The 51797-nt window shown below is 42.3% G+C and overlaps 1 protein-coding gene and 1 non-coding gene across 3 annotated transcripts; both read left to right on the forward strand.

The window, feature by feature from the left end:
• Positions 1-11032: 11032 nt before the first annotated feature.
• TRNAE-CUC (transfer RNA glutamic acid (anticodon CUC)) lies at positions 11033-11104 on the forward strand. Its single transcript has one exon. It is a non-coding gene; the product is annotated as a tRNA-Glu (tRNA).
• A 625-nt stretch (positions 11105-11729) lies between these two features.
• Positions 11730-50734, forward strand: DNAJC5 (DnaJ heat shock protein family (Hsp40) member C5). Of its 2 annotated transcripts, XM_054045376.1 has the most exons (6): positions 11730-11947; positions 22633-22679; positions 43640-43757; positions 46336-46549; positions 49203-49374; positions 50407-50734. In XM_054045376.1, exons 3-6 carry the CDS (start codon positions 43651-43653, stop codon positions 50508-50510), a joined length of 597 nt encoding a protein of 198 aa, XP_053901351.1. In that variant the 5' UTR covers positions 11730-11947; positions 22633-22679; positions 43640-43650; the 3' UTR covers positions 50511-50734. The 2 variants fall into 2 exon arrangements, with proteins under 2 accessions (XP_053901351.1, XP_053901352.1); XM_054045377.1 differs by lacking the exon at positions 22633-22679.
• The last annotated feature ends 1063 nt before the right edge of the window (positions 50735-51797 follow it).

Below are 51797 nucleotides of genomic sequence, written 5' to 3' on the forward strand. Positions count from 1 at the left end.
ATGTACGCTAAAGATTAATTGAACTTGACTTTAAGCTTCCTTCCAGTAATTCTTCCTCAACCTTATTTTCGGCTTCTGTCCCATATTTGAGCTTTGGCAACAGTAGCAACAATTCTGGAAGTTCTTCAAGCGAGAGAAACTTGGAATATGGAAAAGCAGCAGCTGAAACACCGGCTTAATTTTTTAGCATGATAATCCTGGAAAATAGCTTTTTGGAAACTGTTGACAGTCATGTGTGATTTAAGCAGTGCAAGGAAAGGGGAAATTCTGACTGAGAGTCTGGAATTGCTCCAAAGGCTGCACGACCTTTGGAGAAGGATGAATATGGAGTAGACAAGTTTCAGGGAAAGACAGCGGAGCTCTGTGACCTCATAGGGAAATATTTTCTCCTTTCAGAGTGCAGCCAGGTGGCTGAACTGGAGACTTTCATTTGCTGACCACAAAAGCTGTTTGTTTTTATTCATTTTTGCTGCCTGACTTCCAAACATGAGCACTTCACTCTGCAGATGCCGGATTCTTTGGTGGTGTAGAAAAGGTGAGTGGAGGGGAGACCCAGAGCACCAACTCATTTTTCAATTTAATTAAACGGTGGCTTGACCAGCTACACAAAAGGTGAAAGAGTAAGAATGTCAGCTCCCTGTGTTGTCAGATGTGGTTATGACCTGCCCAGGATGGAGTTAACACACAGGATTTGGGGTTTAATCCCATCTGTCTGTTTGGCACTACTGCTTGTATTTGATCTGGTGGTCAGTTGGTACAAAATGCAGTGCCATCTCCTTTCGTCCAGGGTCAAGCAAAGCTTTTCCCACTGCTCTTCAACATCTCTTTGAATTGGTGGTAATTTGAGGAAATATGTACTTCCTTGTATTTTGGACACTGTAGTAGAAAGAGCCTCTCTGTTGCAGTGGGTGCATGGTCTTACTCATCTCTTTTCACCTTGTCCCATGAGAGGAAGGCAACTGCTTTCCTCAGTGAACAGGATTTGGCCTATTGTCTCCAGTTCTCCCTGTCCCCACCTCACCATGAACTATCAATATATCTTTCCCATCCAAGGTCAGGCAGAGAACTTGTCAGTCCCTGGCACATCTTGCAGGCTGAGCAATAACGGAAGGATGTTTGCTTTTCCACAGCTGTTAACTCAAGGATTATAGTTGAAGACATTTTATGGCAAGGCTGGGCTGTCAGAGTGAGGGCAGGGGGCAGATTCCAAGCAGAGAGTACAGCTCCCCAGGGACAGCTGCTGTAGGGGCTAGCACTGATGGGAGAAGAGATTTGTGTTTGTACAATACCTCCATCAAAGGATCTTAAAGTGCTTTACAAACGCTAATAAACTGTCTGATTACACCTGTGTCATTAGGGAATTGTCCTTCTTTTGCAGAAGAGGAAATGGGACTGAGAGCCACAACTTTAAAGGTATTTAGGTACCTTCCTCCCATTGATTTTAATGTGAGTTATGCACTTAATTACCTTTTAAAACTCTGGCCCTGAGCAGTTACATATACTACCCAAGGCCACCCTACATAGAACATAAGAATGGCCCTACTGGGTCAAACCAAAGGTCCATCTAACCCAGTATCCTGTCTTCTGACAGTGGCCAATGCCAGGTGCCCCAGAGGGAATGAACAGAACAGGTAATTATTAGGTGATCCATCCCCTGTCGCCCATTCCCAGCTTCTGGCAAACAGAGGCTAGGGACACCATCCCTGCCCATCTTGGCTAATAGCCATTGATGGACCTATCCTTCATGAATTTATCTAGTTCCTTTTAGAACGTGTTATGGTCTTCACCTTCACAACATCCTCTGGTAAGGAGTTCCACAGGTTGACTGTGCGTTGTGTGAAAAAATACTTCCTTTTATTTGTTTTAAACCTGCTGCCTATTAATTTCATTTGATGACCTCTAGTTCTTGTGTTATGAGAAGTAGTAAACAACAGTTCCTTATCTACTTTCTCTATACCAGTCATGATTTTATTAGACCTCAATCATATCTCCCCTTAGCCGTCTCTTTTCTAAGCTGAAAAGTTCGTCTTATTAATCTCTCCTCATATGGAAGCCATTCCATACCCCTAATAATTTTTGTTGCCCTTTTCTGAACCTTTTCCAGGTCCAATGCATCTTTTTTGACATGGGGTGACCACATCTACACGCAGTATTCAAGATGTGGGTGTACCATGGATTTATATAGAGGCAACATGATATTTTCTGTCCTATTATCTATCCCTTTCTTAATTATTCCCAGCATTCTGTTCACTTTACTGTTACCACTACAGTGCTAGCTGCATCTTTGCCCCCTTTCTGGTCTGTATGCACCCCCCCCCCCCAGTCAGTTGGCAGGCCTCAAGTCTAAATGCCCTGGGGTAGAAATCTGCATTTCTCCTACGTTTAGACCAAGCCCTCGGCTACCACACCCTGTGTACTAACTTTGCTTTTCTAGTAGGTCTGACTGGGTGTGGTACCTGAAGTTCTTTCTTGTGCCAGTCTGTGACCAGTGATAGTCAGTGACAAAACAGTCTTCTTAAAGCCAAAATACTGTTTTAACAGTAGGAACAAAGCATTTAGACAGAGAATTTTAGAACACAAACTACACATGTCTATCTTACCTTGTGGCATGTCCCCCACTATTGACAGCCAAGATGCCCTGCCCCCGCTAGGACCTGTCTGTCAGTCTGGTCCGACTGAACAACTCTCTACTCTCCCCTTTTAATCCAGCTCCTTTGTTCTTGTGACTTCCTAGGCGTTGGCCCTAGTCACCCAAACTGGTTCTGTAAATTGGCTGGAACTAGGCAGTAGAAACTTCAAAGCTAATATAGTTCAGGAATTAAGAACAGGAGTACTTGTGGTACCTTAGAGACTAACAAATTGATTTGAGCATAAGCTTTCGTGGGCTACAGCCCACTTCATGAGATGCAGAGAACATGAAAAGGTGGAAGTTTCCATACCAACTCTAAGAGGCTAATTAATTAAGATGAGCTATTATCAGTAGGAGAAAAAACTTTTGTAGTGATAATCAAGATGGCCCATTTTAGACAGTTGACAAGAAGGTGTGAGGATACTTAACATGGCGAAATAGATTCAATTTGTGTAATGACCCAGCCACTCTCACTCTCTATTCAAGCCCAAGTTAATGGTATCTAGTTTGCAAATTAATTCTAGTTCAGCAGTTGCTCCTTGAAGTCTGTTTTTGAAGCTTTTCTGTTGCAAAATTGCCACCTTTAAGTCTGTTACTGAGTGACCAGAGACGTTGAAGTGTTCTACTGGTTTCTGAATGTTATGATTCCTGATGTCAGATTTGTGTCCATTCATTCTTTTGCGTAGAGACTGTCCGGTTTGGCCAATGTACATGGCAGAGGAGCATTGCTGGTGTTTTCTGAGGAGTGGCTTACTGAGCCATTGTTCCCTTTCTCCCCCTTTCCCCCCAACAACTCCTTTATTAATCTAAATCAATATATTCACACAGTAAACATCCCAATAACCAGGTCACCATACAGTATTCATAAATTATTACAGAGCAGCATCACTTCTCTTCCTCACTCACAGGGCTGGGGGGAGAATCTCCCCATTCCCATTCCTCTGGTTTTTTTAAACATGATTATTGTTTCTTGTTTCTCTGAATTTATAAGTGTTTCCAGTTAATGGTCTGCATTTTAGCTGGGGTGGATATGTAATCCCAGCAAAGCTTGTCCGAGTCTGGGGCTAATGTTACCAGGTTTGATGCCTTTTAGTTTCAGCTGATATTTCCTGCCACACTGGTGCTGTTGACTGTACTGCAGTGAGCCTGCATTTTTGACTCCCTTCCACTGCGGAGAAGGCACCTCTTTCACAGCGGTTGCTATATTTTTTTTCATTGCATCACTTCACTGTTGTAAGGAAAATGTTCATGGCGCAAAAGTCTGGGACCCAATCGACTGTGTAGTATTTCTGAAGCACCTACCATTGGGGCATTAATGTAGTGGTATCTATTTAGCGGGCTTCCATCCGTGCAGCTAGAAAAGCAGACAAGATTACAGTAGTTGGATGGAAAATATTTTAGCTCCATGCCCATGCGAAGATCAACAACTCACGTAACAAAGATGTATCAAAAATTCATCACAGCCAGGAGAAGTAGGTACTTCATCAAACAAACAAACAAGAAACAGTTGCAGCGAAATAACTCAGGAGAGCCTCTTCCCTGTGCCAGCATGAAATGAAAATTCACAGAGTCCTAGAACCAGGAATTACGACACGCATCCACCAAGGGCTGCAGAGATGGGAAACGGGAAAGCAGGGTATGGCTGAATTTCAAATGGGCTGGTTTGTAACTTCAGTTTTCAATAAATCATCCTACTCTGAAAATATTTTTAATAATCGAAATGCAAGGACATTAGTAATTTGTAAACAAACTCCACCACATATTGCAACAGTCCCAATAAAGCAAAACCCTGACCAAGAAATCTGATTTTTCTTTTCTTTTAACTTCCAAGTGTGAAGTCTTCTGCAGTCATTGGAGATGATAAAAATGTACCTAGGCCCTTGCCCTCAACAGGGTGTTCAGTTTTGAAGGACCAGAGAGAGGCACAAAAAATGATTCAGTGACATCAATGAGAAATGTCAATTAAAGGGTGGAAAATAAATAAATATTCCTTATTAGCCTGGCTAGAAGAGTAAAGGGGGATACAACTGTTGTATATAGTGAAGGTTACAAAGGCAGCCCATTTGCTCCTCCTGTTTGTCTGATCCCAGGTGCTGAAATTAAAAGGCAACAAATTCCAAGCAGCTAAAAGGAACTACTTTTTACATACACAACATGCAATTAAGGTGTGAAATTTACTACTCCATGCTAAAGTTAAAGCAAATATTGTTTGAAAAAAGAATGTGATATAAATAATAATAGCAACTCTGTTTTAGATTAGGGAGAACAAAATTACAAAGGCCATCTGTCTTCATGCTTCAAATGGATCAACAATGGGAGCGAGGATGAAATTAAAACTTCTGGAGTGCAAGCAATTTGGAGCAGGTTCACATATTTGTTTGTAGAGGGTTTGTTTCCCCAATGCACTGGGGACCTGATTCTGTTGGAGTCTCTGGATGCTATAGGAACAGAAATATTACTGAATAATAATGAAGTATCTTCCATTCTGGAGCAGGCCACAGTTGGAGACAGGATGGACCGTGTATCTGTCCCAGCATGTGATCAATTCAAGGCATACTAATGAGTGTGTGTATACGTGTCTCTTCACTTGTTTAGAGCACGATAAGGTGACAGAGTAGCTCAATTCTGCTTGGTGGTTCTTCAGTGCATACCAGGATGATACACCTCTACCCCGATATAACGCGACCCGATATAACACGAATTCGGATATAATGCGGTAAAGCAGCGCTCCGGGGGGCGGGGCTGTGCACTCTGGCGGATCAAAGCAAGTTCAATATAACGCGGTTTCACCTATAACGTGGTAAGATTTTTTGGCTCCCGAGGACAGCGGTATATCGGGGTAGAGGTGTAATATGCCCATTGATGTATTGAATGAACGGCACTACTGCAGTTTAACAGGATTCAGCCTGATTAGTCTGTTAGTAAATGCATTATAATTTATTTCTTAAAAATGTGGGTCAGCGTAGACAAATGGGAAAAAGCCGGTTAGAACTGTGAAAGGCCAGAAGCTGTGCTAGTGCATATACTCTGGAGATGTCACAAGGCCCAGATATCAGAGAACCAAAGATATATGAATTTGAAGGGACCTCAAGAGGTCATCTTGTCCAGACCCATGCGCTGAGGCAGGACCAAGTAAACCTAGACATAGGCACCGACCTCCCCTCTTTCCCGTGGATGCTCGACCCCCTTCTGTCCTCGGCCCCACCCCCACTCCACCCCTTCCATGAGGCCCTGCCCCTTCCCAACCCTTCCCCAAAGACCCCACCCCAACTCCACCCCCCTCCCTGCCCCTATTCCAACTCCTTCCACAAATCCCAGCCCCGGCCCCGCCTCCTCCTCTGAGTGCGCCACGTTCCCGCTCCTCACCCTCCTTCCCGGAGCGTGCTAACGCTGCCAAACAGCTGTTTGGCGGCGGCCTTGTGGGAAGTGCTGGGAGGTAGGCGGAGGAGCGGGGACACGGCGCACTCGGGCGAGAGGAGCTTGGCTGTTGGTGGGTGCAGAACACCCACTAATTTTTCCCCGTAGGTGCTCCAGCCCTGGAGCACCCACAAAGTCGGCGCCTATGAACCTAGACCCTTCCTGACAGTTTGTCCAACCTGTTCTTAAAAATCACTGGTGACGGGGATGCCACGAGCTCCCTGGAAACCTATTCCAGAGCATAACTATCCTTATAGTTAGAAAGCTTTCCTCTATATCTAACTAAATCTCCCTTGCTGCAGATGAAGCCCATTACTTCTTGTCCTACCTTCAGCAGACATGGAGAACAATTGATCCCTGTTCTCTTTCTAGCAGACTTTAATGTATTTAAAGACTGTTATCGGTTCCCCCCTCAGTCTTCTTTTCTCAAGACTAAACATGCCCAGTTATTTAAACTCTCCTCATAGGTTTTCTAAACCTTTTATAATTTTTGTTGTTCTCCTCTGGACTCTATCCAGTTGTCCACATCTTTCCTAAAGTATGGCACCCAGAACTGGACACAGGACTCCAGCAGAGGCTTAACAGTGCCTAGTAGAATGGGATAGGTACCTCTCATGTCTTACACACAGTCCTCCTTTAACACACGCCAGAATATTAGCCTTTTTAGCAACTACATCATAGTGTTGGGCTCATATTCAATTTGTGCTCCACTACAACCCCCATCTCCTTTTCAGCAGTACGACTGCCTAGCCAATTATTCCCCAATTGGTGTTTGTGCATTTGATTTTTCCTTCCTAACTGTAGAAGGGGGAGGGGTCCCATACTTCCCCCTCGCCCCAGCCCTGAACCCGCCCAACCCCATCGACCACCGCCGATAACGAGTGTGTGCCAAGGGGACCCTGCCCACCGGCAAGAGGGAAGTGGCCTATCTACCCCCCACCCCCCAATGGGCCTCATCTCTTGAGCCCTGAACCCACCCAACCTCACCGGCCACCGTCAATGCCAAGGAGTGAGCCGGGGAGACCTCACCCGCCCGCAAGGGGGATGGGACCTATCAACCTCCCCCACCCCGCAGGGCTTCTTTCCCCTGGATCCCACCCCGTGAGGGTCGCCCCATCTCCACCATCCAACCCACCTACTTGTGCCCATGACTATTTGTGCCCCATGTGTGAATGATTGACCCTCACCGATTATTAACTGTCTTTATTTCGCCCACCGCCCTCCCCCCCAATTGGGGACTCTACAGTTCGTATTTACTATGTGTGCTGTCAACCCCAATATACCAAACATCCCCCCATACTCTGTATGATCCCCCCAATAACTGACAACTGACTCCTTGAATCGTTTGTACCGTGTTTATTTTTAAATATTCTCTAATAAAATTTAAATCTGTTTTGCACCTTTGCACTTGTCTTAATTGACCTCTTAAGGAGTAATAAAGGGCAAACTGGAACTGAATGGGAAGGGTGTCAATGCAAGTGAAACCCTTGGATCGTTAGGTTTTGAAAGATTACTCAACTCTGCAGGGCTTCTGTTTGAGACCCAGTGCTGTAACCCAGCTATGCAGTGCTTAATGAAACACTGGAAAGGTTACCCAGGGCTCCCTGCTTAAACAATGGTGGATTCATATTACCAAATACATAAACTGGAAGGGAGTTCACAATTTCAACATACTACATGGACAATGATATCACCACCAGGAGAATAAACAGAAGAATCAGACTTTGAGCCTCAATTGTTATATGTGTGTGTATATCTAAAAAATGAAAGTGATGCACTACTGTGCTATAGCTACCATCTTTTCTGGGGAAAACATCCCAGTCATTTAAAATAAAATACATGCCACCAATTGACAGTCATGATTAAAGGTGGGTTACAGTAAAAAAGGAGGCTTTTAAAGGTACCTTAAAATATGGCTTCAAATTAGCTGCATTTAATTTTATGCACTAAATGCCCAAATGCCAAAAAGTAACAAAGATGCTTGACAAATAACGAACTTTAAATGTCTCTGGGTGACTTAAAATACAAAACAAACGTGTCAGTCAGCTCTACTCGAGTGCTTTGATGTGAGCTATAATGGAGCCGTAGTGGAGCTTGGAAGTGGCCTCGGAGTGGTCAGATACACACTTCTTCTAGCATCCAAAGTGATTTTGCAAGAAATGTAGATCCGCGGTGATATAAAATAGTAAATAAAGCATATTCCAGGGGGAAAATCTTCACTTGACCTGCTCCTGTACTGATTTCTCCATCTGAATTCCATAGGACGTTGGTATTTGGTGAATGCTAAGCCATTAAAGCAGACTTAAATGGAACCTGTTGGTGTGATTTTGAGAGGGTTGAGAGTGATATGTATATATGTCACTGGCGCCACATCCTCCATCAGGCAGTGGCCCACTTGGAGGAGAAGCGTCTTGGCCTTAAAGCTAAAAAGAGAGAAAGAAGGAAGGAAAAAGAAAGAATTTCTCCCAGCAGGCAGCTGACCCATCAGGAAATATCTGTACCTATGATGGGAAGATCTGTGGTTCCAGGACCAGACTCCTGAGTCATCTCAGGACCCATATTTAAATCTGTGGTCGAGATCATCCTCGAATTGAGGGATCGCTGATGAAGATACATCTCACTGATCTCATTTCTCAAAACTGAATCACTTTTGCTCAAACTTAAAAAAATGAAATCCCTGCTGAGACAGAGAGAAAGCATGAAATATTAGTTCCAAACAGTTAAAGTTTGTCAAAGTTGAGACCAAGAACTTAGCAAGACTCAGAATGGGACTGGACATTATATGGATAACAAGAATATCTAGAGCTCCTATCCATTATGCTAACAAAAATTCTGGAAGGGATATTAATCTTTGTGGTTCGGGGCTTAAAGCAATCTCTATTAGAGATTAAGATGAGATCAATGTGGGGGTCTGATTATCCCACATCTGCTGCTGCAGAGTTCTTACACCTTCCTCTGAAGCATCAGGTGTTGGCTGGTGTCAGAGACAGGATTCTGGATGAGATGGCCCAGGGGTCTGGTCTGATCTGGCAATTCTTATGTTCCCGGGCTATAAGTAAGGCTGCGTGTCTGTCACAGAGGTCACAGGAGCAGCAGCAGTTTGGGTGTGTGGGAGGGGGCGCTTACTTGGGATGGGGGGCTCCCCAGCACCCACCGGCATGTCCCTGAAGCACCTAGACCAGGGGTGGGCAAACTACAGCCCGCGGGCCACATCCGGCCCCTCAGACCATTTATTCTGGTCCTCAGCTCCAGCTGGGGAGCGGGGTCAGGAGCTTGCCCCGCTCCGCGTGTCTCCCAGGAAGCAGCCGGCATGACCTCCCTCCGGCTCCTATGTAGTACGCGGAGGCGTGGCCAGGTGGCTCTGTGCGCTGCCCTGTCCCCAGACACTGCCCCTGTGGCTCCCATTGGCCGCAATTATTGGCCAATGGGAGCTGCAGGGGTGGCGCCTGTGTACCGGGCAGTGCGCAGAGCCGCCTGGCCTTGCCTCGGAGCCGTAGGGGGGACATGCTTCCAGGAGCTGCTTGTGGTAAGCGCTGCCTGGAGCCTGCACTCCTGAGCCCCCCCCTGCATCCCAATCCCCTGCCACAGCCCTGATCCCCCTCCTGCCCTCCAAACCCCTCAATCCCAGCCCAGAGCCCCCTCTTGTATCCCAGAGCACCTCATCCCCAGCCCCGCCCCCTGCACTGCAACCCTGGAGCCCCCTCCTGCACCCTGAACTCCTCATTTCTGGCCCCACCCCAGAGCCTGCACCCCCAGCCAGAGCTCTCAACCCGCCCCCGCACCCCTACCCCCAATTTCATGAGCATTCACACAATTTCCAGACCCAGATGTGGCCCTCAGGCCAAAAAGTTTGTCCACCCCTGTCCTAGGCGGAGGGACCAGGGGGCTCTACGCGCTGCCTGGGCCTGCAGGCCCTGCCCCTGCAGTGGGATGAGGGCAGAATGAGGGGGAGGGGATGTGATTCAGGGACAGAAAAGGCTGGGGTGGGTGACATGGGACAAAATGTGGGGGGCAGAGGCTGAAAAAGGACAGGGCAGAATGGGGAACAAGGGAGACAGCCCCAAACTCCTGCAGCCCCACCAAACTCCCCCTGGCCTGCCCACTCAGGGTGATGCCCCAGGCTCTGCCTCCCAGCAGATCCTACCCTCTTTCTGCCAGGCACTGACCTACCCTTCTGTGCCCGGCTCTCCCAGCCCCACTTGCTTCTGGGGCGGTGTCAGAGGAAAGGCTCCTGCCATCCCCCTCACCTTCTGTTTGGCTGGGGATGATGGCACTGGTGACTTTTTCCTTGCTGAGAAATGTCAGGCATGGAACTCCGGAGAAATAGAACAAATGACTACTACCAGTAACACGCTGGGTATTTTTAATATGCAAGTCTGAGGCTGGAGGATCTGAAAAGGGTTGAAAGAAAGGTGCTGCCCTTTGGAGCATTCAGTGTATCATTATACATTTCAGGTATCAGGAGGTAGCCGTGTTAGTCTGTATCCACAAAAACAACAAGGAGTTCGGTGGCACCTTAAAGACTAACAGATTTATTTGGGCATCAGAAGTGAGGTTTTTTACCCACGAAAGCTGATGCCCAAATAAATCTGTTAGTCTTTAAGGTGCCACGGGAATCCTTGTTAGTTTTTATTATACATTTCACTTATTTAATAATAATGTATTGATATAGCACATTAAATGTAGGCTGAGCATTCAGTTTGCTATGTTGCACTGCAGTTAGACCCAGGCTATTAGAGAGAGGAGGTAGGTGAGGTCATTTATTTTATTTGACCAACTTCTGTTGGTGAAAGAGAGAGGCTTTGGGGCTTACACAGAGCCTTTCTTCAGGGCCTGCTCCAAAGCTTGTCTCTCTCACCAACAGAAGCTGCACCAATAAAAGAGATGACCTCACCCACTTTCTCTCTCTCATAATGCATTCACTATGAAAATGAAAGTGAAACAATGATAGGAAGTTAAGGCGGTCTGAGCCGTATCACTCAGAGCTCCCTGGTGGTCTAGTGGTTAGGATTCGGCGCTCTCACCGCCGCGGCCCGGGTTCGATTCCCGGTCAGGGAACGTGATTTTTTTTCCCTCCCAGCCTTCCTAATATTAAAGCCCTACAGATAGCCCGTCTAAAGGGCCTGATTTGCCTCCTTTCCGCATGCTGCTTCATCCTGGCCTTTAGCTTCTGGCGCAGCGCTTCAGAGGCGCTGCTCCAGCCTTTACTACCCAGGCTTGCTCCCAATTTGCAGAGACGGGAGGGGCCAGAGGCGAAATGATGTTTTTCTGACGGGCTTTGCCTCAGTGACATCCATCCTTGAGTCAGAGGCTTAGACGGCTGCAAGCGGCGAGCTCCCGCAGCGGCCATGCAACCTTGGGCCAATCCCCCCCCCCGTGCAAACCTGCCCCGCAGCACGAGCAGCCGCTGCAGCCTGCCTGGGTCCCCCCCAGGCTCCTGCCCCCTTAGTCTGGCCAGGCGCCGCCTGACGCAGCCCCCAGCTGGTCCCTGGCCAGGCGTGTTTCCCTGCAGGCATGACAGCGCGCGTGCACGGGGCGGGCGGCGCGGGGACTCCCTCCTGCGCGCGCCCCCGCCAACCAAACCCCGCCTGGCCCCGCCCCGCGGGAACCGGGCGCGCTCGCGGCCGGCGTGCTCGCCCCCGCGGAACGGCGAGGGCGCCTGGGGGAGCGCGCACGCAGCCTCCCTCTGCCCGGCTCCTCCCCTCCCCCTTCGCTCCTTGTCCCGCTCGCTTGTGGCGCTTGGCGGCTGCTGAGGAGACGCCGCCGCCGGAGCCCGGGCCGGCCTGTGAGGAGGAGCCGCCGCCCCGCACCCCCCCCCGGGAGAGCCGCCTCCGCCCCCCTCGCCCGGCGACACCCCCTCCCCGGTGCTGCCCGCCCACCGGCCCGCCGCGGCGCGCGCAGGTAAGTGAGGGGAGGGGCAGGGTCGGGGAAGGGGGGGTCGGTCCGTTCGCCCCGCCGCCCCCCCAGGTCGGTGGCGCCTCAGAGCCTCGTACGCAGCCAGGGCCGGCTGGAGGCCAAGATGGAGCTGATGCTGCTGAGGGGGAGGGTCTGACGCTGCAGCACAGCGCGGGGGGGGGGGCGTGAGGAGAGCGAGGGGGGGATGGCATGGGGGGGGTTTGGCCGGGGGGGATGGGGGGCGAGGGGACATGGAATGGGGGGGGGAGGAGATGGCGGGGGGCATGGGGGGATGGAATGGGGCGGGGGGCGTGAGGAAAGCGGGGGAGATGGGGGGGATGGAATGGGGCGGGGGGGAGTGAGGAAAGCGGGGGGGATGGTATGGGGGGGATGGAATGGGGCGGGGGGGAGTGAGGAAAGCGGGGGGGATGGTATGGGGGGGATGGAATGGGGCGGGGGGGAGTGAGGAAAGCGGGGGGGATGGTATGGGGGGGATGGAATGGGGCGGGGGGGAGTGAGGAAAGCGGGGGGGATGGTATGGGGGGGATGGAATGGGGCGGGGGGGAGTGAGGAAAGCGGGGGGGATGGTATGGGGGGGATGGAATGGGGCGGGGGGGAGTGAGGAAAGCGGGGGGGATGGTATGGGGGGGATGGAATGGGGCGGGGGGGAGTGAGGAAAGCGGGGGGGATGGTATGGGGGGGAGATGGGGGGGATGGAATGGGGCGGGGGGGAGTGAGGAAAGCGGGGGGGATGGTATGGGGGGGAGATGGGGGGGATGGAATGGGGCGGGGGGGAGTGAGGAAAGCGGGGGGGATGGTATGGGGGGGAGATGGGGGGGATGGAATGGGGCGGGGGGGCGTGAGGAAAGCGGGGGGGATGGTATGGGGGGGAGATGGGGGGGATGGAATGGGGCGGGGGGGCGTGAGGAAAGCGGGGGGGGATGGTATGGGGGGAGATGGGGGGGATGGAATGGGGCGGGGGGGAGTGAGGAAAGCGGGGGGGATGGTATGGGGGGGAGATGGGGGGATGGAATGGGGGCGTGGGAGGCGATGGGGGGGATGGAATGGGGGCGGGGGTGGAGGGGATAGAGTAGGGGACCTCATTAGAAAGTGGAATATCCCTCATCCCACCCCCAGTTGCCACCACCTTGCTTTCTGCTTGGCTTGGATCATGAAACAGAGACAATTAAACATGATCTATCTTTGTATTGGGGGGGAGGTAGCTCTTGGGGGCAGTATGTGTGTATGGGGACAAGGGATCATCTCAGTTTGTCATAAATGCCATATAATTACAGACCTGTTTAATAATAATTAAAAATTATGGACATTGTATTTTCCCTGGGAACCTCTTGCTTCAGGGGGTGGGTGGGGGGAATGAAGAAAGCCCAGCTTCCCCTTTCCTCCTCCCACACTTCCATACCTGGTACCAGGGGGACTTAGTGTTTTTGTGTGCTTGTGTCCTCTGCCTTTGGACTTCAAAATAACAGTAAAAAGTCCTCAAAGACGATATAAATAATAACTTTGCATTTAGGGCTTGTGTTAACTGAGACTCATAATGACGAATGACAGCTCAGGGGATTTCAGATGTTGTTTCCCCCTATGTTGCTGTTTGGGATTTTTATAATTAGGGGCTGCTCAGAATATTACACACTTGAGTTTTGTTAAATGATGCATTAAGAACCAATCGGAAACCTATCTTTGAAACAGGAATTTGGAGAGAGGGGAGAACTCATTTATTTTGTGCTGCTTTTTGTGATGCTTGAATGAAGAATGTTTGACTCCAATGGTATTCTGTCTGGATGTAGTGATGTGGATGGGGTAGTCAGTTTACTAACATACTTTGTTGTTTTGCTTATGCTTTAGCTATATTTCGCAATTGTATGCATGGTAACACAAGGCAGTTGGCTTATCATTGGAGTATAATGTACAGATGGAGCCATTTCTCCCTCAGAGAGAAAGGTGAAAGCCATCCATGCCTGATGCTGGCGCTGTGTGACACACAAGGAGATTTTCAGCTTTTGTATCTTGCTTGTATTTGATTCAGTGAAGCATCAGTTTGCAGAGTGTGCAGAAAGTCATTGCTATGGGTTTGTCTGTGTGTATTTAATGCTCTCTCTCAGGCTGTAATCTGTATAATAAAATGTGTATGCCAGTGTGAATGACAAATTCAAAATATCTTCTTGGAGAAATACAAAGATGAGCCTGAATTTACAGTGGATGTCTGTCTCTTCAGTCCATGGTGTGTTATTACTACAGTTTCTTTTGGGAAAAGAAAAAGTGAAATTATAGTATATCTGACATTATTATAATCTGCTACCATTGAAGCAAAAACTTGTAGGTTGGAGCCAACTTAATGGTTGGCTTTGGTAACATTTTAGCCATCTCGTTGGGTATATTAAGCTATGATAAGCATGCAAATCTAAAAAGAGCCAAGGGTTTTTTATTTCACGTGAAGTGCACTTGAGGCAGGTCAAATGGCTATCGGATATTGTCAGTTGTGCATAAGAAGCATTTGTTTTAGATTTGTTAAGCAACGCAGAAATTCAGTTAAACTGTAAGAACAAGCTCGTGTTTCAATATCCACCATTCACACTGCCCAGGGTCATTGTGTACATATATTTGGTTGTTAGAAGTGGCCTGGTCTTAGACTGAGTAGCTAGTGCTGGGGGATAGATGCCAGTGATACTGATGAGCAGGCTCTGTAATAATTATAATGGTTGGTTTGTGCTGCTTTTCTTAATGCAAAGCTGGATCTGGGAAGAAATCATATCTAATACACAGAAGGTAGAATTAACTTTAGGTTCCCTATATGGTGCCTTAAGAAAGCAGTGTAGGGAAACTAGTGCTACCTATGTCCATGGTGTACTTGTTCTGTGGATAAGCAGGTCTTTGGGCTTCAGGATTGTTGATCTAGCACCTTTTTACGAGCATTAAGCAAATAAATATCCTCCCCTTCCTTGCATATTTCATCTTAATGTTAAATGTAAGCACAATCTGAGCAAAAAACTGTTTATGGTGGTGGTGATGAAGAGAATAAAATGACATGTTGTAGATGAGTCACTTTAGTCTGACACCATTTATTTTCTGCTACATGTTTTTGATACATCATATTGGTAAGTCATAGGTAGTGGTGTCTAAGTACCTTGATGCCCCCACACAGAGGTGACCTAAATGCATGGTGTATGTGTGCTCTGTAATTTAATATGTGTTTTATCAATATGTGCCTGAAAGAAACAGCAAGAGACAAAACACACTTTACTAAGTCATTAACACATGCCTTGGCTGTGCAGGGGTCGGGAGGCCTTTCAAAGGAGTATGACTAATCAGTGTATCTCCTGCAGTCTTTCATAGTTAAAATACCAAGAAACCTATATTTTGATAAGTTAATGCACTTGAGCTACAAAAATTAAGTACAGTAATTGGGGTAATTTCACTGAGTTTGTAAATGAGATGGTGAGGCTGTCATACCAGAGCAGTCACTGGGGATTCATCACCCAAAGATGATTAGCAGCCAGTCAGATAGTTGCTCTGGACAACTGATAATCTGATTGATAATTAAATTACTTATTGATTGGGGCCAAGATTTTCTTTCTGTGCCTGTATTTAAAGCATTTATAAAATCATCAGTGGGAGCTATTGAGTGCTTAGTACTTTGGAAAATTAGGCAGGTATCAAAAATGTGATTTTTGGGGATCCTATCTTTAGGTTTCTAGTTTTGAAAATCTTGACCTAGTTGAATTATTGCAGTTTAATCTGTTCGGCAGATAGTATTTCTGATTATTGATGCTTGTGCCTTTGATCATCATACTTGCTTACTTTGTAAACTTCAAATATAGGTAACAAAAATCATAGCATCATAAAAACGTAGGGCTGGTCATGTAATGAGAGGTCATCTAATTCAGACCTGTGCGCTGAGGCAGGACCAACTAAACCTAGACCATCCCTGACAGTTGTTTGTCCAACCTGTTCTTAAAACCCTCCAGTAACAGGGATTCCACAATCTCCCTTGCAAGTGCATAACTGTCCTTATAGTTAGAAAGTTTTTCCTGTTTTCTAATTTAAATCTCCCTTGCTGTGGATTAAGCCATTACTTCTTGTCCTCCATTCAGTGGACAAGGAGAACGATTGATCCCTATTCTCTTTATAATATCGTTTGACATATTTGAAGACTGTAACCAGGTGCCCCCTCTGTCTTCTTTTATCAAGACTGAACCTGCCCAATTTTTTTAAAACTTTCCTCATTGGTCAGGTTTTCTAAACTTTTATCATTTTTATTTCTCTCCTCTGGATTTTCCAGTTTGTCCACATCTTTCCAAAGTGTGGCACCCAGAATGGGACACGGTACTCTAGCTGAAGCCTTACCTATACTAAACAGAGTGGGACAATTATTTCCTGTGTCTTACGTACTACACCCTGGTTAATACACTCCAGAATGATATTAACCTTCTTTGCAACTGTGTGACATTGACTCATATAATTTGTGATCCACTATAACCCCCATATTTTGTTCAGCAGTATTACTGCCTAGCCAGTAATTCCCCATTTTGTATTTGTGCATTTGATTTTTTCCTGTCTGAATGTTGTACTTTGCAAGTTTCTTGATTGAATTTCATCTTGTTAATTTTAGACCAATTCCACAATATGTTGAGGTTGTTTTGAATTCTAATCCTGTCCTGCAAAGTGCTTGTGACCCCTCCTAACTTGGTGTCATTTTCCAGATTTTATAAGCACACTCTTCACTCCATCATCCAAGCTGTTAATGAAAATACTGAATAGTACTGGACCCCTGCAGGATCCTACTAGATACATCCTCAGGTTGACAGCGAACCATTGATAACTGCTTTTTGAGAATGGTCTTTCAACCAGTTATGCACCCACCAAATAGTAATTTCATCTAGATCACGTTTCCCTAGTTTGCTTATGGGAAAGTCATTTGAGACTCTGTCAAAAGCTGTACTAAATAAAGTTATATCATGTTTACAGCCCGCCCCTTACCCTCTCCTCCCTGGGGCAGTAACAGTAACAAAGAAGGATATTAGGTTGGTTTGGCATGATTTGTTCTTAACAAGTCATGCTGGCTATTTCTCATAACCCTGTTATCCTCTAGGTCAGTGGTGCCCAAACTTTCCTGTTGTGGAATTTGATTCTACGCTCTCTTTCACATATAGTGCCACTCTCCCACAAGCATAACCTGTTTTATCCTTCTGATATATTTTGTACCCTGCTATTACTGTGTCCCATTGATTATCCTCATTCCACCAAGTTTCTGTGATGCCTATTATATCAATATCCTCATTTAATACGAGGCACTCTAGTTCGTCCATCTTATTATTTAAACTTCTAGCACTGATATGTAAGCACTTTAAAAACATGTCACTTTTTAGCTGTCTGCCATTACATGATGTAATTGAATAGAACTTTTTTTCTTTTGACTGTTTCTCATCAGATCCTACCTGTATTTTATCGTCTTCCATCCTCTGTCTCCTCCTTATTAGGACATAGGGAATCTCCATTTATACATCCTCCCTTAAGGGATGTCCAAACCACGTGCTCCTCTGCACCTGTTGGCTTTCCCCCAGCCCTTAGTTTAAAAATGATGATGGGTGTTTTATGAGATCTAGGCAATTTATTAAATAATTTGTTCATTTAATTGTGTGCATAATATTTTAAATTTTATAGTAACGGTTTGTTAAGCACCCAGAGATTAGGATCAATTTTTAAATACCAGCAATCATAATAAACTAATTGGCTTTAATCTGAAACTTGATTTGATCCACAAGTGACTGTTCCTTTGTTTTGCTTACCCATTAATACTTTACAGGGTTGCACCATTATGCTTTTGGGGTCAGTATAAAGGCAGGTTCAGATAAGGCTAAAGGATTGTACTTCTATCCAGAAAACTGAAACACATGGACCTCTCCATATTAATCAGAGTTCCTTTGGGAGCTATCCAACACAGAATAATGAAAGGACAGCTGGATTTTTTTTCCTCCTAGATCCTCACTAATTGTCTTCATCCTCTTCACTTTCACCTGTCTCCTCTTCAGCTGGCTGAATAGGTGAGTGAGTAGCACCAGGAAGGGGAATTTATTTGTAGGGGACAACTGCTATTGTCTCTCTTTCTTCCTGTGTGCTCCAGCTTTGCTGGTCTGAGGAATGAAGGTTTCAAAAAGTGGTGTGGTCTTCTGTTTGGCAAGGTGTTTTCACTATTTGAACCCAAACTTCTTAACTTTAACAGAAAGAAGGCGCAAAGGACCAAGATTCACCAGTCCCCCTGCTAACTTTTGTTTACAATTACACTTCTCAGTTGTCTTGAAATACTCTTTTCTCACCTCTTTATGGATAAAAATCCCACACAAGCAGGGGAAGTGATGTAGGCCTATATCAAGCAAATAACTTAAGCATGTGCTTAACTTCAAGCAAGTGAGTAGTCACATTGAGGTCAGTTGGACTACTTGTGCACTTAAAGTTAACCACAGACACATACTTTACTGGATTGGAGTGACCGTGAAACATGGTGCAAAGTGATGTCCAGTGCACTAAGGAAACAAATTGTAAAAAAGTGTGTATTGCTCCTTTCATTTATAATATCCTTAAATAATTTGTTTAACAATAACAGGTAGTTTTCAGACTAAAGTTTGATTTTAAGTAGTTTCCCTTTAAATATTTCTTGCTTTGAACAAAGTTCCATGTGGCACAGTTGCAGCACTTCAGTGTAGCCACTAACAATGGCAGTGGGAGGCGTTCTCCCATCAGTGTAGTTAATCCACCTCCCCAAGAGGCACTAGGCAGGTCAACGGAAGAATTCTTTTGTTGACCTCATGCGTCTACATGAGGAGTTCGGTCGTCTTAACTATGTCACTCGGGGGTGTGGATTTTTCACACCCCTGAGTGACATAGCTGGGTCTAATTAATTTTTGAGTGTAGACCTGGCCTTATTGTTTGTATTTTAACAAGCAGAATAGATATCTGTAAATTTTGCTTGACCTACTTTTTACCTTGATGATGATAATCTATTAACACCTGCTGGAATCTGTATTTCAGGTGAGCTCTTGAGATTTAAAAGTCAGTTTCTGAGGGCTAGTTGACATTGAAAATTTACATCAGCATAGCAGCCTCTATCAGAGGCATGAAAAATACACATCTCTGAGAGACATAGCTATTCCAACCTAATCCTCGGTTTAGACCGTGCTAGCTGGATGGAAGAATTTTTCCAATGACCTAGCTGCCACTTCTTGGGGAGATGGATTGCCTTCAGTGATGGGAGAATCTCTCCCATCACTGTAGTGAGTGTCTGCACTGAAGTGCTACAGTGTTTTAATTTAGACCTAACTTGAGTCTGTATGCCTGGGTGGATCTCATGTAGAGACATGTAATGTATAATTTCCTCAAATCAGATTAGGAAGGAATTTGTAGGAAAACAAGTTTGTACCCTTCCAGGTTTCTTGGTTTTCTGTTGCTCAAGCCTTACTTTGAGAAGCTAGGTGCCACTCCATGTGTAGGCCCATTATGTCAAATCTCCACTGGATGAGTGGGCTTTATAAATAATTTAGTTCTGGTCCTTCTTTTATTCTAAATAAGGTTATTGCATGTTACAAAAACAACTTAGGTTTCCTTAGTTGCTTCAGAAATACTAAGATGTACTGCTTTATTTTTTGTGTGTCTTACCAAAGGACACTGCAAGCACGAATCAGATACAGATGGAGTTGAAAGAAATTCTGTTATCAGAAGTAATAATGAGCATTCTGGGATGTGTTTTGCACCTATTACAGGAAAATAGAATTCTAAATAAATTTCATATTTGAAATTTGTCAGTAAAAATAAAATTTATGATGAAGTGCATATTATTCTCAAGATGTTTGGTTTTATTAATATAATCACTGACAAAAGCACAGTCTGTTTTATTTTTTTAAAAGTCTTTAATTTTTGGTTGTATTTGTGAAGGGTTGGACCCCTGGGGATGCCACCTGATGTGCTGAGATACCACTGAGTCTACCTGTTCTGCCAGCTTGGGCCCCCTTTAACCTGTCTTGCTGAGCCAGGCTATTAAAGCCTCCCCTAACACACACACAGGCAGGGCCACACCCAGCTGCAGATCAGCTCTGGGAAGACTCAGCTTAAGGGACTTTCTCCAACATTCTGGTGCTCACTCCTTTTAAGGGACACAAACTCAAAGGTTTTATGAAATCCGCCTCCTCCCTCAATGTGGAGGAAGGTATGCACCACTTCTCCCCCTCCCCCCAGTTAGAAATTACAGAAACTTGGTTATATTATAAACAATACAAGTTTTATTAACTACAAAAGGCCCATTATAAGTGATAAAAGGGGTAACAAACAGAACAAAGCAGATTACCAAGCAAATTAAATCAAACATGCAAACTAAGCTAGTTTCACTAAAGAAATCGGTTACAAATAGTGCTTCTCACCCTAGATATTGTTGCAGGCAGGTGCAAAGTTTCTGTGGTTCAGAGTTCCATTTATATTCCTTTTCAAACTGGTCCCCTGTCTCAGTCTGGATGCGCCCCCCCCCCCCCCCCCCCCCCCCCCCCCCCCCCCCCGGACTTCCCTTCAGGTGGCTTTTGCAGTCTGTCTTCTTGGACAGATAGGCCATGGAGAGGAGGAGTTTGGTTTACCTTCCTCCCCACCCATAAATAGGATTTATGTAAGGCAGGAATTCTTTGTTTCCCAAACTTGACCCCACTTCCCTTACAGTAGAAAGTTACCAGAAGTCCCAGGTAATGTTTAGTATCAGGTGACAAGACCACCTGACTCTGTAGTATCACAGTGTCCATGAGTTATTGGCAGTATGGAGCTTCTGCAGGAAGGCCAAACTTTTCACAGTCCATTATTCTCACTGATGGGCCATCCGCCCTGTCTGGCTTTTCCATTGTTGTACCTGCAGAGTTAGCAGTGGGCGTCACCTAAAGGAGCATAGAATCATAGAATGTCAGGGTTGGAAGGGACCTCTGGAGGTCATCTAGTCCAACCCTCTGCTCAAAGCAGGGCCAATCCGCAGACAGATTTTTGCCCCAGATCCCTAAATGGCCTCCTCAAGGGTTGAACTCACAACCCCGAGTTTAGCAGGCCAATGCTCAAACCACTGAGCTATCCCTCCCCCCTAGTTAGTTGAAATACAGATACTTAGTCAAAATTCCTAACTTCAGATACAGAAATGATACAGGCATACAAATAGGATAATCACATTCAGTAAATCATAAGTTTTCCAATGATATCTCACATGAGCCATCTTGCATAACGTATATCTCGGTTATGTTATATTCCAGGGGTAGGCAACCTATGGCACGTGTGCCAAAGGCGGCACACGAGCTGATTTTTAGTGGGACTCTCACTGCCCAGGTCCTGGCCACTGGTCCGGGGGGCTCTACATTTTAATTTAATTTTACATGAAGCTTCTTAAACCTTATTTACTTTACATACAACAATAGTTTAGTTATTTATTATAAACTTATAGAACAAGACCTTCTAAAAATGTTAAAATGTATCACTGGCACGCAAAACCTTAAATCAGAGTGAATAAATGAAGACTCGGCACTCCACTTCTGAAAGGTTGCCGACCCCTGTTATAGTCTTATCATAAGCATATTTTCATAAAGAATATGGAATGATCACATTGGCAACAAAATATTCCCTTTTACTCTCCATTTTTCATATTTTAACATGAAGCCAAATGCTATTTTCTGTCTTAATAACGGTAAAAGAAAATCTTGTTAATTGCTATCTTGTAACAATATTTCTCCAGGCTTTGAAATACTAAACATTTGACCCATACTCTGTAATATATTTGAGCTTTTGCACAGATTGGGACACTCCTCAAAAGATCTTTTGCTTTCAAATCAGTTGATAACGCCATAAGAAGAAACTAAATTGTAGGTAAATAGGAAAAGTTGGTGTTTATTTTTGCTTTTTAACCATTGAATCAGCTGTTTGGCAGGAAAAAAATGCTGACATACAAAAATTGCCAAGGGCAGTAAGTAGAGAGAAGAGTTTATATAACTATCTAGAAATGTGTCAGGTACAGGAAATTCATACCGCTAGTACTTAATAGCCTCAAGTGCTTCCAGTGAGATGCTTTTATAAATTAAAATCACAGCTATCATAGCTAAAAGGGACTATTGTGATCATCTAGTCTCACCCCTTGTATAAGGCAGGCCACAAACTTTCCCTAAATTATTCTTACATCTTTAAAAAAAAATCACCGTATTTAAGGTACTGTGAAGAGTTAAAGCAAATCTTTATAAGGCTAGGGGAAAAAAGCATGTTAGAGGATTTTAGTCCTTTTTACCTCCAAAGTCATGGATTCAGTGTAATTTTGCTTGGTTCACAGTTCTGATAGAAACAGGAGAAGTGCTATCAGCAGACAAATTGAACATGTAAGATCTTGCTCAAATATTGTACTGGAGAGTGGCAATCTAATTCCTGCGTGAAAGGCATGTGATGATCAAGAGGTCTGAGGGGCAAACAAAAATAGCTAAATGTTCATGTGTCTGTGAAATCCCGCAAGGAGCTCTTGCAATCAACGTAAAATCACCATCTACATTGCCTTCCGGTATCTTAGCCCTTTGTAAACTGTACGAAAATGTCCCCACCCTAATTACTAACAAACTAGATTTCTGATTTCACTTCCTTATTCCTGACCTACTGTGCTTTATTCCCTCTGTCTTATCCCATAGAACTCCTGATTTCCATTCTCTTGTGGGGAAGAGTTCCTGTTATACTTGTAAGTACCATTTTGCTACAACACTTAGTTCATGATTTTAACTTGCAAAGTCTGAGTAGACAAGTGGATTTTTGTCAATCGTTGCTTGAAGACTAATATGTTTACAATTGTACAATACATAAAATATAGTTGAATTAAGGGATTCTGGTAACAATATAAACTGTGAGTAAAGTTAACTTGTTTTGTTCCTGTCGCCATATCTCTGAGAGAATTGTAACATTAATTTGTGTACATTTGAAATGATAAAAATCCGACTTCTCTCCTTCCCTTAATCTCTTGCTGTCATCTCATGTGCACCTCCCCACCCCAACCTCCTGTGTCCTGTCTTATTTTAAACCACATTCCTTTCCTTACGTTCTTTTCTTGGTACCCTTTACTATAGTACCTTAATTGTCCCTCTTGAGTGTTTTTTTTAACAAATCCTACAAAAGAGATTTCACTCTTCCTTGCTGTCATGTGGCAGTGTTTGTTTAAAAAAAAAAAAAAAACCCACAAAATTAAAATGTGTGGTTGTGTAAAGGTACTATTGTGAGAGGGATAGTAGGGGAAAGTGGGTTGTGCATTGCATTTTTCCCTCCATGTGTTTGGTCTATCTCATTTTCCCTCCTTCCCTAGTTTGACAGTTTGAATTCAATAATACTTCTGTGGCACCTTTCATTTGGGGATCTCAAAACATTTTACAAACAATACATTGATGTGGGTTCTCTGGAGTCCTACTCTTCATGGGGGGATTAGCAGTAAGTTAATATACAGGGGTGATGCTTGCTTCTGTGGAGAGCAGTATGGCATGAGGTTACATAGGATGCTTTTTATGTTCTAGTGTTGGTCAACACCAAAAAAGTAGATACAGAATTTCTCTCTCACTCAAACTAGTCTCAAAACCAGTCATTATTTTGGCGGTGTGATCTCTCTTATTTTCTTTAGAGGAAGAAAAGTTTACATTTAATAACTTGATACCTTACAGTACTTAAACCAATATAAATTGAGAAGGGGAGTGACTTGTAATGATGCAGTAGAGTAATATAAGTGCTCTTATTATAAACCCCTGAAGATTATTTTAAGTGTGGTTCTGCTCTGAAAACTGAGTTTATAAAAGTGGAATCTAAGGGTTCTCCATCTTACTGTCCCAATGATTTCTATATCAGATTTGCTCATTTCAGATGCAGAATATTTTTTCTAACTACCCAGCTTGCAGACTGAAACTGGGATCTGAAATTCAAGATGTGCTATTTCTTGATTATCACCAGGAATAAAGATTCTCAGCTACACCATTGTCTTTAATGTATGTCCTTTGTTACATTGTGAAACACAGTTGCCTTCATTTGGAGCTTTTTCTCCGCGCACGTGTCCCCCGGTCTCTGCACTTGCCAGGCAGGTCTTCGGTGACCTAGCCCTCTGGCCAAGTTGCATTCTGTCCATGTGTGAAACAAACTAATTCCTTCCGGGGTATACAGTCCAAAATGTCCTGCAGCCCTCCTTGGCCTCAGTCTTTAACCCATCACAGTACCCTCAGTTGGTCCAGCTAGGTTGCAGGGTTCCTACTCTAGTACTGAGCAGCATCTCTGGGGACTCCTTGCCTCTACTTGGGGCCTCAGTGACCCCAGCCTTCGTGCTGAGCCACCCGTCTTGGACTTGCTAACCACAGCTCCCTGCTAAGTCAGTCCCAGTAGTGTGGCTCCCTTCCCTGGAGTGCCACAGTTCTAATTCCCTTCCTTAGGGTGTAGCCACTTCTCCCCAGTGGTTGGTGGGAAGGGGGCCTGTCCCACCCCCTGCTTTGGGTCCAAACCAGGGACCGTTTACGTATAGCAGCCTCATACTGTGTCCCTTTACTAATTGCTGCTCTGTTCCCTGGGCTACTTCCCTATAGGCTGTCTTAGTTGAGTCCTGGAAGCGACTCAGGAGCTCCTTCATTGCTCCCCTGGTGTGAGAATTAAATATACATTCTCTGAGACCCTTGGGAAGACCAGATTTGATTTACCAGATATTTCTGAGGTCAAAGAAAGTGGGTGGAACCCAAACAGAAACCGAAAACCAAACCCACGCTTTTAATTCCCTCTATTAATCATGAAGAAGCAAAACAGAAAATAAGCCATATTTTAAAATAACCCTTTTGCAGACCATCTTTAAGATTGTTGAAAATGCAACTACTGTTCAGAAAAATTGACTTAGTCCTGCCATCCAGGAATCATTTTTGACCGTTGCCTTTTTATAACACAAACTGCTTAATAGTAGTTATGAAATAGGAAATGTTTGTGTGGGAGAGGGGGTGCGGCGGTGGGGGTGGGAGCAAACTCATGGTTTGTACATGAATAGTTGCAGTAGATTCCTGATGACTTCTTAAAGACACGTAAGCTATTCTGTTTCTAGAGCTGGTTTCTATGTGAGGGACCAAGTTACCAGACGGAGAGGGGTTGGACAGTGAGTAGCTTTTCCTGAGTCCGAGGGTTGTCTCTCTCTTCGATCTTGCTGTATCAAGAGGGGATCATTACAGCCTATCATTTCATGTGGCGGGGAGACCTTGAGTAGGCCAGTATTAGGGGAAGTAATTGCTTTCATTGCTTATGCTTAAAATTGGCTCTGTTGCTCTGAACAAAAGAACATCAGAATGGACATACTGGGTCAGACCAATGATCCGTCTAGCCCAGTACCCTGTCTTCTGACAGTGGCTGGTGCCAGATGCTTCAGAGCCAGTGAACAGAACAGGGCAATTTATTGAGTGATCCCCTGTTGTCCAGCCCCAGCTTCTGGCAGTCAGATGTTTAAGGACTCCCAGAGCATAGGGTTGTGTCCCTGCCCATCTTGGCTAATAGCCATTGATGGACCTATCCTCCATGAACTTATTTTTGAACCCCATTGTAGTTTTAGCCTTCAAAACATACCCTGGCAATGAGTTCCACGGGTTGACACTGCGTTGTGTGAAGAAGTACCCGATACTTCGTATGTTTGTTTTAAACCTGTTGCCTATTAATTTCATTAGGTGACCCCAGGTTCTTGTGTTCTGTGAAGGGGTAAATACCATTTCCTTATTCACTTTCTCCACACCATTCTGGATTTCATACACCCCTATCACATCCCCCCTCAGTTGTCTCTTTTCCAAGCTGAACATTCCCAGTCTTTCTAATCTCTCCTCATATGGAAGCTGTTCCACACCTGTAATCATTTTTATTGTCCTTCTCCATACTTTCTCCAATTCTAATATATTTTCCTGAGATGGGGTGATCAGAATTACATGCAGCATTCTTGATATGTTGAACTGCTCAAGAAGGGACATCAGTATCCCAAAGGGTTCTGATGGATCTTTTTCTTGCTTTCTCACATGTCAAAATAGACCCATCATGAGTAAGGTTGTGTGCTCACATGGGGAAGGGAAGTGCAGAACTGAATGTTAGAGAAAAGAAACTGAACACAAACAAAGCTAATTCTTCACAAAGAGGCTTTCTTTTTTTGAACAGTCATGGTCTTGACTAACCTCCTTACATCTATTACCAATAAGATCTTGGGTAGATGCAGCTGAAAATTTTAATATTTCTATTTTTACTGTTTTGTATGATTTAATTTCTTCCTTTCCTCTCAGCTTGATCAATGAAAATAGTCTAGTCAGTTTTGCTTTCTGGTTCTCTTGCACTAGTTCTGCAATGCTCAGATTGAAATGGTGCAAGGCAATGTTTGTTTGTTGGGGAGTGGGAAACCAAAAGCCTGTTGCTATTGGAATTAGTAACTAAATCATGGAAACATTTCTTTTGGGTTTAAGTTTTGTAAAAAGAAGCTTTTACATAAGAATTTAATTTTTGGGCCAAATGTGAATGGATAGGATTCCTTTGTTTTATGTTTATAAAGGCCATTTAGCATTATTTGGGTTTTTTTGTACATCCATTTTTTCAGTAATTCTCTGTTACTTTATAGTACCTGCAATGATTATTTATGAAGGCAACAATTATTTATGAAGGCAGATAAAATATTTGCCTCTTTTTTTCTGTCTCCACTACTGTAGGAGGTAGGTAGGGGGAATTTCCAGTAAATGTGTGCCTTTTCTGGTGAAGTAATTGCTTTTACTTGGCAGACCAACTTTAATTTAAGAATGTGTTAATATCCTGGAATATTATAACGACATTATTTTTTTCTTAGTCCACTCTAGTGGCGATTTTTCTTTAGATATGCTCTATAACACTAATTTTAATTTGCTTATAACTTGTTTGTAATTATTTTTGACTACTCAAAACTGGCTCTGGAGAAAGAAGCTTGTTGGATCAACCTCTCTCCTTTCCAGATAACTCAGTTAATCTCGTATAGCCATAATTCGACACATGCAGTTTGTTAAATGGAAAGATCGAGACGCTTACACAGTCTGTTTTTCTACTAGATTTTTATATGGCACCCTCCACTGAAGCATGTGAGCACATCCCAAACCTGCATACATCTGTCTCCTCCAGTCACTAGAGACTGGGCTTTTTTGTTTGATCTGATGTTATTTTGGGAAGGCTAGGTTGGAATGGATTTTGCATTTTGCTTTTTTGCATATTGGATGTTGCGTTCCATCTAGCTTCATTTCTTTCAGTACTTGGGAATCCCATGCTTAAATTGTTGCAAGTGGCAGAAGAGTTTGGGAGAGAGTACTTTCAAGGTCTGGCTATGTTTTGATAACTTCCAGTGTAATTTGCTCACTTTTTCACAGGAAAGAGTATAAATTGGCACATTCTTTTCTGACCAAAATAGTAATACTAGTACAAAAACTGTGCAGACCAATATAGGGAAATTTTAAAGGGGGGGTTTAGCAAACCAAAACCTTAATACAAAAAACAACTTACTTTGCAGGTTTTCCTGGACCTCCAGCTATTTTTCCCCCCCTTTAAAACGAGTGCTTTCTTCTCCATCTTAATTATAAGTTTGCTACACTATCCAAGCTGTGCCACCATTATGCTGAGTGGAAATTACAGTAATGTCATAAATAATAATTTCACTTCCCTGCAGGATGAAATAGGAGGAATGGGATTTTAAACAATGAATGCAAATTTAAACAAAGATTTTTGTATATTTGGTTTAATTGGGGGAAAAGGTGAGAGTCAGGATGGAGCACCTAAATGGGAAGTTAAACTACATTTAAGGTATTTCTTTCCTCAAGATGTGAAAGCTCTTCTTTAGTAGATTTGAATCTTACTCTTCTATAGTGTATGAGGTCACAAGTCTTTATAACAAGCTGGTCAATCAGCCTTAAATGGCTAGATTTTAATCCATTAAGCTTATCATGGAGATGGCATTTGTGCCGCTGTAGTTAAGTTTCAACATAGCCCGTTTTATGGGTTAAGGGCTATAAAAATCAATCCAGACTTAAAATTTAGCAAAGGAGCTGTGTTTATCCTGGCCTAATTTTTTTTTTCCTAGAAACTATTTAGTAGTTTGCATTGCTTTTTTAAAGTATTTTTGTAACTCGTACTACTTCAGAGAAGTGGCTCAGTATTTAGAGCAGTAGTCTTTCACTGCTGGAGACCTTGGTTTTATTCCAAGTGAAAAATGAGTTTTGTGTCCTCATGGTCCCTCTATTTTCATCACAAAATTTGACACAGTGAGACTGTGTTGAGAAGTCCGTGACCAGAATAGTAGGGTTGCTGTAGATCAGGATTTAAGTGGAGGATGTCTGTTGCAGCCATGTCTGGCTCAGTCACTGCCATTTATTTCTCACTTTCTGTAACACAAAAATAGTCTACACATTAATGTTTAAAACACAAACTTCAGTTCAAACTGACACTTAGGTCAAACAGTTAGTGGCTTGAAGCATAATGCTTCACAATACTAGTATCCCTTTGGTTAAAAAGGAAAAATCGTTCTCTACCAGGTGACTTGGAGGGCGGGTGGCCTAGTGTTTGGCACGCTTGGCTTTCTGTTCCCTGTTTGGTTGAGGAGCCTCAGTCTTTAAGGCAGTGGTGGGTAGAGGGACCCAGGCCCTCCCTCTCCACTGGGTCCCAGCCCAAGGCCTTGTGTGTGTCAACCCCTGAACCTTGTGGGGTCCTGTTCAGTTTGTGGCATGGCCCCTCTAGTCCAATTTGCTGGGTGTCTTGTCTCCCATAGTGCCCTTTCATGGATCTTGGGCAGTGCCCTGCCATGGTTCCAGGCTCCTTCAGGCGGACAAGTTGGTGAGGCCAAATCCCACAATGTCTCTGAGCTTTTCTCACTTAGTTACCTTAGATGCCAGAGTCTCCTAGGTCTCCTTTGCAGTATCCCTTGGCTGAGGAGACCGTAGTTACTCCCAGATGGCTGCCTTGGCTGGCAGGCTAGCATCTCTTCTCAGGTTGGGAAGGCTAGCTCCTGTCTCTTCTCCAGGCAGCCCCGAGCTGACCCAGGTTCTCTCCTTCTCTCCCCCCTCCATACCTGGCATTGGCTGCAATTATAGTGGGGTGGGGCTAGCTGGGCTCTCTTTAACCTGTGCTGTGTTGGCAGGCAGTTTGTTTGCTTCATCAGTTTCCTCTATTGTATATACACCTCTACCCCGATATAACGCGACCAATATAACATGAATTCTGATATAACGCAGTAAAGCAGTGCTCTGGGGGGGAGGGGCTGCGCACTCCGGCAGATCAAAGCAAGTTCGATATAACGCCATAAGATTTTTTGGCTCCCGAGGACAGCGTTATATCGAGGTAGAGGTGTAGTTAAAATCTATCCTCTTTAATGCACAGGAACATAGTACTTAGAGTTGGAAGAACCTAATAGATGTTGCATCCTCTTGCAAGGGCAGCATCTATTCCTTGATGAAGGTCATATCAGATAGCAGACTGAACACTAGATCTTAACCAAAAGGCTTTGTATTGTGATTTGGAAAAGGACACTGCTATGGGAAATTACAAGTAACACTGCAGAAGAGCATGTGGAAGTACTGACTTCGAAGTTGCAATGAACCAAGCCATCTTCTCAATCTGTTTATCAATATACTTGCAGTTACTATTTTATGGTAGGTAAAACTGTCCATATCTAGAGTGTTTAAACAGTAAGCCTTTCTGTGCATGGTTGTTAGCTTTTAGCAATTTGTTTAATCTGTAGTCTATTTCATCTGATAATACTGATCCTTTTTACACTTCATTAGTCAACCTTTTTCATCTTTTCATCAAACTTTTGACATTTACAGATGTCACCTCAGAACAAGATCTAGTTACAGTAATAGTTTTATCTAATCACCCTTATGAGCATATCATGCTTGCTGGTATAAACCGATCATCAGTGTAGTGTTATATGAAAAGTGTTTTCCCCAAAATCCATGTTTATGGTTGGGAGTTTCCCTGTATGACAACTCAGAATTATTTGAATAGTTAATACAGTCACCTTATTTGCAGTGATTCTTTGAATTCATGTGAATTTATTCTTTTCTCACTGTTCTGATGTATCACATCACAGGATAAGATATTTTAAAAATATCTTTAAAAAGAAATTACTTAAAAAAACTCTCTTCCTGTGTGTGGGAGAAGAGTGGGGCAAATGTTAGAAATAGGCATACTTTTTCTTTCATAAGGAAGTGGAAATACTAAAGAGAATCAGGAACATGACAGGAAAACTGATGGATTCAGGAATCTGTAGAAAAGCTGGGAACATATGGCTTGATTCTTCAAAGAAGAGATCCTGAAAACATTAGTTGGGGCGAAGCAGAGAAAGTTATCTTTTAATGTGCAATAGTTGCATTGTTTCAAATAATTAGGGCAAATGAGGCAGACAGAATTTTTTTGAAGAAATAATACACACAGTTGACAGGACAGGGATACTCCTCAACCAAAATTCATGTAGATTTTAAAAAACTTTTTACATTAATATTAGTATATTATTGTATTTTGCTTTGCTATTTTGTACTCTTGCTTGCAGTTGCCATCTGGCATTCTTTGATCTTTTTGTTTGATTTGTATACCTGTTCATCCATCACATGCCTTTTAAGCACTTATTCATCTTCACTGGCCTTTCTTACTCCTCCTATGTCTTTAAATGGGACAGACAACCCTGGAGCATATGTAAATTTTGTCTTCGAACATTTTCCATTTTGTTTTGGGGTTCTTTCCTTCTGTTTCAGCTCCATTTGTTTTTATTCTGAACACAATGTAATAATGAGGGAAGGTATTTACAAGTAATTACAGGCTGGGTATTGTGTAGATCTCTGGGTCAGTGGATCTGGCCTGTTGAATAATGGGATTGGACATGTGGATCAAAACGTTCCTGAGTCACTAAATTAGAATTACCAGTTGCAACAGAAATCAAGTGAGTAAAATCCCAGAAATTTGTACTGCAGATTCACTGAACTGAACAGTGAATGCTATGTGCAAGTGAGAATGGAGATATGATTTCTGGAAAGATAAAATTATAAAGAATATCCAGGAAAGGGATTGTTCATATGTTTGTATTTTACCAGAATTAAGTCTGTTAGTAATTTACTATGTTGGTTTTGATGAGTAGTTTCCAGCTGCAAATTATTTTTTCTGCTGTTCCATGGTTAATTCTTGAAGAAAAGAGAGACCATGAAAATCTTTTTTTCTCTTTCACATATGCTCTTTGTTTTTTCCCCAGCTAGCTTTTTTTGTGTTTTATTTCAGAAAAATGTTTCTTCTTGCCACCATGTGGGCAGGTCTGTGCTGGTATCTTGTATTTGCCTTGCTTAGTACTCTTCTCCACTTGTCATTGGCAGTCAAACACTGCCTGCACTCTCGTATGTGGTAAAACTTTTGTCAAAGGCAGGAGAGTGAAAACAACCCTTATAGACATCAGTTTGATGCATCTGTCTTGGCTTGTTCATAGATTTTCAACCATGTTTTAGTGCTGTACTGCAATTTACCTGATCTCCTAAATTCACCAAACTTAAATTTCAGGTTGAAACAGGTTTACTAATTACAACACTTGTGGGAGCAGAGCCTGGAAAAAATCTTATGATACACCTAGCTAGAGGCTGGTACGATAGATTCGAGGTGTGCCATATGCAAGGTCCAGGCCCAATGCCCTAATGAGAAGCCCATCCCAGTTCCTAAAGATCCTGGGAACCCCAACCCTAATTGACAACATTATCAAGTTTAATTAATCTTAGCAGATTTTTTAATAGCACCTGTGAAACATCCTGTGACGTTGCACTCCATATGATAGTATGAAAATATGCTAATGAGTGAATATAATGTAACTGGAATATGCTTCATGCAAAAGGTCTTGTAAGTTATCATTACAAATCTTATAATCTGAGTGTGTTCATCCTATTTGTATGAATGTATCATTCTTGTATCTGAAACTAGGAATATTTTTAACTCTGAGGTCCTATTGTATTTATGCAATGTCTGGGCCATTAGTGGTGGTTTAGAATCTTGATGGCTCCTATCAACTAGGACAATTGACTGTAGATGACTCTGTTTACTTCGGCCGGGAAGAATGAAGGCTTGGGGTCTCACAGGACATGTGAGCATGTCACCTGGTACTGGAATCCATATTTAACGTGGTGCTTTTCCATTTAGAAGGAGGGGTGGGGACCCAAAGAGACAAAAGATTCTCGCTTTGTGCCAAAGGTATATAAAGGGGTGGAACAGAACAAAGGGGGTTGCAGTCATGAGAAATCCTCTAGCTATCACCTGAGCTGAAACAAGGACTGTATAGGGGAAAGGATTGGGCCCAGACTAAAAAGGAGTCTAGTCTGTGAAAGAAGCTTATTGGAACATCTCTGAGGGTGAGATTTTATCTGTGTTAGGCTTAGACTTGCATGTTTTGTTTTATTTTGCCTGGTAACTTACTTTGTTCTGTCTATTACTTGGAACCACTGAAATCCTACTTTTTATACTTAATAAAATCACTTTTTGCTTATTATTGAAACCCAGAATTAGTGACTAATACCTGGGGGAGCAAACAGCTGTGCATATCTCTCTATCCGTGTATAGAGGGTGGGCAGTTTATGAGTTTACCCTGTATAAGCTTTATACAGAACAAAACAGATTTATTTGGGGTTTTGGAACTGGGTATCTGGGTGCTAGACAGGAGCACTTTCTAAGCTGTTTTCAGTTAAGGCTGCAGCTTTTGGGGGATGTGGTTCAGACCTGGATCTGTGTTTCCAGCAGGCTAGAGTGTCTGGCTCAACAAGGCAGGGTTCTGAAGTCCCAAGCTGCCAGGGAAAACGGGTCCAGAGGTAGTCTCAGCACATGAGGTGGCAGTCCCAAGGTGGTCTCTGTGACCGAACCCGTCACACATCCATCTTGTCAATTCACTCTTTTGCTTGAGGAAACTGAACAGAGGCACTAGAACTGCTGTCAAGTTAAAGGAGACACTATGTCCATTTGTATTTGGAAGTTATCTTTGGCCATGTCTGCACTACAGATGCTACAATGGCACTGCTCTGGCACCATAGTTAAGCTGCTATAGTCTGTAGTGTAGATGCTTTCTACAATAATGGAGGGGTTTTTCTGTTGCTGTAGGTAATCCATCTTTCTGAGCGATGGTAGCTTGGTTGACGGAAGCGTGTTTCCTTTCACTTAACCACATCTACACCAGAGGTTAGGTCAGCATAGCTGTGTTGCACAGGGGTGTGAATTTTTCACATCCCTGAGTGCTGTAGTTACGTTGACCTAACTTTTAAGTGTAAACCAGGGCTTTGCAACAATAAAGGCTAGAAACTCTTTCTAAAGGAAAGTTGTATTCTACTGATAGTGGTGGCTTAAACACTCCCATGTCCCAGAGAGATTTTCCTACCCACAACTATCAGGTGAGCAAGGGGATTTATCAAGACCAGGATAGATGTTTACTGGGGTTCTTCATTCTTCATTAGTATGGGGGTGCTACTAGCATCAGTTTTCTTAATTAACTGTACTCCGTGTTTGTGAAAAATTGACACCTGTAAAGAATTTGTCTTCTGTTGTACAGTAGAATTGATGCTGAATGCCCAGCAGTGATGTAAGCTTCTTTCTGTAGTTTTACTAATAAACTCCAAGTTTGATGTAGAGAGACACCTCTGGGGCAAGTAGGTAGTTCACACTCAAGCTCATTCAATCTTTGGTTTCTTGGTGTCTGTCAACAAGAATTTTTGGTTTTGAATGATAACTGAGATAATTGGACTGAGACCCCCACCTTCCAGTCACTTAACAAAAGCTACTGTAGGCTTTTCGGATGGCAACAACTTTTAGTCACTATTGACCTGGAAGAGCTTTGCCTCTAAAAAAGGCCACTTGTTCAAAAAAACTCTGTATCCCATTTTTATTTTCCTGAGTCATTGTCACATTATGTAGCATCCTGCAGCTTCTCACATCCATTCACTCTAGTTGGTGCTTGACATTTCTCTTCCTTATCACTTATATGTGTGACCAGTGAACAGCAGCAATCTTTGCACCTTTCACCTAGAACACTGAAAGGGAAGCAGCTTATGTTGCTGAATCACATTTTTTCTCCTTGTATTCTAAAGCATGAGTTACTGAGAGCTTCAAGGCTGTTTGTTTCTAGCCATGATCTGGCTCTTGTGAGTCCTATATTGTTAAATATATGTATTTTACAATGCTGTGTAACAAGAATGAGAGAGGAAAAAAAAACTAACCCCCAAACCACTGAAAGGGTGAGTTTCCATCTGTCTGTCTGTCTAAGCTCTGAGGAGAGGATTTTTTATTCATATCCTAAGAATGGCCCTACTGCCAAGGGAACTGCGGCCAATGGGAGCTGCAGGGGCAGCACGTATCAACTATCAGTTTCTGCAAAAGCAAACAAGACATCTTATCTTTTTGGAATCCTAGGTAGTGTTGGAGAAGTTTTTTTTTATTTTTTTCAGAAAGCTACAATAAAAAATTCAAAAAGGTAAATTTCTTACAACCAGTATATATTTCTAAATACTGCATGCTTCACGGGATTGGCAATAGATTACGCAATTACAATATTTTACAACTTGTCAAAACTACAAAAACAATTATGAACCTGGAACCCTGATGCATATTCCAAGGGACTATCCATCAGTCAGCAGCTTTGGAAAGAGGTGGACATGAGAACTCTTAACTTTACTTCTGCTGTGTAACAGATTTTTTGTGGTAATAATATGGCCAGGTTTTAGCACAGCATTAAAGAATTCATACTAAGGACCACTTACATTAGAAACATAGAATCACAGAACTGGAAAAGACTTCAAGAAGTCATATAATCCAGTTCCCTGCACTCATGGCAGGACTAAGTGTTGTTTGTCTAACTTGCTCTTAAAAATCACCAATGATGAGATTCCACATTCTCCCTAGGCAGTTTATTCCAGTGCTTCACTACCCTGACAGGAAATTTTTCCTAATGTCCAACTTAAACCGCCTTTGCTTAAGCCCATTGCTTCTTGTCGTACCCTCAAAGGTTAACGAGAACATTTTTTCTCACTCCTCCTTGTAACATCCTTTTATGTACTTGAAAACTGTTATCATGTCTCCCCCCACCTTCCCCCAGTCGTCTTTTCTCTAGACTAAACACAGTTTTTTCAATCTTCCCTCATAGAAAATGTCTTGCTTACAACACTCCTGCTAATACATCTCAGAATGATGTTTGCTTTTTTTGCAACAGTGTTATACTGCTGATTCTCATTTAGCTTGTGATTCACTGTGACCCCTAGATCCCTTTGTGCAGTACTCCTTCCTAGGCAGTCGTTTCCCATTTTGTATGTGCAACTGCTTGTTCTTTCTTAAGTGGAGTACTTTGCGTTTATCTTTATTGGATTTCATCCTATTTACTTCAGACCATTTAGTTTGTCCAGATCATTTTGAATTTTAATCCTATTCTCCAAAACACTTGCAACCCTGCCCAGTTTGGTATTGTCCGCAAACCGTATCAGTGTATTCTATGCCATTCTCTAAATCATTGATGATTTAGATACTCATTCTGCAGTAATCCAGTATCTGTCAAGGAAAGGTTTGATTGCATTAGTATGGTGGTAGTTGAAGATGTTCATACATTCACAAACTTAATACATACATGCTGTCTGAATGTGATTCACTTTTGGTTGAGCAACTTACTCTCATGCATGCTATAGGAGAGACTCTGATACAGATGAAGTATTGCCAGGTTACTGGACTTCAAAGATTGTGATCAAAGGTACCAAGATTTGGTATGCCAAGGGTAAAACTCAGTTTGATAGTGCAAACTCCAAGTCTAGAGTTGGATATATTAAAGGTATTGAGATGGATTAACTGTGTTAATGAGATCGTGCCTTTTAGGATTTGACAGTTGTGTAAACGTGTAACTGGCCTTTTGATTTATGTGTGAATTGTAAAAGTAGAACTATTATAAGTGCAAACATTTACCTTGCAGCAACAGTAGAGCTGTTTCTGGTAGTCTGGATTCTAAACCAGAGGTACTAACTTTGTAAATTGCTTGGTTGGCACTTTAGGGAATTAATTCTAACAGCACTGATTTGTTAGTGCTTTAAATTTGAAAAATTTAAATACAATGAGAAACTTGATTTGCTTAGTTTTCTCCTCAGTTCCCCAATCTGCTGTATTGTGCGGGTCTTTTAGTGTGGGAATGGGTTTTAACAAAAAAGAACAGATGTTCTGATGGCCCTTTGCTTTAAAAAAGAATATTTGAGTCCCTGTAGGGATCCAACTAATTATCAGGGCATCAGTGAGGAATTGAAATGGCTGTTTAGATAAATTTATATCTGACATAATACACTTAAAAATATCTAACATAAACACAAAGAATTTTTAATGAACAAACCCCCAACCAGAATGTGTTTAGTACAGCAAAAAATACATAGGCATACTTTTCAGTAGAGATGACTAACACATGATGATGATCTTGATATCTGGTGTGCAGATGGTTAAAAATGATGCTGTTTAATCCAGGGGATTACCTGTCTTCATAGTCTTCTAAGCGAAACCTCTTCAGGGAATCCTACCTGATTAGAATATGTAGCAGATGGCGGGTGAGTGTGTGGGGATGCCACACGTCTTAAAGATATAGAGCATCTCTTAAAATATTGTTAATCAGAATACTTGAAAGGGAAGATTCTGTAGAATAGACAATATTCTGGTGCATTCAGTTTTACAGTGTATGGTAACCTACACTTGGGGTTTCACCTTGCCTGATTAAGGTCATAGTATGTTTAAAAAAAAAAAAAAAAAAGTGCCACATGTATTCATCATCTTTAGATTGCCAGTAAAGGCAAAAACCTACTTGATAGACCATTCCTTCAAGAGCTAAATTAGTGTTTACAATTTTAATAGGCCAAACCTTCCTAAGGCACTCAGATCTAAATCCTACAGATCTCTGGGGGAAAGTTTGTAAAATAAGTAATGGGACAGTGAGAGGTGGTAAAGAAGTTTCACTTAAGATGAAACTGCCCACTGATGAGTACACCACAAAAGTAACTAGACGTAAGGGGAACTTGTAGGAAAGGTGCAAGGAGAAGGTGTTGGTCCTCAGGTGAAAAGGGCAGAAGAATCCCTTACAGTCAGTGGGTACTGGTCAGTATGATTAGCTAGCTACCAGATTGATAGATTCAGGACCAGCAGCCCCGACCTTGGCAGTAGGACCATTCTTAGGATATGTCTACACTGCAATTGGTGTGATTGCAGTTTGTGTAGGCATATCAGCGCTAGCTTTAACCTAGCTAATGTGACTAAAAATAGCCGTGAAGATGCAATAGCATGAGTGAGGAACGTGAGTACATACCTGGGGGGTCAGGTGGGCTTGTATGGCCTGTGCCACGGCTCCATCGTCACTGCTGTTTTTAGCTTCACTAGCTAGATTAAAGCTGGCATGGGTATACCTATATGAGCTGCAATTAGATCTCTGGTTGCGGTGTGCTAGAGGGGGCAGAGTAGGCTACAGCCAGGTTGGCTAGTGCCTGCAGATGGGGAGCTGCACCAAAGCATGCCATAGAGCACACTCTTCCTGAAAGTTTCTCCTACCTTTCGCTCAGCCTAAGATAATGCCCAAATCTGCTGTACTTTGTGCCCAAGCATTTAATAATTTTCCTCACACATTGAGACCTTTGATGGTTTACCACTATCCTTTTTCGGAAAATTATGGGTTCTTTCCTTCCCTGCACCCACATTTCACTCTTTTGTGTGTTTATCTCTTGCATCCCAGTTTCTTAAACAAAATATTTTAGGAATGGATGTGTTTTAGTCATTGAATATTGTCTGTCAAGGAAGCTCGAAATCAATACATTTTGTTAATTTCTTAAAACTGCTAATTATTAGAGTAAAGGAAATTAAATATCAGGTTGCTGGTTTAGCAGAGAGGATCAACACACAGAAATTGCCCTGAAAATAGTTTAATGAGGTGTAGGGCAAGTTTGAAAGACCAAATGGACAAGAGTAGTTAACCCTTGACACTGACATAAGCAGGCAGGGCATAAAACCCAAATGGCTTGTGGTCATTGACTGACAGATTGGTTCAGGTTATATATGTGCTTTAATTATGCTTGTGAATGGCATTTGAATTCTTACTGGAAAGGTAGTTAGATAAGGAGGGATGTAACTAATACTAGAATTGGATTACATTTTCACATAAATCTTATCAGTTTGTAAATAACAATAAAAATGTATCTAACTATCAACAAAATATGTAGCATTGTTTATTTTGTATATTTTTCATCTTTCAGAAAACTATAAGGAATGCTTATTGTAGATAGCAAGATTCTTAATATGATCTGTGATTTTTCATAATTTCCCTTTTATTTTTCATAAAAATAGCATATGCAGATATCAGAGCAAAACTGTAACGCCTTTTTAACATCTAACTTTGTGTGTTCTCATGTGAAACATTTGTCTGAATAACACTTAAAAGAATTTCAATGTTATCTTTAATTAATTCAAAGGGACTGCCAAAAACGTACCCAGAAAATAATGAAGTAAATAACTTCTTAAAACTTATTTCATATAAAACTTATTGGTGACTTTTACAACAAATTACATCTTGAAAACATTAAGTCTTTGATTCTGTTCTCAGGCTTCTTGTCGCAGTGATGTTGTGGGAGGTCTTTTCTTGAGAGGTCTCCTCAGTTGTGTAGAGAAATACTCATTCTTATTCCAGTTTCTCTGGACCCAGCATCTGTAGCAGGGGAACAGCTATATTACCATAGTGAGAGAACCTAAAAGATATTTAAAGAATTAAGAGAGGGAGAATGGCATTTATATCTATTTTTGGCAGAGTCCATGCTGCAGTCAGATAATGTTGAACCACCTGTCAAGAAATCAGGGAAAGTTCTTCTGTCCCTGCCAGTCGGTCAATTATTCCCATGCTTCAGCATACCTAGGATTACTATATTTAAACATTAAAAAAAGAGGACGCTCCACAGGGCCTGGGCCCCGGCCCCGCCCCAACTCTGCCCCTTCCTCGCCCCAACTCTGCCCCTTCCCCAAAGTCCCCGCCCCCTCCCCTGAGCACCCCACATTCCCCCTCCCAGCCACGCAAAACAGCTGCCCGAGCGCTACCGGCTGCACGGTTTGCCGGGCAGACCTCCAGACCCTGCGCCCCCGGCCGGCGCTTCCCCGGCGCAGCCGGAGCCCGAGAGGGGAAGCGCCAGGCCAGGGGCGCAGGGTCTGGAGGTCTGGGGGCTGCCCGGCAAACCGTGAAGCCGGCAGCTCGGCTCTTCAGCTGCACAGAGCCGAGGTTTCTGGGGGAAGCTGCAGGAGGATTCCCCCGCGGCAGTGGCGGCAGCTGCTCCTCATATCTTGATGGTGTGTATGTAGAGAAAGAAATTTGCAGAATTCTTGTGCTTTTGTTTTAATTCTGCTGTCTCACGTGTTTTTTCTTTCTGTTGGATGCTTCAGCTGAGAGAGACAATGCCCTGGAGTGGAATGGAACATAATTTGAGGGTACTAAGAGATTCTCTGCTGTGGTGGCAGGCTTGATGATTTTGCCTATGGGATGGAAATCCATCCAGTCCTTTCTGTGGAATTGACCATGAAAACTAAGTGATGAAAGCTGCAACCTCTCAAAGAGTATTTGTTTTATATTGTCTTCTATGAGCTGAAATTACTCATTTCACTGTAGAAGGTAAAGGGTTTAACTGGAAGAGTGTGTGAGGCTTTAAATACCCATTTCAAAGGCCTATTTAATCTGTGGTGGGTTAGTTGTAATGACATAATCCAAAAATAACAGTCTCCTCTCTATGCTCATCCTTGCTCCAGGGCTGCAGCTAAAGGATGGCAGATGCTAATCTCCTAATGTTAAGGCCATGACGTATTTGTCAACGGTTTGCCACAGCTTAGAATTCCATTGGGGTTTTTCATATTTGTATGTGGACTGAGACGTTAATTCAGGTTCAGTATTTTGATTCAACTAGAACAGGGGTAGGCAACCTATGGCACGCATGTCAAAGGTGGCACGCAAGCTGATTTTCAGTGGCACTCACACTGCCCGGGTTCTGGCCACCGGTCCGGGGGGGGCTCTGCAATTCAGTTTAGTTTTAAATGAAGCTTCATTTTAAAAACCTTATTTACTTTACATACAACAATAGTTGAGTTAGATATTATAGACTTCTAGAAAGAGACCTTCAAAAAAAATTAAAATGTATTACTGGCACGCAATACCTTAAATTAGAGTGAATAAATGAAGACTCGGCACACCACTTCTGAAAGGTTGCAGACTCCTGATATATATTACTTGGTTTGGCCCTTTAATGTAAACACTTAAAGGGCAGACTGCCTCCTACCTAATGGTCAGGCAGACTTTCTTCTTTCTCTCCTCCCCACTCCTTTCCAAAATCCTTCAAAGGAAATAGTTTAAAAAAAAAAAAAACCACCCACCCCCAACCGCAACTATGTAATGCCCTGCTAATGTACATGAAGCATGAGGGAGTGTGAAGTGGGGGGAACCTCAGTTGGACTAATTTATATTTCTTTACTTAAACGAGTCATCTGATGGCTAGTGGTATCCTTTGGTTGCCAAGAGATTAGTCAATTGGAGCTGCAGCACCCCTGTTTATCTCATTTCTATATTCCTATCAGCCTCTAATCACCTGAATTCTCCCATGCAACTGTCCCAACCTGAGGTTGCGTTAGCAATACCACTTGAGGAAGGGCAGTCCCTTTCCCAGTGAGTAGCTCCAATGCCATTACTAAAAATTTATGAAGCACATGAAATAAGTGAATGTTAATTTTTTTTTTCCAAGGAAGGTAAGAGCTGGGAATACTGTAATACTTACACTAAATATGCAAATGCTAGTTTTAATAAAATGAAAAGATATTTACTGTTTATCCATTGCAGGTTTATAGAAGTGTGACATGCAGTGTAAGTGCTAGCAAACAACTCTTTCTCTATTTTCTTAAGTGGATTGGCTGAGCGGATTGGATAGGGCCAGAGGAGTGGCGTCTTCACCCGGAGGTCTTTGACTCAATAATCAGAGCCCTATGTCGCCAATCACTCAGCTTCTTTGCTTCCATATTCAACATGAAGATTTCCCATTTCTTCTCTAGGTGAAGGGACCGCTGATCCCGTAGCCACATATATGCTTTCTTGTCCATGGCCAGAATGATTGCTGTATACCTTTTCCTTGCTTGCAGTACTCCTCTAGGCAATTCAAAGAATAAAGGAAAGGGCAGAGTAATTCTAGTGGCCCCTATTTGGTCAATAAGGCCCTCCCTGGTTTTCAGATGTAATTGAGATGGCATCTTACTATCCGCTACTTCTCCCACACAGGAAGGATCTTCTGTTGCAGGCAGCTAAAACAAGGATAGTCAGAGGATCTCAGATGAGCATTTTAGCTTCTAGGAAAGGATTGACAAATAGGACATATTTAAGGACTTGGTTTAGATTTAGGACTTGGTGTGAAGACTTCATGTAGAACTGGCCAAGAAAAAGGCAAATAATGTATCGGAATTTCTGTGGAGAGGTCTTGCATTGGGCTTAAACCTCAAACAAAAATTTCAATAGCTGTAATTTTCAGTATTTTACAGACAAATGCAAGATGATCTCTCACCGGGACATTGGAAGGCTTTTTGGAGCAGCCTCCTTGGCATCTAAATTTAGTGTTAAATACCCTAAATAAACCACTTGAACCTCTGTCACAAATATCTGTTTCCACAAAAAATGTTTTTTCCAGTTGCCACTGCTTCAGCAAGAAGAGTTTCAGAACTAGAAACTTTATCAGCTGAACCACATCACTGCACTTTCCAGCAGGACAAAGTTGTTTTAAGAACTAAGGCAGTTTTCATTCCTACAGTAAATTTGGTATTCCATAGGCACAGGTCCTTTCGTCTTTCTGTCAGCATCCAAGTCATCCTATCAAAAACTGTGGCATACACTGGTTGTTAGGAGACCACTGCAGATCTAAATTGAATGCACTAGCCATTTCAGAATCCCATTGTTGCTTTTTGTTTTATACTGTTCATCAGTGAATTGATACCTTGGCTGCTTTCTTACATCTCCAGTGACTAAAATGGTGCATCGCAGAATCTTACAAGGCCGGAAGCCTTCCTGTTCCCACAAACGTCCATGCTTATTCTCTGAGTAATGGCTGCTTCCTGGGCTGAAAGGTCATATGCATCCTACAAAGAGGGAAGGCAGTCGCTTGTTTGTCAGTACCCCTCTTTACAAAGTTTTATAAGCTGGATGTGCAAGCCTCGTGTGGCTTTTGATCAAATGGTTCTGCGTGCCATGATATCGCAGTGACCAGACAGGAGTCTTACTCAGTTGTGTATACTTAATTATACTATACCATCCTTGGCTACTTGCTGATATTGGATGTACCACCTCTATGGGATCTGCAGACCTCCCTTGTACAGACGAATAGGAAAATGTATTTTAACGTACTGAAAGTTTCTTTTGTTTTAGTGGGAAGCTCTGCAGACCTGTCTTGCCCACAACAAGCATTTTTCATTTCCAGGAGACTAATTTCTTTTTGTTCTTGACATTTTCACTTGCCATGCGTTAGGCCAGAATTAATACCTGCTCTGCTGCAAGAAATCTTAATAAGTTTCTGGTGTTTCAATAAGCTACTAATCCTTTGAGAATTTAATACATGAGCAACAGCTGTAAAAGCATCTTGAACTGATGGAATTTGCAAGGGGATAGCCATTCCCATCTTGTCCTGATGGATCTGATTCTGCAATAGAAAACCATTGTAAACAGTCTGTGGTGATCTCAGTGGAGAGGCCAAGGATTTAGTGAGCTGGGAAGAGATTGAACTACTCTCAGCCAGGTGTGTTTGTGTGTGTGTGTGTGTGATCAGGGTGAGGATTGACATACATTGTTGGAATGATGTGGTGAAGCTTGTATTGCACCGTGCATGCTGTGGGTAACTAGAGGAATTCCTCTGTTCAGGGCTGTCAATCTGACACCTTTCCTGAGTCTTTAAAGTTCATTTAACCAAGACAAGTAATTTATTATTTGTATTATCCGCACCTAGGAGCCCTCGTCATGGACCAGGACAACATTATGCTAGGCACTGTACAAACACAGAACAAAAAGATGGTCTCAGCACACAAGCAGCCTAATAGTTGTCAAGTTTTTTGTAGGCATTGTGGAAAAGGAGAGTTTTGAAGGAGGGATTTGGAGGAGGAGAATGAGGTAGTTTTATGAATATTTAATATATGCACATCAGCTGTTTACCTCAACTCATTTCATGGTTCTGTAGCATCTGACTTGTTCCATTTCATTATCTGGATTATAAATGAATGTGTTTAAGTAGAGTCTGAGTATATGTTCTATCATCATGTTTATGTTGAGCTCTAGCTTCTATTTTTTCCCAGTTCCAGAAAGGTGTAGTGGTTTTGATTTGCCTAGATTTCTCCTGATAGTTTTAGTTATTTTCACTGACCGTGCAAAGCTGCAAGATCTGTGGAAGCAAGGTAAATAGCTTTGTTTGGAACTTTTAGCATCTCTTCAAAGCCCACTTATATTTTTTTAAAGAAAAGATTAAAGTTCATATAAAAACTCTAGTGCAGTTGGCGGTTGATCATTTAACGAACTTAGAGGTCTGGACTTTGTTTGGTTATAAGCATCTTTGTTTTAGATGGGATTTTCAATAGCTCTGTCCTAATGCATGGGAGGTTTCTTCCACTCAGGTTAGTTCAACATGGCAGACCAGAGGCAACGTTCGCTGTCTACCTCCGGAGAATCGTTGTACCATGTTCTAGGACTGGACAAGAATGCCACTTCTGATGATATAAAAAAGTCATACAGGTAAAGGGTCACAAGTCTGGTCCCCGACACGTCACAGAGCATGTTTGCTAACCTTTTCAGAGAGTCAGAATGTCATGTTCAGAGTGTTATGTAGTCTGAGCTTATATTTATCAATACTTCTTAGAAGAAAACATCTAGTTTCATCTTATGTCAACTGGGGTAAGAATATATAGAGTACTTCACATGAGCTGTTAGCAGATTTTGAAAATTCAGATATTGGAATTAAACTGCTTGTTTTTTTGATAATTGAATTCTTCCAGATCATTTCTTTCAGTATTTAACTTAATCATGTTAACAAATGTGTAGGCAAGTGTGTTAAGAGTTAAACTCTTTGCCTAGAAGTTGTGCAATTTCTTGCCAGCTCAACAAGAAGCATAATTGTGCCCAATCATGTCTAATTCCCTGAGCAAAGGAACATGCACTGAAGAGACAAATGATGTACATTAACTTTTGTATCAGCAATGTGTTTTAGTATCTGTAAAAATCAGTTCACATTTTTTCACATTAGACTTGAAATACTGATTTTTTTTAAAAGCCAGGTTTGACTTTTAACCTTAAAAAACAAACCAATCTGAAACTGCTTTGCATTATCCAATCTTTTAATCTTATTTTGGGGGGCGGTGGAGGGGCGTCACAGTACTGTTCTTGTGTTTAATTGCGACTCATAAATATTGTGCTACAGTTCGGTATGGTTATAGTTAACAAATGGCAGTGGCTTGAACATTACACTAAGGGTCAGTAGTAATCTTTGCCTGTGGATGCTCTTAAAAGGAAAACTATTTTCTTTCATTTTTGTCTTTTTTTCAAAAGGGCAAAATTAAAGGAAGTTACCTTTATAGTACTAATAATATTGACATGAAAGTAAAGATGACCCACAAGTATCCAAAGATTAGATAAAATGCTCTCAAAATTAATTGAAATTTGACACAGTAAAAGCTATTAGCCTGACACATGAAACAAGTTTTACCTTATAGGGAAAATGACAGTTTTTCTTTAGTGATCATTTTCCTTACAGAAATTAACCAGGTGAAGCTGCTTGTGTAGTTTTTTAGACTCTTTCTAAGACCACATGCTTCCTGTGCTGTTCATGTTTATAAATTTGAGACTTATTCCCTCATTTCATTTCTCTAGAAAAGCAAATCGCTTTCCCAGCCCCACTACCCAATAATGGTTTCACATGAATGATAGTGATGTAATCGGTATTAAACTACAGAACACTGTGTAGTGGAGCCATCATCTCCGAACTCCTTCACCATCCCATGGACTTGTTATAGAATTTATATATTGGAAACGGGAAACATTAGCTTTATTTAACATAAAGATGCAGGAGTAAGTCTATTTTATAGATTATTTGGAATCTGTGATATAGCACAGTACATGTAAAATCTCTCTCTTCACTGAGACTATGGCATTACTGGTGAAAGCGAGAAATAGCCCTCCAAGTAATATTGCCATTTCTAGGGTCAAAGTTTTTAGTGCATGCTCATCTTATGCATGTCAAGATTTGTGTACACACATGTTCCAACCCTCATTTTTCAGGTGCCCATCAAGGTATTGCCACACCTAAGTCTAGCACATGCAAAAGTTTATACAGCCTTTCCAATGAGTATTTCTGAAAATATGGCAACTAATTTAAGGTCCCATATGGCAAATTTCTATAGCAGGTTAAACAACCATATCCCCCCACCACAGAAAAGGGCCAAGTATAGTTCGGTGGCATTACCCAGGTTTTGTACCACAGAATTACAATGGCTCAAATAAAGTATGGAAGATCGGGTTCTCTTTTCATATCTATTAATAGGGTATTTTACCAGTTTTTCTTCAGAGATTCTTTTTATTCTCTTCCGAGTGTCTGAACTTTCAAATTTGAACAGCATTCAAAGATCAAAAGAACCTTTTTGTTCCTGAATTCAGTGACCTCAACAGGCTATATAAACTTTCAGATCCATTGTAGCCACGTTGCTGAAAACTTAATGGAGTCTATAATGATTTTCTGATACCTGGTAACTGTGAAAGTTAATTCCTCCACAAGCACATCTTGAATTGAACAATAGGCTGTTTCAGCACAATGATTTGAGCACTGATCCCAAATAATTGTCAGTTCTATTTTTAGTTTACTAGACGTTGCAGGTTAGATGTGGCAGCATTCTCAGATGTGGCCTTCAGAACCCTGTCATAGATTTGTTGTGCTTTCTATACTGTTATGTATGTCCCCCTTCAGTTGGAGCATTGCTACTCAGAATTTCACGGTACAAATTGCTGGATCAGATGAGCAGAAAAGAAAGCTTCCTCTGTTTTTTGTACTGAAGTCTCAATCTGAAACTCACCCTGTGAGCTCTGCTAGGCTAGTGGGATAGACCATATAGAAAAATTACACTTTTGTTACCGTCTAAAGGAGACTCAATGGGGCAATGGAAAGATAGAAGTGAAGTAAATCATAATTCTGTAAATACTCTTGCCTGAGACTGGAGAGCCTGTCAGCTTTGATGGGAGGAAAGATGGACAGGTCAATTTACCCATTGTAGTAGGATGAATTACAAAAAAAAGCAGCTGAGAATTTTTTTCTCCCACCCCACAGGAAACTTGCATTGAAATATCATCCTGATAAGAACCCAGATAATCCAGAGGCTGCAGATAAATTTAAAGAGATCAACAATGCACATGCAATATTGACTGATGCCACAAAACGAAACATCTATGATAAGTATGGCTCCTTGGGCCTGTATGTAGCAGAGCAGTTTGGAGAGGAGAATGTCAACACATACTTCGTCCTATCCAGCTGGTGGGCAAAGGTAAGTGAAATAAAGATTTCTTTGCACTTATTCTGAACAGATGCTTAGCCATTCCATAGGTGCTGTACTACTGTTGGTAATTGGATATTCATGGTATTTTATTTCATTTATTTGATATTTCTGGCACCTATCCAGAACTCTAGACAGATCCCAACATTTAAAACACAATTAGAAAATCTGTCTTCATACAATACTTTGATCCATCAAATTTCCAGTTACAAATTCCCAGTTAATAGACTCTTCCACAAAAAACTGCACACCATAGCTAGTCATTTAATAGAATCACACCTCCGTCACCCTCCAGTTTCCTTTGCCTCTGAACCCTCAACCTCCCTAAATGATTAAGAGAAAAGATAAGATTAGCAGTGTGGCCAGGAAGATTAGCAAATCTGAGCTCTCCTAGACTAATGAGGGAAGCAAATTCAAAAGCTGAGGGACCCCCTCATGGAGAATGCCCTCCCATTTGTGTTGAGGTCTCTAGCTTAGGCATCTGCATTGATTTTAACTGTGACAACATGGCCAAGGAAAGAGAGGCGGTCCTTTAAGCAACCAGTTTCTGAAACATTTTAAGGCTTAATAGATTAAAACAGGCACTTAGATAACTTCCCAGAAATGTATTGTTCATCAGTATCTCTCTGTATTGATGGTGTGTGCTTTCTGAGTGCTGCTCAACTGCTAGGCAACAACATTCTGCACTATCTTGATCTTCCACAGGTTCTCAGGGTGCTACTGCAGGTAGGGCCCATCACAGTAATCTGTCAAGTAACACAGGCACAAATAACAGTAGCCCGTTCTGCGTTGTCGTGAGAGGCAGATGGAAACGATGTTTGGTTGTGGGTTTGTTTGTTTGTTAGCAACAGCTGCTACTAGATTTTACAAAAACATCCCTGGACCTAGTAAATTCCAAGATTGCAAAGGTGAGCCACAAATCAGAAACGCACTCCCTTATACAGGCAAGCTCACTAAGGCTAGGTCTACACTACCCGCCTGAATCGGCGGGTAGAAATTGACCTCTCGGGGATCGATTTATCGCGTCCCATTGGGACGCGACAATCCATCCCCTAATCGACGCTCTTACTCCACCAGCGGAGGTGGGAGTAAGCGCCGTTGACAGGAAGCCGTGGAGGTCGATTTTGCCACGGTCCTCACTGCGGGGTAAGTCGGCTGCGATACGTCGAATTCAGCTACGCTATTCACGTAGCTGAATTTGCGTATCTTAAATCGACTCCCCCCTGTAGTGTAGATGTAGCCTAAGTATTCCCATCTTTTCCCTCAACACCCACCATTGCTTCAGCCAGTTTGCCCTCATCACTATTCAATTTAATAGATAATGGATTATTTATTTATTCTGCTGCACCTAGCCAGTTCTGAAATGATGGAAACAACAGAGCTGAATATTATTGTAGTCAGTAACACTGTGGCTCATGTGTCCTCCTGAACTCTCTTAATAATCTCATATGCACATTGAACAGGAGATGTAATAAATTTTATGTCGAGAGTTTCTGGCAATAAACGTGGCCAGTTCCCAAGAATCAGTGTGTTTTACTTGATTCATGTTTATATTGTTGCACTCATATGCATGCAAACCCTGATATAAAATTGTGAGATCTTTACCACTCAGAAATGTAGAGTGTTTAAAAGAAAATATGAGATGTGAGTTATGTATAATCTATAAATCATTCTTTTTTTTTTTTTTTTTGGATGGAGGAGGAGGATGTTTGTCATATGCAAATATATCATAATTAATTACATTTCTTAGGAGCGCCTCAATTCTTAGTAGGAAATCTGAACTCTTCTAGCTCGCTGTGCTTTAGGACAGTGACATTACTTACCATTCTGCATGGTGGATTAAGATTGTTTTCCAGTCTCGATGATTCAGGCATTGGGTATGTGTTCCTGCGTAGTTGCCAACACCTTCATCTCCTGACTCCTTTGGGGTGAGAAAATAGTTGTATCACTGATGGATCAGTGACTGTATAATTGGCTGAAATAAAAGAATCCTCCAGGATAGCAATGCACAAAGAGTTGCATTTTAGCATCATTGGGTCCCACTATGAACACCCCAGGCACCTGGTGAGGGGCAAGAGAAGACGAACTTCTATTAGTATTTTGTGAGTGGTTCTTAGCCTTATCTGCACATTAGGATGCAGCTGAAACAGTAGCTCAGTATAACCCAATTTCAGGCATTTCTTTGTTCAGGATGCAGTATTCTGCTGTAAATAACGTGAGGTTCTTACCTTTAAGTAGTGTTGCTTTGTCCCTTTGTATCCTGACCCTAGACCCTCTTTTGGGAGTAGGTGGAGAGGAGAAGATTCCTTTCATTAGCTTTGCCTCTAGAGTGCTTTTCCTCAGGTTACTCTTCCTGTATATCCAGTCCTTCTCAGCAGCCCGATGTTCACACTAGACTAGAATGTTAATAACTATTTTCTTAATTAGGAAATAAAAGATTGCATATTCATATTTGTTTGATTCTGTTCCTGTGATGAGCCTTATGTCTAAAGCAGCTGGATCTCTGTTTAAATAATTAACCCATTTAAACTGACCTCTTCTGCTGTAGTGAGAGCTCTCTGTTAGGTAACAGGAGCTATCCACTTCGTTAGAAGATGCAGCTTATGTGTTGTGTACATTCTTTCTCTTCCTCTCTTTTCTGCAGGCCCTGTTTGTGTTCTGTGGGCTCATCACCGGCTGCTACTGCTGTTGCTGTCTGTGTTGCTGCTGTAACTGTTGCTGTGGAAAGTGTAAACCTAAACCTCCTGAAGGCAGCGAGCAGGAATACTATGTCTCTCCAGAGGACTTGGAGGCACAGTTACAGTCGGACGAAAGGGGTAAGTTTCATTAACAGCAGGTGAGGAGTAAGTCATTGGAGATGGGCTAGCTGAAGTAATAATCTAGCCAGATTCTTGTGCTTACGTATAGTGGCCCTTTACACCGAAAGCACATTAAATTAAATGTCAGAACAGCTTTGCAAGTCACCTCAGGCATGTGGGAAGAAGGATGCTTCCCCAGATAAGCATGTCCAGTATGATCAATCAATCACAGAATCTGAGCTTTCATTTTAAAATTGTTTATATCCGTGCAAACCTTGCGTTCTGTTCATGGTTTTTTTTTACTGATGCCTCAGTTGCTGGACCGTGTGCCGCTCTCTTCTCAAATTATGGGCAGAGTGAGCAAATGAAGGAGTAGCTTTAATATCCCGTTGAATCCCTGAGGCTCCCAGCTCCTCTAGACTCCAACTACCATGGAGCTATGGGGAGGATGATGTACTTCACTCCACCTTTTCTGCTGCTTTGCGGCCTCCTCCCCTCGCTGGCCTTAGACGCTTCTCTTCCCCAGTTCCCACAGATGTCACCTCTAGGCCCAGAGACGGGAACAGAAAGTACCTGGTTGCTTATCTTCCAGGGATGGGCCAAAGATCCTAGCAGCTGTTAACAAGTGAAAATATTCTCTTTCAGTCTTCGTCTGATCAATCCATGGAGCTATGTAAACTTATTTCTTTGAGGCAAGAAAATGATTTTGAGTTAAAAGGAAACAGCCTAGGTTGGGTATTATGATTTAGCTCACTTAGTCTAGAATTAATGCCTTTAAGAGGGAAAGCAGTAATGGCTGCTCTGTGCATGTATGGCTCTTGATAGATAAATTAAAACATTCCTTCAAATAAAGTACCTAGCATGCAGGTGTAATCTCATTTGATTTGAACGCCAACTGAAAAATAACGAATTAAGATAGTGCTTCAGAAGAGAGTGTGGAAGTGTACTGTTGATACTGTCACTGAGAAGTGTGATTGGCTGCTGCTTGCCAAAAATCCATGGAAACTATTTTCCCCAATGCAATAAAACATTGCTTTCACTTCTTTTCAGAGGCCGCAGACACACCTATTGTGATACAACCAGCATCAGCCTCAGAGACGACCCAGCTCACAACCGACTCTCACCCCAGCTACCACACTGATGGATTTAACTAATGATTTAGAATGGATAAATAAATACACGGCCAACTCAACACTAGAATCATGAACATTAGAAATAGCGAATGGAGAGGGGGAAAAGTTTTGCCACAGTAAGAAGGCAGTCTCCAACCTGCCGAGAATATTTTGTAATCCCTTCAGCCTTTTGTCACCTTCAGTGTCGTATCTTGATGATACATGAAGTGCTGTAGCATGCAGTATTTAAAGCAGTTTAGCTATGGTCTTATTTGTTTGTTTTTCCCTTTTTATAGCATGTATGGAGTTATGTTAAATGTCTGTTTGTGTTATGTATTGAGGAGTTTTCACAATAAGAGTATGATGGAGACATTCTGCATTTTAAGCAGTGATACCAGCCTAAAACAAGATCTTTTTTAAAGTGAGTGAAATCAGTCACACACAAGCTGCTCTGCTTCCATACAGTTGGACTGTGAAGTCCTTAGAGTTCATCATTTTTATGCGAGTGCAACAAAGATCTTAAGATCTTTTGTTTTTAGGCCTTCCTGTGTCTCCCTGCACCTCTATCTAAGCAAGTTTACAATGCAAAGAACCAAAAACTGCCAACATTGTAAGGCAGGAATTCTTTAATGCTGGTTTTCAGCCTAAATAAAACTACCCTGGACATGCTTCCCTCATTTGTTTTTTACTCTTCAGACATTAAATTGATGGACAGCTCCTTATGCATAATGGGAATTCTTTGATAGTATAGGCCCAAAATGTAGATTGTGACAAAAATCAAATGTTAATAGCATTATTTTTAGGGACTTCTTTATTTCAAGCAGAAACTGTTTGTCTGAGTTTAAGCATTCCCTTGCAGTGTTTATAACCAACTATTGCAGCCTCTTATTAGTGCATGAGAATCTTAATGTGAAACTGATTAGTCTGTTTTCATTATCCAAGTGAAGGAAATGCAGAAGGTAAACAAATAGCATCAGTGGTGGAAAGCAAATTAGATTTTTAAAATTCTCTTTTAATAATCTAAAATGCTATTAGTAAGACCATTAGGAACACTTATTTTTTAAAAATGCTTTTAACCTGACAATGTCCCTTTAATTTTTGTCATGAACAACTTTTTGGAAGGTGTAAATGGCTATTTAAGGACAAAACACCTCACTTTGTGTTTACATCAAATAATAGTTTACACACACACTATTCTGTTTAGATTTGTTTACTTAAACATTTTATTTTTCTGCACATAAATTATTGTGGAAACTATTAAACAATTTCCTGTGCTATCTTGAAATCAAATCATGTCTGAATAATGTTTAAAACTGTGGTTTAATGTAT

Source organism: Malaclemys terrapin, chromosome 12 (genome assembly GCF_027887155.1).
Source record: "Malaclemys terrapin pileata isolate rMalTer1 chromosome 12, rMalTer1.hap1, whole genome shotgun sequence".
Lineage (NCBI taxonomy): Eukaryota > Metazoa > Chordata > Testudines > Emydidae > Malaclemys > Malaclemys terrapin.

Coding starts and splice junctions, on each gene's coding strand:
- DNAJC5 (XM_054045376.1), top strand. CDS start 43,651: ATGGCAGACCAGAGGCAACGTTCGCTGTCTACCTCCGGAGAATCGTTG. Junction 43,758..46,335: donor GATATAAAAAAGTCATACAG/GTAAAGGGTCAC, acceptor CCCACCCCACAG/GAAACTTGCATTGAAATATC. Junction 49,375..50,406: donor GTTACAGTCGGACGAAAGGG/GTAAGTTTCATT, acceptor ACTTCTTTTCAG/AGGCCGCAGACACACCTATT.